The sequence below is a fragment of the Astatotilapia calliptera genome, chromosome 5, assembly GCF_964374335.1.
Source record: "Astatotilapia calliptera chromosome 5, fAstCal68.1, whole genome shotgun sequence".
Classification (NCBI taxonomy): domain Eukaryota; kingdom Metazoa; phylum Chordata; class Actinopteri; order Cichliformes; family Cichlidae; genus Astatotilapia; species Astatotilapia calliptera.
In genome coordinates, this window is record NC_137426.1 from 2346086 (window position 1) to 2416800 (window position 70715).

General features: G+C 44.3%; 2 protein-coding genes and 1 long non-coding RNA gene across 3 annotated transcripts; 2 read left to right on the plus strand and 1 right to left on the minus strand.

Annotated features, from left to right (window-relative positions):
- The first annotated feature begins 10106 nt into the window (after nucleotides 1-10106).
- fam83c (family with sequence similarity 83 member C) lies at nucleotides 10107-25947 on the plus strand. Its single transcript, XM_026166548.2, has 5 exons — nucleotides 10107-11097; nucleotides 16558-16725; nucleotides 17458-17582; nucleotides 22803-23039; nucleotides 23269-25947. Exons 1-5 carry the CDS (start codon nucleotides 10582-10584, stop codon nucleotides 24023-24025), a joined length of 1803 nt encoding a protein of 600 aa, XP_026022333.1. The 5' UTR covers nucleotides 10107-10581; the 3' UTR covers nucleotides 24026-25947.
- A 15783-nt stretch (nucleotides 25948-41730) lies between these two features.
- Nucleotides 41731-57804, plus strand: LOC145428646 (E3 ubiquitin-protein ligase RNF123-like). The gene is made up of 7 exons (XM_080301113.1): nucleotides 41731-41859; nucleotides 43068-43173; nucleotides 44019-44120; nucleotides 46372-46472; nucleotides 47181-47373; nucleotides 48691-48836; nucleotides 50564-57804. The coding sequence occupies exons 4-7, from the start codon at nucleotides 46431-46433 to the stop codon at nucleotides 50690-50692; spliced, it is 510 nt and encodes a 169-aa protein (XP_080157239.1). The 5' UTR covers nucleotides 41731-41859; nucleotides 43068-43173; nucleotides 44019-44120; nucleotides 46372-46430; the 3' UTR covers nucleotides 50693-57804.
- An 8067-nt stretch (nucleotides 57805-65871) lies between these two features.
- LOC113021618 (uncharacterized) lies at nucleotides 65872-67030 on the minus strand. The gene is made up of 3 exons (XR_003272328.2): nucleotides 66842-67030; nucleotides 66706-66729; nucleotides 65872-66612 (listed from the first exon to the last, which is right to left on the minus strand). It is a non-coding gene; the product is annotated as an uncharacterized LOC113021618 (long non-coding RNA).
- Between the last annotated feature and the right edge of the window lie 3685 nt (nucleotides 67031-70715).

The following is a 70715-nucleotide window of genomic DNA, read 5'->3' on the forward strand; positions in this document are numbered from 1 at the left end:
ACTGAAAAGCTCAGCAGCAGGAAATCCGTCTGTTATTGATGATATTTCAGATTTCTTATGTTTGTCTGAGACTCTGAGCTGGTGATGGTTAGTTTGTACCGTTAGCTGATAAAGTTAGTAAATATAAAAACGTTCAGATAAGTTAACAGACCAGCCCTCGACATGGCTGTGTGTGACAGCTGGCTAACTCTAGCCTCAGTAAAGAGTTCACGGGGTCGGATCTCTCCATGAATCGAGTGCCCTGCTGATGCTGACTGTAAGGACTTCATTACATATAAGAGACTTTTTATTTGAGTACCTCCAAGTCTGAGGCTGTGCTTCCAGGGGAGGAAACTGTGGACTGCTCTCTCTTGGTTTGGGTAGAGTTCTTTAACAGTTGAACGTTAAACATTTACCTGTTTAATGTTCCAACCCTGACCAGTGGTCATGATGAAAAGAACAGGAACACAGGTTTAAACCCCGTCAGGTGTTTGGATGTCAGCCTTAAAGCCCCACCGTGGGACTGGATTGATTGCTACGTTATCAACACCCACATCCATTTATGCTCGCTGCAACATTCTCCTGAACCATAGGTGTCGCCACTCAGACAATGCCAACACATCAGCAGTTATACAAAAGAAGAAGTCAAACTTGCAGATTTCTTTCATGTTTTTTTCACAAAGTCTGGTCTTTTCAAAATGCTGCAGCATCTCTCTCTGTGAAATCTGCGACTCTGTGAGCTTCTGTGCTGATATGTCATTAAAACGGCGGTAAAACCAACAGAATCACGCACACAACCACGCCGTGGTGTCGGCAGCACAATGTTCAGGTTACAAAAATTGAGAGGCGCGAGACCGGCGGAAATGACAGCGGATGTAAACTCTGGAGCAGAGGTGAGGCTCTGAGACACTGGAGTGAGCTTTAGTCTCACATCCTTTGGATTTTCAGAAACTTTGACCCACAGAAATCTGTCCGCAGGTCGTTAGAGGCAACCGAGAGACCCAGGGCGTATACAACAAGAGCTCCCATCAGCCTCTGGAAGTCACGGCTCCGCCTCCTGAAAACTTTCTCGAGAAAATTTGAGAGATTATCTGGCTTCACACATTCTCAGCTACATCTTCATCTTCACAGAAGATGCTGCTGCGCTCGCCACCAAATACTCCAATAATCTAGAATAAACAGGCTCCTGGGTTTGGGCTTCATCTTGTTTAGACAACACTGCCACCACCAGGTCAAAGTGGAACACACTACATGGTGTTGTATGCTAGCTAATGCTCTGAACGCTGAGATGAAAACATAAAAAACAAAGTTTTTATGTTTTTTTGAAACAATGTCAAAAACAAACTGATTATAGAAAAACTATTAACTATTAATTAGACAAAACGCATGAATTAATGGGCGTTACATCATCCGGAGGTGTGTGTTTAAAGGATAAGAGACGTGATTGTTAATAAATCTCTAATCCCTCTGAAATGTTGCCCAGTCTGTTTCTAACAAAGAGCTTTGGAAGAGCCGCCTTCACGTCCACATTGTTCCTGCCTCAGTGTTTCACTCTCATGCTCACGCTGTCTCAGCCACAGTGTCAGAGTCGCTGCCTCGGTCTTTTCTTTATGTAACTCTGACTCCAGCGTGACGTCTGGGAGTTTTCCTTTTGGTGCAAAGGTTTGTGAGGATCCCTCGTACCTGCACTGCAACATCAACACTCAGTTTTCCAAAAGAATTCCTGCTTCTCACAGCAGAGTCGGGTTACACCACACCGTGTGTGTGTGTGTTTAAGTAATAACTTCAATTATTGTGGCGAGGATGTGAAGCTGTTAGCGTGTTAGCATAGTAGTTACACAGTGAAAGGTCTGTTTAGAGTGGAACGTTAAACGTTGCATCCTGTGGACTGAATTGTGCCGAGGACGCTGCTCTAGTGTCGCTCCTGCAAAGTGTCTATTTCAAACTGACTAAAGAAGAAGACCAGTTTAAAATTCCCAGGAATTCGTTTTTAGGAAGCATCTTCAACTTTGTTATGAAAAGTCGGGATCTTCAGATTCAGGAAGCCAGTTCAATGATTTAGATAAAGTACTTTTCAGACAGACGACACTGAAGCTCTTCCAGCTCGTCAAAGGTTGTGTGGTGATAATGTGATAGTGATAATATAGAGACAGGAACATTAAAACAATGTGGAGGGATGTTAGCGAACGTCTCATTCGGGGTTTCATAGATATGCTGGTGATGCAAACCTGAGGAGGAACATTTACTGCTTTACAGTTTACATGTCTACAGCCTGATACAAAAACACAGTTTTTCCCTCTTCAGTAACAATAGTCTAATTTAAATGCACATATCTGACCAATAATATGGCTGCTGAGCAGGTAACCGTGCCAACAGACAACAAGCCTGAGCTCCAGTTTTGGTGACTTAAACTCTGGGAAGTTAGCTAGCTAGCTAATAACTTGAGCATCTCGTGAAAAACCAACATTGGGGGAGCCAAGAGGGTCAAATTTGAAAAAAATGGATGATGTCATATTGTCTATATCCATCTTTGATATACAGTCTAAGGTTTAAATCATATGTTTAAAGGCAGAGTAAAAGTCCGAGAATCAAAACTCAGGAGCTAGAACAGGAAGAAAAAAAGAAAAGGTCTCCTCTACCTGGTCCTTTAAGCTGCATTGATCCATCACAGATTTTCTATTTATAAAGTTAATCTAAAGAAAGAAAAATGGTCTAAATCTGTAAAGTATGAATAGCATAACATACTGGAAATACTTTAGTGGATGCCTCTTTGTGTCCATGTACATTTATTTAGAATAACATATTTTTAGAAATACACGGGAAAGACGAGGACAGTGACAACGCCGTGTGGTTCAGGTTTGCATAAAAACTGGAAACTGCGATGATAAGATTCCTGGAAATAGTCGGGCTCACGACTCCACAGGCAGCAGCACTTTATTCAAATATAAAAATCATGAGATTTAGACATTCTGCAGAGTACTTTGATGAAACATCTTCCATCATGCTTTCCAAATGTGTTGTTATAATGCACATGTGTGTTTTCAGCCAGCACAAACGTCTCTCACCTGTGCTGAGCATTAGCTGCAGCTTCTGTCTGTTTTGCCTGCAGCTCTTTGTACAACCAGAGAAATTGTGCAGACGCAGCAGTTCCCAGAATTTAACTTTCATTCGAAGTGACGTGAGCACAAAGAGGAGCTGCACCTCAGACATTCGAGAATACGCTCTAAAAACCTGATATGCGGAGTTCAGTCTGTTCTTATTGTTTTGGGCTTCAAATGCCTTAAGCTCACATTAAGCGCTTTATTAAAACTGATAAAACGGTTCTGTGTCAGGCCTCCTTTTTCCGTTAGACGCTTTGATGGTAGAAACATTCCTCCAGGAGTGTCCAACTCCAGGCCTTGAGGTCCGGCAGGTTTTAGATGTGTCCTTGATCCAGCACAGCTGATTTAAATGGCTCAACGACCTCTTCAACATGTCTTGAAGTTCTCCAGAGACCTGGTAAGTTTTCTGTTTAATGAAAGTTACATCCTGTTAATCTCATTTGTGGTTACTTTGTGTCTGTGCCGCTCCAAATGTTTCCACCTGCGTCTCGTTTTGCAGTCCCTCCTGAGTGTGGAGCTGTGGTCTTTGCTCTACTTCAGATCATCTGTTTGTTGCCTCCTTGACTTTAAGCTTGCAGCCTTGTGTAGCTCCTCTGTCACAGTGCTCCCTTAGTGTTTATCACAGCCTGTGTTTAGTCTCTGTGGGCTGTTCTTGTGTTCCTCGTTTCTTGTCGAGTCACCCTCGCCTCCGTGTTCGTTCATCTCCTGCGTCTTCTTGTCAAGTGCCTGTCTTCTGTTTCCTGTTTTATTTTGATAGTTCCTTGTCCTGTGTTCGTTTTGCTCCCGCTCTCGTCTGGTCAGATTAGTCCCAGCTGTGTTTCCCTCGTGTTTCCTAGTCCCTCATTACTCCCTTGTGTATTTAAACCCTGTGTTTTCCTCTGTCCGTTGTCGCGTCGTACTCCCTCTTTGCTGTGTGTTTCCTCCATGCGCATAGTTATTTCTAGTTCCTTGTTTTAGGTTTTGTTTAAATCTAGTATTGTGTCCAGCAATAAAGCTTCTGTTTTCAGTTAACCTCGCGTGTTTGCGTCCTACATCCTGCCTGCTTATCAAAGCTAATCGTGACACTCTCCTTCTGTTCTTCTCATCTGTTCTATTTGTGAGTTGATTGAAGTTACTTCTACAGTCTCAAAGTGTTTGATGTACCCACGGTGTAGATTTCACCCACAAACATAAATGAACCTGCAGTGTGATTTGAAAGATGGAACAAGGCTGAAGAAATGAGACGTCAGTGTTCATGCGTGGCCATAAAAGGAAGCAAACGGTCTGCATCACCCTCACAGTTTGACCCTACGCCGTAAACTGAGAAATCTGACTCTTTGTTGCTCCTCAGTAACTGTGATTGGTCTGTTTGGCCGTAACATATTGTAAACGGTAGATTACAAATTAATTATTATTGACATTATTTGTTTAATTGTTGTAATTGTTCGTAGCTTCTTAACAATGTAATGTTGGTGTAAGGGGGAGGAGCTAAACTGAGTCCAGGAAGAACACTGTGGAGCTGGAAATGAGGTAAGCGTTCACAGGTAATTTCATAGTTTCCTGAAGTTAATAAAAACAATATGATGTCCGGGAACCAGCTGACTTCTGTGGAATGTGTTTTCTTATTGAGCTGGTAGGACAGGTTCACCTGGTGTCCGTTTAAGAGGACGAGTGACAGCTGCTGGCACAACAATAAAGATGAGCCATCAAAGTGTGGCAGAGTAAAAATGCTCTTGTCGCTCACCGAGCTTATCACCACACATGCGCGTCTGCGTAACGCCAGCAAATAGGCATGCAAACCTTCCTTTACAGGTAAATGTCTGGAGAGGTTGTGAGTCACTGCCAGCTAAAAGTTTAAAGGTCACAGAAGTCGTTCAGCAGCGTCACACAAGATTCATCTATGGCTGCTTTACATACCTCACAGCTGCTCCTGGGTTTGTGAGGACGGTGAATCACACGTCACTCTTTGATTTCATTTTGAAAACATTTCTTATTTTTTCTTTTGTTCTTTTTCTAAGCAAACTGAAAGTTCAGTGAATTTATTGAGGAAATAATCACATTTATTCCTCGTTACAAGGAACTCGATCCCAGAGTTACCAGCATCTCGTGTAAGGTTCAGTCCACAGAGACGCACTCTTGGTTTCCATCTGTTTGTTTTAATGGACTCTTTAATCCTGTGTACTTTCAAAATTCAAATTGTTACTTTTTTTTCCAACATTCAGATTTTCTCAGAATTTGAAGTTTTTTGTTAAAACTGATTTCTGTGGAAGAACTTCACCAAGTCATCATCCTACTGACTCAAATGAACGAGCAGCCACGTGGCCTGATGCGCGTTAAAGGAGGTTTGATTAAAGTTGCTCAATTTTATACGTTTATTTTTTTTGTTTTTCTGACAGCTTTTTCTTATTTTCAGTCACTTTTTGTTTACCTGATATAATTGTTTCTATATTCATTTTGTTTTTTTGCAACTGTTGCTTTAATTGTTGTGTTTCCAATTTTTTATGAACTTGTGTTTCAAAACAAACAAATAACCTTGAACGTTGAGTTGGCGTGTGGATAAAAGGAAATGTTTTTGGAAATTAGATTTTCGTTTTCTTTTTTCATGTGATAACTTTTCGTATCTTCAATCAGCACAATAAAGAAGAAAAACCTGACTGCTGATTCACGAACGTATCACTAATAAAGATACTGTACTCGTGAAAATGTGTTGATGTGTGCTTTATGTTACTGGAAGCCAGTCCTTCCACTTCCTCTGCTGCTCGGCTGGTAATGTTTGTCACATCGTTCCATTTTTTTTTTTTTCCCTATTTAGCTGCCGAGGCCGGTGCCGACCTCTCAGCGCCTGTGACTCAGTGGTTTCAGCCTAACGTTCATAAAACATGTGAGCCTCCAACTTGTTTCCATTATGATTTCTGGACATTACTGTGACTCAGGCACAGCGACTTCCCTGCTGACTCACCTGAGTCATGAGGTGACTGTGTGTAAACAGGTGCGTCTAACGAGAGTTTTGTTTCCGATGGCAAAAATTCATAATTTCTTACTTTTTAAAAAATAAGTGACAGGAAGGTGATGTGTTGATCCGCGCGATGAACCCATCCAGCACACAGAGGGTTCGTCTGCTCGTCTGACCTTTGCACTGACCTTTGTCTGATGTGAAGCTCAGACCAAAGGTCAGCTTTGAGCTTATAATAAAGAGGTCAAGAAAACATCAAAAACTCAGTCTTAACTTGACATAATTTGACTGAACGTCTGAATGAGCTCAAAGAGAAGATAAAGTTTGGAACTCAGGTTTGAACAGAGCTCCTTCTGTTGCACTGAAACCGGGCTGTGGCCTACTTTCACGGCCTGCAGGCAGAGTGCCAGCTTCAGGTTTATGACTGAGCCGCCTCACACTGCGGTTAATACATCTTTTCTCTCCAGGCTAACCTGTCGGCCCAGTTTGGCTTTTTTCTCCACCTGTCTCATGACCTGGACAGACTGCATGCAAATCAGCCAGTGTTAGTCTGTACAAAGCAGCAGCGTATTTACTTATTCAAATGGTGCAGAGAGATGATGTCAAACAGAACCTCGGGCCTCACGCTGATGTTTGGTTTGAGTATCTTCACCTCCTAGTTGGGCAAACATGAAGTCACGGGGGCCTTCCTCACGGATGTTTACGTCCAGTCGCGGATACAGACTGAGTCATTTGTGCAGGTGGTTGTAAAAGCTTTCTTTCTTCTCTGTGATAAAGAAACGTGAGCGCACAGCGACTGTTTGACCCCATTATGGCAGAAAAATACGCTTTTATTAAACCTGATCCATTCATCATTTCATGTCCCGTTGCCCAGGGGAGCAGAGTCACAGGTGAGCCCTCATTGTGCTCCGACGTCCTGACAGGAACTCGCTTCGTTTCAGAAATCACATACCTGATGAATTTTCTAAAGAGAAACACGGTATGCAAACACTGCTGCTCACTTCTCTGGAAATACGTAAAGTTATAATGAAACTAAAGTTATTGTGTCAGCTTTCAGTTTGCTCTGTCACGTCTCTCAATCCTTCCTCACACAGGTATTTTTTTATTTTTAGAGCACCCTCAAAACAAAGGATAAAATGATGAAACGAGTCATTAAAATGAGATCAAATTTACTCCAGAATGTTCAATGAAAGTATAAAAATAATGCAAAACTCTGTTAAATGACACAAAGCAACAATACAGAGATGGAAAGCAACAACAAAGAGTCTCAGAACAACAAAGTAGGAGATGCAGATCACATCACAGAGAAGCAGAGCATCAACCTTCAATTCAATTCAATTCAATTCAATTCAAATTTTCATGAAACAACAAAAAAACAACACAAAGATCGCACATTTAGAAAAACACAGAAACGCTCATAATGAAAACTGTAAAAGATAAACAACAAAGTAACAAAAATGAGCAAAATTACACAAAAAACTACCAACAAAATCACAGAATCAGATTTGAAATGACTAAAAAGATAAATGATGTAGACCAGCAGCATTAAAGTGAAGTGTTTGATTCCTCCTCTGCTGTTTTCAGTGAAATCATGAAAAATCACATCAGATAACATATAGATGCCATCTTCACATGTTCAAAGATGATTGTGCCTTTGTTAAGACACAAAGCTCCTATAAGGGATGTGAGGACGCAGCTACCTGGGTACCAGGTGTGTTTATAATCACAAACTGTAGTCAAAAGATGGATGTAGCCTGTCAGAATGAATAAAATGACGTCTCCTTTCCTGCCTCCTTTCCTGCAGGTAATTCGCTTTAATTTCTGATGAATTTTTCAAAAGTAACACGATACCCAAAGACTGCCGCTCAGTTCTCTGGAAGGACCGTGACCTTCTAGAGAAATCATTTCCTTGTTCTCAACTTTTTGTTTCTTTTGTTACATCTGTCAATCTTTCTCCACACAACACATTTTCTATTTGTTTTTAACAACTTAAAAATGTTTGTAATGGGGAATGAAATCACAGGAATGATTGTGCTTAAAAACCAAAATGACTTCAAAGGGTTAAATAAAATCTTAAAACTTTATAACCAAATCACAGGGAAAAGAAGAGTCATTTAAAATAAGGATTAGTTCCTTGCAACACCCACAGAAACGGAACAGCTGCACAATTAATAACAAAATCTCCACAAAATGACAGAAATGTCCTCAAAATGACATAAAGCAACTGCAGATCACTTGGAGTGACTGTAAAAAACATGTTCTAGTGATTCTATACATGCATTTTATTTATTTTTTTGTTATGACTGAAATAAAATAGAAAGAGGCTTCGAAATAACTGCTTCTAAAAGGACAAACACAATCCACAGGTGGGGTTCAGGGACTCCAGTTAGCTGAGCTGAAACCTAGCACACAGCTAGCAGCTAAGGCCACCTGTCAGTTAAAGAGGCCACGCCCCTTTATAACACTTAAAAACTGTTGTTTTGAAGGGGGCGTTATCTGCAGAGCCCAAACTGTTTGTGCATCTGGCTGTAAACATGTTTATTTCTGCTGTAAATGTGTAACATGGGGACTGACTCACTGCTGGAGCCTCTGCTGGACGTCAGAGGAACTGCAGCTTTGGGTACTTGAGGCTTTCATCCTATCAGTTTGTGCATACATCGTGCTGTAAAGCAGCGGTCCCCAACCCCCGGGCCTTGGACCAGTACTGGTCCGTGAGTCGTTTGGTACCGGGCCGCGAGAGTTGAGGCTCAGGTGTGAAATGTTTGGTTTTCAGGGTTTTTATCGGTTTTCAGCGTTATTTTGTTATCGTTTTTATCGTTAACTCGGTTTTCCTGGGTCTTTTCACGTGTGTTATGAATAAATCTTCTTTTTTTCGGTACCGGTACTAGTTTTATTTTGTTGTATTTATCCGCGACACCTTAAAGGCCGGTCCGTGAAAATATTGCTGGGCACAAACCAGTCCATGGCGCAAAAAAGGTTGGAGACCGCTGCTGTAAAGTACACATAATCAGACCGATGCCCTCCCGTAAATCATCACGTCATGTTTATTGTGCACTCTGCAGAAGGTAAAAGTCTGCAGGGACCTGTGTGAGCTTTCAGGTGAATTGGAGTTTCAGCTTTCATGCAGCAGCTACCTGAGCTGGAGTCTCAGGGGAGCGTTTTCCATTTCACACATCAGTTGTGAGACTGAGAGAAAACAATATTTCCTCTAAGAGGTGTGCACTTCCCACACCAGAGGATGAAGCTTTCCACTGTGAAGGAAATCAACTGGCTGCTGGGAAACTTTATTTAAACTCCTGCTAACAAAAAGAAGCTAAAGCCACATCACAGGGACAAAATTAGGGAAATGTCCCCTTCAAAATAAAAGCACAGAAACGCAATATATAAGCGCTCAAAGTGAATTCAATGTGGATTGAAACTGAGATCCAACCATCCGAGCATTATTCCAACTGTTTAAATATGTGTTTCAACTTTTATATCAAATAGCATTTCACTTTTTATATGACTTTTAGCTTTATTTCAGAAGATTTATGTCCACTGTAAGACTGATATATCACTTTTTAATGTTACTTTTATCCATAAATTTTAGCTCATGTGAATCTTTTTAGACTTTTTTCCTCATTTATCTTTTATATCAATCACTTTTAGGTTTTCTATCATTTATTGCGGTTATCTGTTATAACAGATTTTTCCCATATACATCATATATGTAGCTCTGTCCCATTATATTGATACATTTAAGATGATATCAATGAGAAAAAGTTTTTTTTCATTATTGCTTTGGTCTGTATGTCAATTTATATCACATCTTTTTATTTTAACATTTATTTTCAAATGTTTGTTGTAGCTGTGTTTCAGTGTAATCGTTTTCACGCGTATATATATTACTGTTTTGTTAATTTACTAAACTACTTATTTGCAGCGCTCTCTCGCTCTCTCTCTCCCGCTTTCTCTTGGAGCTTTATTTTGAAAGTCCTCTCAAAGGGGTGGGTTACCTATTGTGAGTCGGTTGGCTTGACAACGGGAATGATGGGAGGTGCTTGTCCACGTCCGAGATCGGGGACGGGACAGGTAGAGCCAGGTGAACAGAAGCTGCACACCTGACACTGACACACACACACACTTTGTCTCTCTCACACACACACGGACACACACGGGCTGAGGGAGAGGAGGCGGCCGTTGCGCTGAAGAGGCTCTTGGGACTTCACATCCTGCTCAGCGCACCGGGAACCAGAGAAGGGGGGACCATTAGGAGCGTCAGGGCGCAGCAGACACAGCAGCTGCTGCGGGCTCGGACTGTTCAGAGAAGGACTGAACTGCGCCTTTAACTCCCAGGACTCTGTGAGTGATTAAGCGGAGGGCTGCTCCTGCCGGGGCGGATTACTGCCCGCTGTGGTCTCACATAATCCGCACTTTGGGATTTTCTTCAATGTTCTCGGAGCAGAGCAGCAGGTAGTTCCTGCCCCGACCTCCCCGCGCACCTTATTTCTCTATTCAAATCCCGGGGGAGGGGGGGTCAGAGACCCGGTGTACCCGCCTAATCCCGCACCTGCTGACCGCAGCAGCACCATGATCAGCTCCGAGGGCCTGAGGCCGGCCTCTAACGGCAGGAAGCCGCTGGGCAAGCTCGCCACCCGCCTGGAGGAGGTGAAGAACCCGTGGCGGCAGGGCTCCACGCTGGAGCTGAGCCACAACGAGGCGGCCCGGCTGGCCACGGACGCACTGCTGGAGCACGGGGAGAAGGAGTACCGCAAGGTGCTGACCGAGGAGCGGGAGGTGAACTTCCTCTCCCCGCTGGAGATCCACTACATCACGCAGCATGCGGCCAGCAAGACGTGCGGCGGCTCCGACAGCAACGGCGTAGGGCCCGGGGACCGGGACTTCGGGGACGGGGACGCCGTGTCCGAGCTAACTTCTGGAACTTACTTCCCCATGATGTCCGACGAGGAGCCGCCGATGCTGGAGCTCGGCTGGCCGGACACACCGACGAGATACGGACCGTCGGAGACTCAGATCTACTTCCAGAGAGACAAAAGCCACAACATCAAAGACCTCATCAGGTCCCTGATCAACAAGGCCAAGAAGGTAAGAGCGCTCTGAGGGACCGGAAACAGAATCATCTCTGTCTGCGATCTTTTATTAAACAGCCTGAAACAGGAGGCCGCTTTGCATCGATTAGTCGATTATTCCTGAAAGCAGCCAGCAGCTGATCGGTCAGTCACGGCAGAGCAGAGGTCAAAGCTCAGACTGTATTATTGATGAGTGTGTGCTTTGTTCTCACAGTGGTCTGAATATTTGTGCTCTTATAGTCTCCCACAGTCCAGTCACACATCTGTAAACTCGGATTATTTATTCTTATTCTTTAGAGAAAAGCTGGAAATGATTTTGTCTCAAAATCTGCATTTTTCAGACTGAAAGCTGCAGCTGGACCAGGAGAGTTTATCCTGGTGACCTTTGACATAAGTCACAGAAACAAAGCAGCAGCTTTCTCGTTGGGGTTCATAACACACTGTGAAAAAGCTTCTTATAAATAAAGTCCAACCAAGTTCTCAGCAGTCACGTTGTGTCCACCTCAAACCTGTGAAAACATCAGACAGGACAAAATAAAAGCTTCAGATGTGGAGAGCTGGAAACATATTCAAGTGTAAACTATGTGCAAAATGATTTTTTTTTAAAGCTGAGTTACTGCAGCTAAATGTTTAGTGTGATCCAAAGCATGTCGCTCTCTGCATGTTAGACCAGTTTGTGGCGCACTGTGTAAACACAGTCGTCTGTCAGCAGCTGGGATCAGTGACCTCACTCTGTGTGTGGAGCAGCTCTGCGCTCAAAGACATATTCTGCCCATTATTACTCCCAGTGTAGCGCTGTCTGTAAGCCTGAGCTGTGCTGCACGTTTCAGGCTGATCAGAGCAGCTTTAAGTGCTGCGCACAGACGGAGTCAACACAAGTGCTACGTGCCAATAATGCGACCAGTGAAACGGCTTCAAAGAGATGATAACAAAGAAGGAAATGAAGCCTGAATACAGTCAAATGAACAAAGGGAAATCATTATAACTGACTAAAGTCAGGCTGAATTTCCTCTTGAAGCTGAGATTAGATCAAACGTTACAGTCGCTGCTCAACACGGTAATAACACTGAGGCTGAGACGCTGCTGTTGACACGTCGTTTGGCAGCTGAAGTCGAGAAATGGAAAAAATCTTTGCACTTTTGTCCATTTTTGTCCTTTTAATGATGACGCACGAGTGTGGAGGCTCGAAACCAGGACAAAGTCTTCATTTGGAGTAACAGAGGTGCAGCTCACCGCGTGGATCCGTCCCTGGAGCATTTTTCACCCGGCTTGCTTACAAACAGCGCGAGCAGGCCGGGGCCCGCCCGCCATCTTTGATCTCTTCTTATCAGCTTGTGAGCTCGAGGCCGGCTGCTCGAGGTCCAGGGAGCAGAGGGCTGGCTGTCACACTGCCCGCTGTTTAGGAACAAACCCCCGAGCTCTCTCTCACACACACACACACACACACACACACACACACACACACACACACACACACACACTGCGGTGTAGTTTCCATCTTTTGTGTCTGTTTAACATTTGCATCATTTTCTTCGTTCTCGCTGACTTTTAGTCTCTTTTAAAGTCGTCTTTTGTGTTTGAGGCATGTGAGACAGGTTTGTGTTACTCTTGAACCTTTGTGTTGGTCTGCAGTACTTTTCCTTGTCGAGTAGCTGTTTTTTATTCATTATGTAGCTTTTATAATCTTGGACTGACGCTGCAGCCTTTTTCTCCTTTTTTGTTTCTCTTGTCTCTTTGCAGATGGTGTGTGTGTGTGTGTGTGTGTGTGTGTGTGTGTGTGTGTGTGTGTGTGTGTGTGTGTGTGTGTGTGTGTGTGTGTGGTAGCAGGTTTCCATCGCTTAGTTTTGGCATCTGTTTGTTGGTATTTCTTCGTCTAGTGTAAAGCTTCTTTTTAAACAGAGACTCTGACCCCGCACGGCGCCCGCTGACCCCCCCGGCGCCCCCGACCTCTTTGCTGTATTCGTGACCTCCACAAAAACAACCACGAGGCGACAGATCAAAGACCCTTAAACCAAGTTTTCCGCCGCTTCTCAGACTTTCTGTAACTTTACATTCAGAGCGTTTTGCACGTCGTCTCCCGATCAGCGATCACGTAACAGTCAAATGAGAAGCTCCGTAGGTTTGTTGGCAGACAGTCGGGCACGCGCTGCGTGTGAGTCACTTCCTCCTCCTGTGTGTATAAATAGACGTGTTTAATGTGAGGCGTTTTTTTACATGAACCTGACCAGTCTGTGCGTCCGTGCAGGAGAAGCTGTTTTCTCTCAGACGCCGACCTCTTTCCCACACGTCTGTGCCGACTCAGCGGGTTTCAGATCAAATGACACTCTGGATGCATTTCGTCAGTTGGTTGATGCAGCAGACAAACAGCTGCTCTCAGAGCTGCACGTTTGTTCCTCCAACGGCTCTTTTCGCTTCATTTCAGCATATTAGGAGAGTAACTGAACTTTGACCTCCTTAATTTAGTGACAGATAAACCTAAATGCAAATGAAGTGAATCAGGACGCAGGCCTGGCTCAGAGTAAAACCATCCTGCAGCATCCGGCCTGCAGGTGAGCAGCGCAGCAGTCTTCATTATTAATTTAAGTTAAAGCAGAGTGTGCAGTGGCCCCGGGGCCCGGACCCCCGGAGTCCCTCTGTTTCAATGACAGCAGCTCATTAAAGGCAGATGCATGTGTTCAGCTGGGTCAGATAAAAGTCATTACCAGTTTTACTAACGATTTACTACCAGTCAAACATTGTAATCTCATTACATCACCTTACAAACAAAATATCATAATATTGCAAAACTTAAGGTATGATAATACTATTACATAAGCTTACAGTGAATTCTTCAGACACAATCTAACTCAAACTGGAGTTAAATGGATTATTGATTAGTTGATCAGCTGATACAAATAGGATTATCTACAGGTTTTTGTGATTATTGCACCTTCTGACAAGATCTGGAGCTTTTCTTTGTCCCACATAAAATAAAATAAATCAAATGTCTTGGATTTTAAAGATATCTGAAGATGTGAGAGATTATTTTTATTCATTTACTTTAAAAGATTCATAAATGTTTTTAAATAGCTAAAAAATGAAAATGTCACGGTGCAGCCTTAATGCAAACCCATCCTGCTGCAGGTTTTCATCCTTGGGCTCTGTTACAGCAGCTTTGCATGATTCTCAGTATGAAATAAGCCTCGTGTATCTTAGTCTGGGCCTTTGTGCAGCCTGAAACGAGCTGTTTTAGCTCCTCCCACTTTAACACCATCAGTGGGCCTGAGCAGCACGGCTTTACCCCGGGGACACAGAACAGGTTAATCCAGCTGTGGAGACTCTGTGAAGCTGCAATTATCTTTTCATAGGTCATAAATCTGTGAGCTCTACTCAAATCTGCACGTTGTTTTAATAAAAGTGCTCTTCTGAGAAATTCAGTTTTTCCAAGAACGCTTTTTACTTCCTGTATTTAAATGGAATTTTTTTTATTGTTTAGATCAAAAAATGTCAGAAAATTCTGAAGCTGTGCGTCAGATACCCAGAGCCCCCCGACAGTGTTTGGTTTTGCTCAAACAGCAGTCAATGAAACACCTCCAGTGGGCTCAAAGCAGTAAACAAACAGCAGTTTGTCCCTGTTGACTTCAGAGAGTTGTCCTTTGCTCCACAGCTGAGCAGACTTGGCCTGCATAAAGAAATAATTCTAACGTCAGTAATCAGCAGAGAAATTTCATGATGATGGCCCACGAGTGAAAATGTTAACCCCGCTCACCTTTAGCGTCTCTCACAGGTCACTCACTCAGCTGACCTGATTTCCTCAGATATAGCATTGAGGGTTGTAACTGTGAATGACCTTTGACCTCCAGTTTTAGCCTGAGGAACAGATTAAAACCTGAGCCTGATTATCTCGGGCTAAATAGAATAGAATAGAATAGAATTCAACTTTATTGTCATTGCACATGCACAGGTACAGGGCAACGAAATGCAGTTTGCATCCATCCAGAAGTGCTTTAGTGATATAGATATATTACAATATATATTAGCAATAATATAGATATGTGAGTATATTACAGAAATGGGTCTATTATGGTATGTTATAATGTACACGGTATGAAGTATGTTGTGAATATTCTATAACTAAGTATGTAAAGGCTGTAGTGAGTACAAGCTATGTACAGGATATGAACAGGATATAAATATGAAAAACTATACAGAATATGAAATAAATAACTTTACAGAATCTGAGATATACAGCTATACAGAAATGGGAACTATGCAAGTTGTAAACAGTTGTAGGATTAAAGATTATCGAATGTACAGAATGATTATTTACACAGAGCTATACAGTAGTGCAGTTAAGATAAGTGAGGGTGTAGATAGTTTCTACGGAGGCTATATAAAGTGCTAGTGGTTGTCAGTCCATGTTATTATTGTGTGTTAAACCTACAAACTAAGGCCAGGTGTAGCTTTGCATGACCCGACCTGAAACGAGCTATTTCAGTCAACTTCAGTCTGATTGGCTGCCCCTCGAAGATCTGAACAGCAGGAGGGTGGGGCTTCGGTACCTGAGATGACCATATTAGGGATATCCCCTCCCAGAGTGTGTGCAGAGTGCAGGCTTGTATCACATGGATAACTTGAACATATGTTGACCTCTGAAACTTTTAGGAGATAAATGACATGAAAAACAAAAAGCAGCATGAGGCAGTTAAATTACAGGTCATGGAGTGTAACAGACTTAAAAACTTAAACAAATGACCTCAAATCTGCTTAGAAACAGTAAAAAATCAGTCATCATGTTTTCTTTAAGACCCCAGTAATCGACTGGTACACAGCACAAACAGAAGCTGACTTTTAAACAGATCTACACGTTTGCGTTTCAGTCGGGTTTATCTCGGGTTTCATCCACAAGCTGAATTTCAGAATTTTAAGCTGAAAAATACATGACAGGAAAGATCTGGATCCAGGATTTTACTCAGAGGAGAAGCACCGAAAACGAAGGTCATTGCAGCCTGTGACCGGAGCAGGGACGTCCCCGAGAGAGAAGTCAGGCTTTATTTCAAGTTTAACTCGACTGATGAAGCTGCAGTGCGTCAGTTAATTGTTTTCTGATAATTTCTTCACTTTGCTCCAGTTTCTAACCTATTAAACCCTCACAGTTTGGCCTATATTCTGGAGTTTCTAACTTATACAACATCCAGAGTCAGTAAAGACAGCTCAGTGACTGAGAGGCCGAGCTGAACAAAGGTCGGCTTTATGGATCAGAGACGACAGGAGAGTTTTCAAGAGACAGTGAAATCTTAAACCTGAGAGGAAATAACCGTAAACCTGCTCTGTGCGTGGAAACTCAGATCACAGGAACAAGAACAAAGTTCAGTCAGCAGCTTCTGAAACACCTTTGGTCCTGAGCGGTGAGGGTCAGGGTGATCCTCGCAGATTCATAAAGAGGCTCGTGAAATGTCCACTAAACACTTTGTGCTAACGTCTGGCTTTCCTGCAGGTGATTGCCGTGGTGATGGACGTGTTCACGGACGTGGACCTGCTCTGCGACCTCATGGAGGCGTCCAACAAGCGCAGAGTCCCCGTCTACATCCTGCTGGACGAGAAGAACCTCGGACACTTCACAGGCATGTGCTCCGCGCTGGATATTCAGAACTCTCACCTCAGTGTAAGTACAGCACACAGCAGCACTGACTGCAGGGCCGCGAGGGGCAAGCATGAGCGACGCCCTCAGGCGCTCATATTAAACAGGAGAAAGTGAACTGACTGCACGTAATCCCCAGAGCTCGGGCCTCGCAGTTTTTTCCATTCCTGACTCTGCAGGATGTCATAGAAAGAAAACATCCCAAATATGGTCATTTCAGGCACAGCTGAGAAGCCCCGCCCACCTACTGTAGAAATCTTCCATTTATTTGTAGCAACCAGTTAGAATAAAGCTGTTTTAAAGGAGGCGGAGCCAGAGCAGCTTATTTCAAAGATGGGGCACACCAAAGGCCGACATTAGAGTCTTAAAGAGAATAACAATGAGACTGAACCTGTAAGAAGTCCCATTAGAAGCTGGAATTATTCATCCGCTTTTTGCCAGTTAATGTATTTATCATTGAAATAGTGAAAAAAAGACGTAAAATCTCTTACATCTCAAAGTGACGACTTTGTCGGTCAGATGTGATGAAGTCGGTGTTCTTGCTTGTTCTGCTGGTTCGTCTGTAAAGAGTCGAAACTTTTTCCATGTTTGAGAAACGAGATTTCAGGTCAAATTAAAAGTTTTATGGTCTTTACAAGAACAACAGCTTATTGTTTCTGGATCCATGAAATTGCTGTTTATAATTTCATCTTCCTCGTGTGTGTGTGTGTGTGTGTGTGTGTGTGTGTGTGTGTGTGTGTGTGTGTGTGTGTGCAGAACATGCGTGTTCGCAGCGTTTGTGGCGACACGTACTGCACCAAGAGCGGCAAGAAATTCACCGGACAAGTCCTGGAGAAGTTCATGATCATCGACTGTGACGAGGTCATCGCCGGATCCTACAGGTGAGGAACATGCGCGCGCACACACACACACACACACACACAAACACAAACACAAACACACACACACACACACACACACAGTCCTTAAAAGATGAACCAAATACAAATCTTGCTCTTCGAATGAAGATCGTCTTCCTCCTGCAGTTGACATATTTCCTGTTCCTCAGTCTTTCTTTGAGCGCACACAGTCAGTGCATCAAGCTGCTTTAAGGATATTCTCTGTAACATGTGGGACTGCAGCACTTTCCTTAGAAGAAGTGAAGTTAAAGCTGAAACGCTCGGCTCAGGGTTCCAAGACTTAACTAACCCGTGTGTCATGTCACTGTAGCCGCGTCCATCTTTTATCTTCACTGTATGCGACTGAGGGACAGAGGGATAAAACGGTCGGTCATTCTTAGGCTCGGAGAGAAGCAGAAGTTTGGACGTCTTACTGAACTAAATAAAGGCAAACAGCAGCACCGCGGCAGCTGCGATGGTCTTATACCCGTGTAATGTTGCTTTGCTTTTACTTGGCTGTAGTAAAAAGGTAAAAACTGTAGCAGGAATAAAATGCAAACATAAAAACGTGTCTAATGTCAGCTGAGCCGAGCGGGCCGTTCTCCTTTTAGCAGCCTCGCACCGACTTTGCATCCAGCAGCAGATTACAGCAGGAAGCTGGCGGAGCTCGGACGGCGTGATGGGTTTGTCTGATCGGATAAGCAGCGTGACAAAGCTCGCGTTGTGCAGCTGAGCAACTGTAGGCCACGAGCTGCTGTGGGAATACCTGAGTAATACCTGTAATTACATCGACACACTCAGCAGGTGGGTAAGGATGAGAGCTGCAGGCACCAGCAGAGACCTCATTGATGCTTCTTTTTTTAAACTGCTGAAAAAGATCATTATTTACTAGATTGTGATGCTTTTCATCAGTCAGGCCTACCGTCCATAGGAGCAGAGCCACGGGGCGGCCACGGCCAGCCCTATAACCACTCGCAAAGAGGCAGGACCATTTAGGAGATGCAAATGTTTGATGAGCGCATCGTCTCTCCACGCACGCTCACAAACGGCCGTGCGCTCGTCAGCCTTGATAGCAACAACCTGGAGTGCTAGAATAAAACTGTCGCCCTGCAGATGAGCCTGATATAAGCTGCTTATTTCATTTACCTGTCAGTTATAATCTCTCGCAGGGCTTTATTTATTTATATATATATACTGTATATCCTATATATATCCTGACTCTTAGTGGGGTTTGAAACATAGATGACTACAGCAGCACTGAGGTGTGAGCAGCTCTAGCAGCAGAATTTAGTGTTTCATCTTGAAAAAGGGCTTAAAACGTGTTTGGAAAGTTTCAAAGCAGAAATTTAGTGTGAATTCTGCTGTCGCTTACTCATCCGCAGCTCAGACGGAGCACCATGTTTTTTTTTTTAGCAGTTTTTGTTTTATTCATGTTGCACTGAGTCTGTAAATCTCGGGACTCGTCTTCCTTAAAGGGATTAAACCACAAAATTTAAATGGTTAAATTCTTGTAGACGACTCGGACTGTTTAAGTCTCAAGGAAAAGACTACAAGTCCCTGTGATGTGCTTCAAAGTGTGTGTGTGTGTGTGTGTTGCTGTAATATAGCCGTGAAGCTGGTGGACAGTTTGTGCTGTAAAATTCTGGTGATTTTAACGACTTTGTGTCACGCAGCTGCACGGTGCTCGTAAAACTCTGGGACAAATTTATATTGAGTTAACTTTGCAGACAGCTGCTGATTGTACGGAGCTAGTTAAGGCTTTTTTTGGACTCGTTGTTTAGGTCATAGTTCCTGTACACAGGTATGTATACATCATGGCACACACTGCAGTCACCTTAAAGCCTCTCCTATTATCTGTGCTGAGCTTTAAGGTCTTTGTTCCCTGCATCTAATCTTAAAGGCAGCGCCACAGTGAAGTCTGGGGAAACACGCTGTCCAAAGGACGAAGTCGGGATTGATCCTTTCTGAACACCGTACTCCATTTTCCTGTAGATTTCTACGTAGTCAGCTCAACATTCATAGTTTGCAAAACATACTTGAGTGGAAATATTTTCATACTCGTTCTTTAACCTTAGTCACCTGTTTCAGGTGTGTCGCCTTCATTCATTCACTCGCACACTCGTCTCCTTCTCTATGTTTTCACCTCTGCCCTGCTCTGCTTCTTGTTTCATTAAATTGATTCTGTTTTGTCTTTTACATTCAAAGGAACTCTAATTTTGCAACACACAGTGTTGTTTTGGGAGGATTAAGTGTTGCTTCAGGTATGTAGCAGGTAAGAGGGCGGAGTCCCGCAGGCTGACAGGCTTCTAATTCCATTGCTGATTGTGGAATGAAGGGTGAGGTCACCCCCTCTGCTACACCTACTACAAACTTTATCACTTCAATATTGGATCAAATAAAAGTAACTTGATTCCTGGGAAGCGCCGAGCCTGTAGCTGTAAAACTGATTAGCTTGTTTGAGAACCAAATATCAACACAGATTACCGGATATTATGCAGAGAATATCTGAATCTGCTAATCTCAAAGAATATATAACATTTGCAGTAAATCGTTTAAAGCTAAAACGAGACCGTGATGTCCTAAGCATCAACAGAAACCAGTATATTTCAAAGGGCAAGTAAGGCAACCAGTAAAGAGCAACACAATAGAGATCCACAGCAACCAGCAAAAAAACTATGCAAATATTACCAAAAAGACCCCAACACAGCAATCTCAGAGGCAACCACCCAACAACGGCCAATCAGACAACAGAAACACACTAGCTCCAGTCTACTTTATGGTCCTCAGAAGTAGTATTTGTTTATGAAGCTATAAATGGGGGTAAAGTCCTGTGAAGCACGTTCAGGCTGAATGCTTTCAGTATAGACATTTATCACCTGAACAGCTAACAGGTGCACTGTCACAAAGGCTTTAAGTGCTCCAGGAAGCTGCAGGTAACTGGAAACAGTTCATCTTAAACGGCTGAGCATCCTAACGCGACCTCATTTACAGTTCTATGACTTGTTTGTTAATTAAACCACAACTTTAATGATCTGAACCGGAAGACAGTAAAATTACCATTTATGTGTATCGGGTGTTTAGATAATGAAGGTGTGCTCTGAGCTGTTCTTCTTCAGAACTAATCAGGAATTCAGATGAATCATATCAAACATAGCTGAGCACTGAGTGGTTTAGTGCTGAGGAACGCCGTCCTGCAGGTTCCTCTGAGGTTGTCTTGCTTTGTTCTCACACAGTCAAGTCTGTAATGGCTTGATTACAATCAGAAAAGAATCGGTTTCGTAAATCTGTAAATTTCCTTTTAAGTTTCCATGAGTATTAAAGTTCTTTGTGTTGCTTTGAAGATGCCAGTGAATCAGTTAAACTATGAATTACACCTGCTCTGATATCATTGAGATGCTGTCCGGTTCACATTTGTGCAAATCAGAATCAAATCTGCCAACTGGCCTGAGATCAGATATTACAGGGACAAACTTAGCTGGCACTTTGTTCTTCAACCAAACACTCTGCTGTCATTTAAATACACAATACAAAGTCTAGTAATGTATTACAGGTTCTGTTTATGGAGATGAAACAGATGCAGACTCTGTGTCATTAACTTGTGTCTGTAGAAGTACGAGGTGTCCTTGAAAACGAGTCCTTCTGCAGGGTTTAAATGTGCACGAATGCTAGTTTGGCTAAAGTAGCAAATATGCGATTAGCTAAATGGCTAACAACAAAACCAAGGCCCCTGCTGTTAGCAGCTCAGACCGGTCAGAGTGTATGTTAGTAATGCTGGCTCTAACATGAGTATTATTGTTAAACAATATGCTGTTTAAAGCTTGTTTAAACAAACATGTATCATGATGGTTGGTGTTGATGAGGGTGTGCTGGTGCTCGGCTAACGCACCATCCATCCACCCACTCACCCTGCTTTGTGTATCTGTAAACAGCTGGTACATTTTGTGACTTGTTAATGAAAAGGTGTCGAACATCTTAATCTTTTAGTTGTAGAAACTTTGTAATGTGGCTAAAACTCAGACGTCTGTGTGGTCGTCTAATGCTGAACCTTTGTCTCGCCTGCACATAAATGCAGTAAAGTGTCTGCTGCTCAGTTAGACGCCTTCGGTGTTCGTGCACCTCGCGTCCACCTCTCGCCAGCTGATAAACTGATGAGTCATTGCACTGACTCATCATCATCCAGGAAATAGTTAACACTCACTGCAGGGCTGTTTATCAGCTGGAGGTGGAGGGAGATAATTTACACAGACACAGCTGAGAGGTACCGAGTCTCAGCCTCAGTTTGTGTTTCATAATTTTGAGATTTCATGCACATGATGGCAGAAAAACCTGTCACACATGACAAACATCAAGCCTCGATCTATTCAGGCTCTTATCCAGAACTGCTTTCACTTTCTGATTTTTATCTGCGTGAACTCATTGTACTTGAAATGCCACCTGGTAATCGGCAGCTGCACCGAGTGTGATTTGATCTTTTACATAACTGATGCATCAAATACTGCTAAATGCTGCTGAGCGAGGTTCAAATCAGAACTTTGACAAATCCATCTCAGCTGCTGCCGTCCAGCACCTGCAGAGAGGCGACTGCACCTAAAATTCACTTTGGCCTTTCTGTCTTTAAACACATATAGTTCAATAATTATTGTTATATACTTATTACTTAAACACACATTAATGCATTTATAGTAAGTTCCCTTTGAGTACCAGTCAGTGCCTCTGTCAGTGCGATTGCCATCACCAGTGTGTGAATGTGTGGATGACTGAATGCAGTGTAAAGCAGTTTGGGGTCCATAGGGACTAAGTAAAGCGCTATACAAATACAGGCCATTTACCAGATCAGCAGTAAAATAGTTCAAGTCCAAAAGTTCATAAAGGTCTCAGGAAAAAAATCCAAAACTTGAGTTAAGTTGCATTCGGCAGATCTTCCATTCAGGGTCATCTTCTCAGGCACATCTGGATTTTTCAGCTTGGTTGCTATTTTTCGATCCCTCAGAGGAGGACAGGTTATGTCCCTTTGTTCTCATGCTTCTGCGATGGCTGCCGGTCAAAATGCCGATCGCTCGACCTGATTTTCATTCATCGGATGTGAAGGAAGTTTATGGGGAAGAGTGTGGTTCTATTTCAATAGCTCATCCATCTCACACCTTGTACTCTGTTATGTATGCTTAAATCCAAAAAACAGAGGAGGCAGATGTCTGACTCTAACCTTTGACCTCTTCTCTCCAGTTTCACCTGGTTGTCGGCTCAGGTGCACAGCAACATGGTGATGCATTTCTCGGGGCGCATCGCTGACAGCTTTGACCGAGAGTTTCGCTGTTTGTACGCCGACTCCCAGATCATCGACTGTTTCTACAACCCGGAGGAGGACGGGATGCCGTACTACCCACCGTACCCTCCCATGATTGCCCCCGGCCTGGCTCTGGGGCTCAGCCCAGGCCACGGGCTGGATCTACTGTCTGAAAGGTAAGAAGGTATTCGCTGTAAGGGGAGACGCTTTCATTCTGATTACTGTCAAGGTTTTAGTTTTTTCCGAGTTTCATCAGAAGCTTTTTTCCTGAGTTAATTATGTGAATGACAGCTGCCGCAAAAACTCTTTGAAACTTGATTTATGTGACATCATGATGGAAATATAATCTCTCTATGAAATCAACAGAACTTCAGTGTGCCACTTTTAACTTTTCTTCTTCCACAGGCAGCGGGACAGGGGGTGCTCCGAAAACTCTAGCAGCCAATCGAGTAACAGCATCTCCAGTGTGAAGGCTGCACCTGGAATGTCCTCAAACACGGTCTACAAGGTCACGCAAAGTCATGATAAGGAGGCTGCAGCTGGCTCCCACCTGAGCCCTGAAAGAAGAGGACTGAGCGACCGATCGGGAGGACAGACCCCTACACCAGGAGGGCGAAGCTCTGCTAATGGGGGAATCAATTTCGCCCCAATTCCCGATCGCCCGCCACCGGCCTACGGTCAAGCGATGGGTATCGAGTGGAACAAACCCAACACAGCAGATGTCTTGCGGGGAAATATTGGTGGAACCTCTACCAAGTTTCAGGGTTTGGGGCTGTACGATCACAAACAAGATCTCTTCCCCTCCTCAATACCCTCCCCAGTCAATGACACCAAACCGCCGCCTAAGCAGAGGCTCCCCAGCGGGATGTTCAACAAGCTTTCAGATTACTTCCTGTCATCCAACTCTAAAGACAGGGACGCCTACAACTTCCGGAGGACTCCGTCTCCTCACGGCTCACCCTGGGGAGGACCGGACCTTTCTCCAACTGAGCCGGAGAGTCAGCAGAGTCCACCGCCGCCGCTTTCTCCGGTCGGTATAATAAGCCGGAAGGACCAGAAACGAATGACGCTGGGCCACAGCAAGCTGGACCTGGTGAACCAATACAACAAGATGAAGCCCAAGCAAGTGTACAGCCGCTTTGAGCTCAAGGGCACGAATTAGACTGGAACCATCAGAGAGGTTGTGACTCCGGAACATTCATCTGGTATCTTATATTACAAAGAAAAGACTCTGAGATCTTGGAAATTGCTCAAGTTTGGTCTTCAGACCTCAGCCCTACAGGAAACTAAGACTCTTGAGGAGCCATTTTGGCTCTGCGTGGTTTCCCGTTTATCAAACGAGAGGTTTTTGGCTTTTTTTGAGGTCATAGTTTACCAAACAAATCACACTTTTACTAAATCTGCACTTCATGATTCAACTACAGTCACTACCTGAGTAAATATGTTCTCATAGGTGAAATAGGTTTTAAAGATAAGCCACTGACTGTTTGCTGACACGTGAAAACCATCGAAATGTGAATTTTTGCCTTCAACACTCCAGAGGCTTTCATGTGGGCATTTCTTTACATTTTTATACTCGGCGACATTCCTGAGCAACAGTTTGAATTCTTCCTTTGGGTAAACTTAGGATTCTGCAGTTATTGTTCTTTTTTTAAGATTATGATAATATTTGTAATAACAGGGCTGAAGAATTGTTTCCTCCACAGAGATTTTTCTCGCCTTTAGTGAACGTTTATGCTACATTCAGATGGAAACTAACGTTTATCTGACTGGATCCCAGCCTGGGGCTCAGCTCTCAATATGGTGACGGTTTAAAAAAAGATCATTGACAGTAATACTGCTGAAATTCTGCAGTTTAATACGATCACATTGTTGGGTTTCATGTTGTGACGCGACTTCCACAGTTCTTATTGGAGAAGTTTGAATCTGAGGTGATTTTTTGTTTCATTTCTTTTTGTTCTCATTAAGTAAATGAAGGGATCAGTGAGTCACCCACCAAACAAAGACTTTTATTCTGACAGTCGACTGTTTCTGCTCTGTAAACAAGTCATGCCATGTGCTACCACTAAGTAAAACATAAGATTTTTTATTATGGGAAAAATTAAAATCTCTCAAAATATTCAGTTTGCACTGTTAAAGCGATGACAATGAGAATCTTTAAGAAGATTAAAGATAACATATCATTATTGTTTAATCATGACTATAAGTGAAACAATCATTCAATCAAAATAATGATGATTAATCAATTTGAACTCTACAGTTTATTCCAACAAGCCCAAACCTGGAAATACGCAGCCTGACAGAAATCTCACATCCAGTCACAAACAGTAAAGTGAAGTTTAGTAACCTTTGCTCCTGGGAATACGACAACACGTGCCTTGATCATCCTGCCTTAAGGTTTGCAGTCACATTTGCGACAGCCTGTCTCCAGCGGCCTCGGTTAGTCTCGGTCACAGTTTTACTTTCGTTGTTCGGCACAGGGAGCGATCTGTGCTGTGAATAGTAGAAGCAACGCCAGGATGTTTCGTGGTGCTCGTCATGTTCTGGGAAAGTCGGGTCGTAGGGCATTTTGTTTACGTCGGATGAGACGATCTGTGTCGAGAATCTACATTTATGTTCCTCAGCTTTCCTCGTAACGGAGGCTCGTTCCTCCCGCTGCACAGTTTTACAGCAAGCTTGTAGATTTGTATATAAATGATTAATTATTATGCTCTTCATCACTCTGCACCGCAGTGATTCCTCCTCAGTGGAGCAGCAGATGAGGACGTAAAATCACTCTAAGCAATAAGGATTGATACCGATCAATAGTTCTGATGTGTGTCTTTTGTTTACTGCTCATTCAGTGGGCGCCTTCTGTTTTTATTTGCCCCCAAATCAGCTGGACATTTGATTTATTTGTATATGTTTTCCCATGTAATGTACATTATACTGTATATACATGAAGTTGGGTCATTGTTAAGAAAAACACTCTTCGACTTTATTTTTACAGATTACTGGAGAATGTGAACTTGAAGTTAATTTTGTGTGTTTAAGTTGTTTTTAATTTGTAAGATGAACAAAATTTAATAAAAACATGAAGGTAAAGTTGAGTTCAGTGTTCATTTTTCCATAAAACCGAGTAAAATGATTCCTGCCTGTATTTCATTTAAGAATGTTTTGTGGAAACATCACTATAATACGGGAGAAACAGCAGGACAGCCAACTTATTAACTAATATTGGTTAAAGAACAAACATTTTGACTAAATATGCATCAATTCAATTTCCCTTGATTGTCTGAACTTTCCTTCAGACCTGAAGATTATTTGTCCAAATGTGATGGTGAGACCCTGGAGGGTGCTTGGAAAAGCATCGTTTTACTTCCTCCCTGATGTCATGTTTCACAAAGAATCAGTCATTTCGGGGTTGCAGGGATGTTGCCAGTCACGTCAGCTAAGCCGATGAGCTCATACGTGCATTGTCCAACTGGTTGCTGAAGGTTGCTGAAGTTGGTGTCTTCCATGCAATTTACGGGCAATCGGCACTGGCAACCAAAGTAACTGCAACAAGGTTTTTGGTGCAGCAACCTCCAGCAACCACTCACCAGCTGAATAATAAACACATTTCCCTAGCAACCAGTGGTTACCATGGAGTCACTGACTGGTCTCTAGGCCTGTGTGATTGAGGCATAAACTGCTTCAGGTGCATACCTGCTGCTGCCTCTGCAAGCTGCTTGTCAACCATACCTCCACCCATACTCCTCCTTTCATACTGTTCATGTTACTTCTGATTTAATCAGTGTCACGTCTGTTGTTATCATCCATGCTCTGTTCTTTGAGTGGCGAAGGGTGTCATGAAAAATATTCTCCAGCAGCCCTTTGAGTGCAGACAAAGAGTAAACAATGTCCTCAGACGATGGAGTTGGAATGATGTTCCTGTACTTCCACAGGAGTCCACCTTCAGCTCCCTAAAGATTGACTTTCTTGTGCACCATCGCTAAAACAAAAAATGAAATTATTCCGAGTATTCCTAAAAAATTGACAGCTTTTGAATGCTCCTTCTGTTGTAACTACAAACTATGAGTGGGTGACACCAGGAGCAGGTTGTGGTCTGTAGCAGGTCAGTGGAGGGAGAACGTTGCAGCCATGTTTAAATCTGTGTCCAAACATAGGCTTGGTGTTTCCCACTGGGCCTCAGCACTGAAGGTTTTCCTGTCAGGAAGTCCAGACGGGGCTCTGGGTCACAGGACGCAGCACGAACAATGTAAGTTAATAAAGCTTGCAGAGATATGTGAACAATGGATCATCCAAGAAATCTCTCCCAAAAGTCCCTAAACTGGAACACAAATCCATAATTCACGAGACAAACACCGAGACTAAAATATCTCTTTGTGTGCAGGAAACGAGCGCACGAGCCGCCGGGGTGCTGTAAAGCTAAACTAACATAAAGACAGTTTCATTTGTCACGCAGTCAAAGTTTGGGAGCATTAATGTAAAGGTGGAGATGTGAGCCGTTTCACACGCAGCTCTGGTTGTTACAGTCACAGGTGTACTCATGCTGGTTTGTTAGGGTTACTGCATGCCGGCTCACAGCCCAGACTTTGTTTTTTTTAACTGTCAGCTACACTTGATGAACTCGTGGGGTTAAAAACCTGCTCCGCAGCTCTCCTGCCAGCAGTGAAGTTTCTGTTTGGGCTTGTGTTCAGCTTTGTGTTAATACACAAACACTGTATGTGTGTTTTTATTATCAAAGGGATTTATGTGAGTGTGCAGGACTGTAACCTAAGGTTTATATTATTAACAGGTCAGAGTAACGCAAAAATAATGTAACAAGTAACAAATTACTTAATTACTCCCTGGAGAAAGTAACAGTAATTAGTTTTAAAAAGTAATTTATTTTTGAGTAAGAACCCCAAACACTGATAGAAAGCTGCTTTGATCCCTATAAATAATTTTCTCCTTCATAACAACTGAATGTTTGAACTCACCTGTTTAAATTGTACTCAGGCTTAAAGGTTGTGGCTGGGGGCGTGGTCTCTTTGACTGACAGGTGGCTGCTAGTGATGGGATTTCCGGCTCTTTTTAGAGATCCGGCTCTTTCGGTTCGGCTCACTAAAAAGAGCCGGCTCTTTCGGCTCCGAACCGGCTCTTCAGGTTGTTTTGTTGCTTTAATTAATTTATTATTAACAATAATATAAAATTATGCACAAAAGGAATTACTAACGTAAAAACAAGTGGTTTTATTTATATATGTTTATATATAAATATATGCGGTGGCCCCTAGAGACAAAACACGTACAAACTCCAAAACACGTTTCTAGCATGAACTGAACTTCCAAAGCAGAGCTACTAGATCACTTAAATTACACAATTGAAAGCATGTGTGTATTGTTTGTGTATTTATACACAGGCACTCATATATATATTCAAATAATTTAAAAAAAAGTTCATTTACCTGTTATTACCACACACCAAATCCGGTCGTTGGTACTTGCTGGCTTGTGTAGCCACAAGATAACAAAGGCTCAACACTGCGCCCAGCATCCTGGAGCACTTCTGTTGTCTTTTGTACGTGTTTTGAGTTTTTATGTGCTTCTGAGTTTTTAAATGCTTCTGAGTTTTTACGTGCTTCGGAGTTTGTACGTGTTTTTACGTGTTTTGGAGTTTTTACGTGTTTTGGAGTTTGTACGTGTTTTTACGTGTTTTGGAGTTTGTACATGCTTCAGAGTTCGTATGTGATTTGAAGTTTGTATGTGCTTTGTCTCTAGGGGCCACCGTAAATATACTTTTATTTATTCACTCCACATAAAATGTAATAAATAAATCATATAATACAAAAATCAACTATTCACATTTCAAGTTTTAACTATTTAAATTTTCAGCTTTTTCCTTTCACAAATTTAAAGTGAAAAGAACACAAAACACTGCAAACCACAACACAATTAAATATAAATTATAATATGAAAACTAAAAGAACATGCATATTCTCTGTCATATGGACCTGCATGAATAAACTTTCTCAATCCTTTATCATCTGCAACCGAAAATAGTTGTGGATGATTACTATACCTTTCTAATGTTGTTGTCCCTGCCTCTCTTTCTCTCTCTCTGGCTCTGTTCCTGTGCTACTGAGTGTAACTACCGCCCCTCCCCCCTCTGCCCAGCGTAAAGCACAAGGCTCGCGTGCAGAGTGAAGCGGGAAAAAAGTGCGAGAGAGAGGCTGAGAGAAAGAAAAAAAAAAACCCACGTGACGGCTCGCGATAAGGAGCCGGCTTGCGTCGTTCACGTCAAAGAGCCGGCTCTAAGAGCCATTTCGTTCGCGAACGACCCATCACTAGTGGCTGCAGCTGTTAGCTGTGTGCTAGGCCTCCCCTCAGCTAACTGGAGCCCCGTGTTTGTGCTGCTGGAACATTTTTGATGACATTAGCTGATCAATGACTTGGCTGCTGTACGAACAGAGCTCAGGTCCAGTGTTGGTGAGTGAAACTGGGATTTTATTTGGATGTCGCTGAGCTCCTTAGCAGGTGTGTGTTTGATGCACCTGTGCATAGTTAGTAGTTGGTTTCAGCTTTGCAAAACACTGCGAGGAGAAGTTTGGCTGACAGTGTGGATGACTCAGGCATGACAAGTGTTACAGAATCCAGCGACAGCAGTCAAGTGTGAAACACGAGCAGGGAAGCTCGTGTTGCCTCGTCTACCCCAAAAACCACCCGTCAGGGTAACGCGCTGTTTCTAAGTAGTGGTTGTATTTCAGAGCTTTAATTCTGTCCAAAGAGATAAAAACGACCACAAAATATCAGAAAACTGATGCAAAATAACTACAAAGAGGCTGAAAACAAGTAGCACGGAGGGATTAACCACGTGCTCAGTTTTAATGACACCCAGTGATTAAATCAGCTGTAAACAAATGTCAGTCATACCTCTGTGGAAAGCCTTCTTTATCTTCATTTCCTTTATCTAAAGTGCTCGTCAGGAGCTTTCAGAGGAATTTTCATTCACTTTTTACACCCACAGTATAAAATAAATAAACGAGTGTTTATGGTGTTGTTGTTTTTGAGCGTTAAACATTGGGGATCTCATGCTGGGCCTTTGTGGCATTTCCTGTGCAGCAGAGGAGCCTCTGATTACAGGAAGCCGCCTCTTACTGCGTTTGTAATCAGCTGATTGGAGATGAACAGTCACCATCTGGACTCAATAAAAAGGTGTGTTCACTTTTTAAGGCTGCAGCAGTTTATATGTCACCTAACGAAGGACGAGTTGCCATTTTTCCACCTGATTTACTTCCCAGATAAAGAATTCCCAGCCAAACGTTCAGTGGCTTCAGAAAGTGCCTTTTTATGCTGAGGTCAGTGCTCAAATAATCATTTATAGAAAGTCCTTCTTCCCATTAATTATCTTAGACTTATGTGGGGATGCTTGAAAGGGTTTAGTTTGCTACTGAAGCTTTTTATTATGTCCGATCATTACTTGCACTGAAGTCTTTTGCCCTGTTTTCTAATGGCGCTCTAAAGTGAAAGATGCCACCTGCAGACACGTCGCTGTTAACAGATCAGCGACTCGCAGGTGAAAGGCTGACGGTGTGAGCAGCTGTAGCACAGATGTGCTGATGTTTAAACAGGCAGTAGCTGTGATGTCATCCCTGAAGCGAGCTGTAGCCTGCTGTAAGAGCTGCAGCGCGTCCTGTTTAGATGCTCCAGCAGCATTTCCTGCAGCTGCACGCTGGAGACCGGCCCTTTGTGTGTGCGTTATCTTCAGGATGCAGCTCTCTTCCTGCTGACTCTTTCTTCTGTAACAGACCTTCGGGGTGTTCGGTGGATGAATGCGTGCCGTCCATCGAGGGTTGTTGTGAAACGTTGTGTCCCTCGACTCCTTCGGGGGTTTTCTATGTTTGTTCTAAAGCTTTGTCTTCTCAGCATTTGGGGGCAGGTGTGAACTCTATTTAGGATCTAAATTCAGACTCACAACAGTGTTACACAACACAGCATTAATGTCCGATCACTGAAACCCTGAATAGTCAATAAAAATCTCCACGTGGATTTAACTGAGGAAATGGGTCAGATTAGCTCAGAAAGTCCTGCAGTGATTCATGTTTCAGCTGATTTATGCTTTTTTTTTTTTTTAGCAGTCATGTCAGGAGAAGACAGAAGCTGTTTGATAATGAAGAGCATGTCCACATGTTTAATGAAGACAACTCAGTGTGGGCCCAAACAGCTGTGTAGCCTTTATAAAACACTTATGCTAATTATGGAAAAAAGGCACTTTGCATGGGAGCATAAAGATAAGGCTCCGGAGCAATGGATGAAGGTCATGTGGTCTAAGAAGAGAGGTCAACAAAGTGTTGCACCCATCATGCCTAGTGGCCACTGTGTGAGTCTGTGGGGATGTGTCGTGGTCTGGAGTCGCTCTGTTGGACACTTCAGGACATCGATGGCACAGCGTGCTCCAACTGAGAGCTCGAGCAGTCATCAGGCTCAGAGTATGAAAGAGTGCAGAACTTTAAAGAGTCTGTGGGATGTGCTGCAGAAGACTGTTTGCAGCAGTCCAACTTTCCCATCATCCATACAAGATCTCTGGGTGGATCCTGCAGCACTGCATGAGCTTATCAACATGATGCTCTGGTGATTTAATGGCATCATCAAAGCTAAAGGCGATCCAACAAACTTTACAGAGAAAACATTTGACCTTGCAAGTAAATCAGTACAGTATTATTAAACTGACTGTAGACCGGGCATGACTGTTTCTGGGACTAAGACTGACTCTGTTTTCGTCTCTGAAGGGTTACCATGGTATTCGGAGATGGGCGTGGCTGCTTTATCGCGCTGTAGCTCTCAGCACACAGTGTCTTCATGATCCCTTCCATCAACGCAAACATAACAATGATGCAGTGATACCCAAAATAACAATTGGCTTGTTATAAATAGCATTTGGTCAAACAGGCTTGCACAGTGTTGTGCTGCATTAGATGTGTTCAAGTTGCCTGACTGCCAACACAGAACAACAAGCTGCAGCCACAAATATGTCTGCCTCTGGTTCTGAGTGAGCCACAGCACCATTTTCAGACAGTCAGTCTCCTAAAGTCTGACTGCTGATGATTTGTTTGTTTTTCTTCTCTGATGGTGCCTCTCCTCCTGCTGGGGAGTTTCACACCAGCGTTTAACTCTTCAGCCCGAGCTTTCAGCTTTGGCATGTCACCTGAGTTTAGATCACATCTTCTACTAAAGCTGCAGTTTGCATCGGGCTGTAAACGTGTTTCTTTCTGCTGTAAAGTTGGACGTTTTAACCTGTGAGTCTGTGGGGACTGACTCACTGCTGGAGCCCCAAGTGGACGTCAGAGGAACTGCAGCTTTTATTTTCAGTCACCTCAATTTTAATTTTTTTGTGATAAAGTTGAAGAATTTCAGCAGAATCATAGATTTACAGAATTATAAATTTCAGTGTTTGCTACCACTGAATATTAGCCTCACAGACACATCTCACTCTGAATGTTAGTCGCTTCAAAAGTGACGATCAGAGGGACGGAGTTTGATCTGGAAAAAGTAAAATACTTTTGTCAGATTTCCTGCAACTTTTTGGAAACTGCTGAACCGTCAACGACAGTTTGTTGTTGTCTTATTTTATGCAAATAGTGTGAGTGTGTGCGTTACGGTGTGTGGTGAATTGGAGCTAAACCCAGATATCTGACACCAACTGCACAAACAAAAAAACAACCTTTATGAATGTCATGAAAAATCCAAAAACAGGAAACAAAATCCTCAGAAAATCTAAAAGTTACAAGAAACAGCTAAAACATCGGGGACCTCAAGACTTAAATATGAACAGACCAGAACCAGGAACAGGACTCGGCATCTTCCTCCCAGTTTATTTGTTTTTATTATGAAGCACTTTGTTTTTAAACTTGCTGAACAAATAAAATAAACTGACTATATATTGATTTTATTGTCTGATCATGTAGCCGTTCTCTCCTTGGTTTAGTGGACACGACATGAACGAGTGATTCTAAAATACTTTTAATGATTCACAGTTTTTTGTACACTTGTGTACTTTATACACATTATAAACACTTTAGAGAACGATGATAATAACTGTAAGAGCCTCTGATGATAATGTTTTATCATTCATTGAGTCAGAAAAGCTCACAGGTGAGATCCTCACCTGGTCTCCTCACCAGAAATCATCATCCTGCTTTAGTAAAAAAAAAGAAACTAAACCAGTAAATATTTAAAAAAATCAAACTTTTCTTTGGCTCATAGAAGCTTTATGTGATTTGAAAGCATCTGCAAATAAGATCAGTTTAGTGGTGGAGACGTAAGCCCACCTCGCACGGTGACAGCGGCCCGATGGCCTGCAGCTCACACTGGCTTCAGGTTTTCACAGGAATGAAAACGCACAGAGCTCAGCGTCGTATGCAAAGCTCCCGGGGCGCGGCTGATCTGGGCAGACTGCGGTTTAGCTTCCGCTGACGTGGACGACTGTTCGCTGGAATTTATTGTAAAGGATCAAAGCTGAAGAAATGCCCATCGGAGGCTTTACTAACACAACAGGCTCAGAACAAACAGCCGTGCAGGAGGAGACAAAGAAACGAGCAGCAACCAGGAGAAGACTGCAGTGTTTTTATAAAGAGGAGCATGCACCTCAGAACACAAAACACTCATCCACTGTTCTCCTGTTGGCTGAAAACTACAAATCTGAAGTGACAACAAACCAAAAACACAACAGTTACAAAATGCAACGCAAAAGCAAAAGAAAGGGAAAAGATAAGAAACAAAACGACTAAAACGAGATGAAAAAAGCACCAACACATGTCATGAAAATGACACACAAACCAAAATGTGACACAAACATCAGCAAAGAGAAGCAAAACTGCTAAAAGTTCAAACACCTCTGTTTATTGTGTGTCTCTGAATTCAATCACCTCGATTCTTAGCGTCAGTATTGTGAGTAAAATAAAGAGAAAACACGACCAAACAGGAGCAGAGCTTCTTTAAACCTTTCCTGCCTGCGAGCTCCGGGTCCGTCTCAGCTCCCGCCACCTCTGCAGCACGTGTCATGTTCACCACCTGAGCACAAACACACAAACTGTGGCTGCTGAGTGTGTTTGAGGCTCAGCACACCTGTGGCCAAAAAGAAGAAGTTTGTCTGCTGTGTCCACATGGCTGAGACACACAAGAGTGAAATGAGCCGTCAGTGGCAGAAAGCTGCAGATAAGCCTGAAAACTGTGGCTTTAAGACACTTCCTGCTTTCTTGCACAGCAGCGAACAATACAGTGGACATTAAGCCACACACGTGTCATATTTAATGCCGTATATGGAAGAAAACACACGTGTGTATAATCTTCAACTGTCAAACTTCATAATTTCATTAAGAACATCCCATTTATTTACTTTATTTGCTTTTACAGTTTGCTTTGGCTCATACTCCACCTGCTCTGTCCGATCAGTTTTGCAGCTTTTGCGTGACTGAGCGGAGAGCAAAGGTCACACGTCACAGTTCATCCTGCTGCTTCGATTAGCAGTCACAACATCAATAAACCGTGACCCACTTCCACCGCAGCCGTACAGGCCCGAGCCATAACATTACCTCCACCATGTTTGACGTGTGATGTGGTATGCTTCAGACCACCAGCTGTTTCTCTCCTCTATATTCACGCAGCCATGAAACTGTTTTTCAGTAAACTGTTCAATTACTGTGATAATGGAGGCCTGTATGAAAGTGTCACTGTCTAAATGAACCTGTCTGTAGATGGAAATATTAACAGCAGGTGTGTAAACATCCACTCTAGTCTAAGACACTCATCCTTTGCTGACCTGTAGATGTAAAACCAAAAGTTTCCAATGAGGAGTCATGATGGGAGAGCTCTGAGTTAATGGCATTAAAATGCAGAACATGAAGGAACATGTTTATTAAAAAGGCCAGCCTCGTGTACCAACTTCACAGGAAAAAACATCAGCTGGTGTTCTCATTTATACTGCAGTAAAACCACAAAACTCCCACCAGAAGTTACACTGACAGAAAGAAGCAGAGAAACTGTAGCGGTATCACAAACCCAGACCTCTCAGTTTTTCCACACCTACCATCTCTCTGCTACGTGGCACAGATGTCTGTACTGTTTGAACATGTCAATCAGTTTACTGGTTGGATTTAAAAAACCTTTCAACATTTCTGTTCATTCGTGTGCCACACAGACAGTAACAGACTACATGTACCGCCGTTACGTATTTAAAATACTAAATATGAGTAACTGTATTCTGTTACAGTTACCGTTTAAAAAGGTGGCATTTAGAATACAGTTACTTTCTTGAAATAAAGGGATTACTTTCCTGTTTCATATGTTCGGCTATGCCCTCTCTGTTTTTGGTAATTCCACACTGGTGGAAACCCAAACAAAACACGCATTAAGACCAGGCTCTCTGTCCTGGTCGTTGTGTCCTTGGGCAAGACACTTTACCCTACTTGCCTACTGGTGTTGGCCAGAGGGGCCGATGGCGCGATATGGCAGCCTGGCTTCTGTCAGTCTGCCCCAGGGCAGCTGTGGCTACAACTGTAGCTGCCTCCACCAGTGTGTGAATGTGAGAGTGAATGAATAGTGGTATTGTAAAGCGCTTTGGGTGCCTAGAAAAGCGCTATATAAATCCAATCCATTATTATTAATTCAATTCAATTTTATTTATATAGCGCCAAATCACAACAAAAGTCGCCTCAAGGCGCTTCATAGATACAGAGGAAACCCCAACAATCATATGACCCCCTGTGAGCAGCACTTTGGCGACAGTGGGAAGGAAAAACTCCCTTTTAACAGGAAGAAACCTCCGGCAGAACCAGGCTCAGGGAGGGGCGGGGCCATCTGCTGCGACCGGTTGGGGTGAGAGAAGGAAGACAGGATAAAGACATGCTGTGGAAGAGAGACAGAGGTTAATAACAGATATGATTCAATGCAGAGAGGTCTGTTAACACATAGTGAGTGAGAAAGGTGACTGGAAAGGAAAAACTCAATGCATCATGGGAATCCCCCGGCAGCCTACGTCTATTGCAGCATAACTAAGGGAGGATTCAGGGTCACCTGGTCCAGCCCTAACTATATGCTTTAGCAAAAAGGAAAGTTTGAAGCCTAATCTTGAAAGTAGAGATAGTGTCTGTCTCCTGAATCCAAACTGGAAGCTGGTTCCACAGAAGAGGGGCCTGAAAACTGAAGGCTCTCCCTCCCATTCTACTTTTAAATACTCTAGGAACAACAAGTAGGCCTGCAGAGCGAGAGCGAAGAGCTCTAATAGGGTGATATGGTACTACAAGGTCATTAAGATAAGATGGGGCCTGATTATTTAAGACCTTGTATGTGAGGAGCAGGATTTTGAATTCAATTCTGGATTTAACAGGAAGCCAAAACAGGAGAAATCTGCTCTCTCTTTCTAGTCCCTGTCAGGACTCTTGCTGCAGCATTTTGGATCAGCTGAAGGCTTTTCAGGGAGTTTTTAGGACTTCCTGATAATAATGAATTACAGTCGTCCAGCCTGGAAGTAATAAACGCATGAACTAGTTTTTCAGCGTCACTCTGAGACAGGATATTTCTAACTTTAGAGATGTTGCGCAAATGGAAGAACGCAGTCTGACATATTTGTTTAATATGTGCGTTGAAGGACATGTCCTGGTCAAAAATGACTCCAAGGTTCCTCACAGTGTTACTGGAGGCCAAGGTAATGCCATCCAGAGTAAGAATCTGGTTAGATACCATATTTCTAAGCTTTTCAGGGCCGAGTACATTAACCTCAGTTTGATCTGAATTAAGAAGCAGAAAGTTAGCGGCCATCCAGGTCTTTATGTCTTTAAGACATTCCTGCAGTTTGACCTGAGCCTTTCCAAGCAAACCCTTGAGTTCATCTGAAATGTTGCAGAGTTGCTATATTTACACTTACAAACACGTCACATGAGCGTCAGGCTAATCGAGCAGGGAGCCCCGCCCTCTGTCAGCTTGGATTAAGCTTTTGCACGTATGAAGCAGATGAGCTGTCAGATTTCTGCACGTTCAGCCTCTTTTTTTAAATTGTTTGTAGACATTTTGGATGCGTAACCGTCCCCATCTCTCCTCCGCAGCGGCTGGCCTCGGTCGGCCTGGACGCCAAGAACACTGTGTGTATCTGGGAGTGGAAGAGAGGGAAGATCCTGGCCACGGCCACGGGACACTCGGACAGGGTGAGAGCGTGCACCAATCAGCTTCCTCTGCAGTTAAGCCTCGCCGCTTGCCGCCGTCTGGCAAAGCCTCTGGGCGGTGCCGTCTGAGCGGGACAGAAAATCAGCGTGAAGCACCACACACCAATCAGATCTCAATAAAAAATCTTTTACAGAGTTTGAAAGTGTTTCCTTCTCATCGTACTTCCACTGTGCATGCACACGTTTTCACATAAACCCGATAACGGACAATTCTTCTGTTCTCCAGATCTTTGACATCTGCTGGGATCCGTTTCAGCAAAGCCGCCTGGTGAGCTGCGGCGTGAAGCACATCAAGGTAACGCAGAAATCGTCGTTTTGTGCTCGTCTCCAGAAATGTGGAAGTAAAATGTAACGTATTCCTCCTACCCAGAAATATGACTGGTCAGCACATTTACCTTCTCCATCTTCATGTAGCTGCTTAGTTTCACTCGAGGTAATAAAATAGTTCCTCTGAACGCCCGTCATTAAATATCTCTGACTCTCTAACGAGCCGAGAAGGAAGCAGATATAAAAGCTGGAGACAACTCCCAGCTCAGCTTCTCTCATTGTTAGAGTTTGTATTGTTGATTGTTATTTATGCTTAGAAATATTTAACCATAGATGCTTAGAGGTGTATAATCAATTGTGTAGTGATAAGTTGTGTGATCTTTAACAGGCTACAGAGGCTTGGTGTGCATTCCACACCTACATCCTGGGAGCATGAGAGAGGTCATACCTTCTCTTATTGTTTTATGGTAGGATTAACGTAGCTACGTCTGTTTTAGTCTAAGTGCTTTTCTGTTTAGATGAACTGCTGGACTTCCTCACCGGGGGGGGTCTAGTCTACCCTCTTCCTGACCAAGGATGTTTGACCCTTTGATTAGCAACACACACACACACACACACACACACACAGGCAAGGTACTCTTTGTTTGTATGTAGACGTCGTATGTTAATGAACCTATGCATATTCATGTAACCTCAATAAAAGGATAGTGTATGGGAGGACGGACGAGAGCTACTGGGGTCAAGCGAAGGGACGGCGCTCTGTCCAATCTCTCCCGTGCACGAGTACCATGAAGAAGTTTGCCTACTTGCGTCTTGCTTGCAGTGTAATTATATTGTCTTAACGTTCCAGCGAATAGGTTCAAGCTACAAACCTAACACTCATCCAATCAGAGTCCAGTCCAGATATCAAAAAGCACCTTTACATGGTTCACTGCTGTGGATTTAAATACAAGACAAATCCAGGACAATTTAGATTGTTTTTTCTTTTTTATTTGCTGTTTTGAACACAAACATGACCAAAGCGTGCTCGGTGAGTTGGTGGAGATCACTCTTCCCCAGCCTGCTGGAGCCTCCTTCCCAGTGCTCTCAGTGTTCTCCTCAGTGGTATGCGCAGTAACCCTCTCACAGGTGCGTCCTCGGCACTCTCTGTTTGGGTTCCTTGTTCCCTCCGCAGACCCTGACGGTCATGGCTGACTGTGCGTTTTCTGTCCTGGGGCATCTGAGGTCTGATCTCAGGATCGGATTCCTGTTCTCGCTCTTCAGATGCTGAAGGTTTCCCCTCGGGAGCAACTGTTTGCTTTCCTTCACTAAGAGTCACGACTTCCCTTGCAGGATAAACAGATGATGTCACAGGTTGCTCCTCAGGGAAAGTTTGATCCGGCAGCATTTCAGGCTCGCTCTCACTGAACTCGCTTTCTCTCGCGTCTCCGTCACTTTCTCTCGCGTCTCCGTCACTTTCTCTCCCGTCTCCGTCACTTTCTCTCGCGTCTCCGTCACTTTCTCTCGTGCCTCCGTCACTTTCTCTCGCGTCTCCGTCACTTTCCAGAAAGCCATCCTCCATGAAGTGTTCAATGATGCTCGTCACATCTTCACGTAGCTTTTCCAACGCCTCTAACCTGTAGATTCGCCGGATGGTGGCCACTTCATGACTGGCTTTAGCGTCCTCAGCCCCGTTTTTCTCTTCAGACTCGTGTTTCAGGTCGTGGTCCATGTTTGCTTCTGTGTTTGTGAAGAAGTAAGCTCAGGTGTGTTTGGTTTTAAACTCTGCAGAGGGAACTGCCATGTAGCCGTTGTCAAGGTGATCAGAGGTTCTTATGCAGACAATAATATTTAAAAACGTTAATTTAACTTTTTAATTGTATTTGTATTTAATTGTGTTTTGATCAGCCATAAACTAACGACGGCACACCTACACACACACACACACACACACATATTTCTGCCTTCGCGTTTTTTCGTCTTTGCCCTTCTTGTCCCAGTCTGCCCTCCGTACCGTGAGAGGCGTTAACAGCAGATAAGACTCCGGTGTTGTTGTGAAGATTAGGTTGTAGCATCCAGTCGAACTGAGAAGGCCAGAACTGATGGTTGTTGAATGACCTTTATTATTCCTTGCCGTGTATCAGACAACGAACCAACGTAAGAGCTAGACAAACAAATGAAACAATTACCATATTATTCATGTACAGCATCTTAACCGCTCATTACGCTGGTCTAACCGTTATCTATTAAACTATATAATACATATTATGCATTTCAACTTGCTCAAATTAAATCTTATACATTACAAATCTTGTTCCCCTGTCGACTGTAGCTAGAACCATTTGTCTTCGTACAATTTAACTATATCCCTCTCTCCCTTTTCTCCGTTAGCATTAATTTTTCACCTTCTTCCGTCTTTCTGCACATCAAGCCGTTTACCGTTAAAACATTCACTTCCGGTCCCACAGGAAGTTACCAAAACAAAAGCACAAACGTTACATTACGTAAACCCGATAACGGACGATTCTTCTGTTCTCCAGATCTTTGACATCTGCTGGGATCCGTTTCAGCAAAGCCGCCTGGTGAGCTGCGGCGTGAAGCACATCAAGGTAACGCAGAAATCGTCGTTTTGTGCTCGTCTCCAGAAATGTGGAAGTAAAATGTAACGTATTCCTCCGACCCAGAAATATGACTGGTCAGCACATTTACCTTCTCCACCTTCATGTAGCTGCGTAGTTTCACTCGAGGTAATAAAATAGTTCCTCTGAACGCCCGTCATTAAATATCTCTGACTCTCTAACGAGCCGAGAAGGAAGCAGATATAAAAGCTGGAGACAACTCCCAGCTCAGCTTCTCTCATCCAATCAGAGTCCAGTCCAGATATCAAAAAGCACCTTTACATGGTTCACTGCTGTGGATTTAAATACAAGACAAATCCAGGACAATTTAGATTGTTTTTTCTTTTTTATTTGCTGTTTTGAACACAAACATGACCAAAGCGTGCTCGGTGAGTTGGTGGAGATCACTCTTCCCCAGCCTGCTGGAGCCTCCTTCCCAGTGCTCTCAGTGTTCTCCTCAGTGGTATGCGCAGTAACCCTCTCACAGGTGCGTCCTCGGCACTCTCTGTTTGGGTTCCTTGTTCCCTCCGCAGACCCTGACGGTCATGGCTGACTGTGCGTTTTCTGTCCTGGGGCATCTGAGGTCTGATCTCAGGATCGGATTCCTGTTCTCGCTCTTCAGATGCTGAAGGTTTCCCCTCGGGAGCAACTGTTTGCTTTCCTTCACTAAGAGTCACGACTTCCCTTGCAGGATAAACAGATGATGTCACAGGTTGCTCCTCAGGGAAAGTTTGATCCGGCAGCATTTCAGGCTCGCTCTCACTGAACTCGCTTTCTCTCGCGTCTCCGTCACTTTCTCTCGTGTCTCCGTCACTTTCTGTCGTGTCTCCATCGCTCTCCAGAAACTCTTCCATGAAGCGGTCTAAAACCGGAAAGCCATCCTCCATGAAGTGTTCAATGATGCTCGTCACATCTTCACGTAGCTTTTCCAACGCCTCTGGCCTGTAGATTCACCGGATGGTGGCCACTTCATGACTGGCTTTAGCGTCCTCAGCCCCGTTTTTCTCTTCAGACTCGTGTTTCAGGTCGTGGTCCATGTTTGCTTCACTAAGAGTCACGACTTCCCTTGCAGGATAAACAGATGATGTCACAGGTTGCTCCTCAGGGAAAGTTTGATCCGGCAGCATTTCAGGCTCGCTCTCACTGAACTCGCTTTCTCTCGCGTCTCCGTCACTTTCTCTCGCGACTCCGTCACTTTCTCTCGCGACTCCGTCACTTTCTCTCCCGTCTCCGTCACTTTCTCTCGCGCGACTCCGTCACTTTCTCGCGCGACTCCGTCACTTTCTCTCGCGTCTCCGTCACTTTCTCTCGCGTCTCCGTCACTTTCTCTCGCGACTCCGTCACTTTCTCTCGCGTCTCCGTCACTTTCTCTCGCGACTCCGTCACTTTCTCTCCCGTCTCCGTCACTTTCTCTCGCGTCTCCGTCACTTTCCAGAAAGCCATCCTCCATGAAGTGTTCAATGATGCTCGTCACATCTTCACGTAGCTTTTCCAACGCCTCTAACCTGTAGATTCGCCGGATGGTGGCCACTTCATGACTGGCTTTAGCGTCCTCAGCCCCGTTTTTCTCTTCAGACTCGTGTTTCAGGTCGTGGTCCATGTTTGCTTCTGTGTTTGTGAAGAAGTAAGCTCAGGTGTGTTTGGTTTTAAACTCTGCAGAGGGAACTGCCATGTAGCCGTTGTCAAGGTGATCAGAGGTTCTTATGCAGACAATAATATTTAAAAACGTTAATTTAACTTTTTAATTGTATTTGTATTTAATTGTGTTTTGATCAGCCATAAACTAACGACGGCACACCTACACACACACACACACACACACACACACACACACACACACACATATTTCTGCCTTCGCGTTTTTTCGTCTTTGCCCTTCTTGTCCCAGTCTGCCCTCCGTACCGTGAGAGGCGTTAACAGCAGATAAGACTCCGGTGTTGTTGTGAAGATTAGGTTGTAGTTCTGCTGCTGCCTCTGCTCGTTTTGAAGCAAGATGTGAGGCTGAAGACAGTTGGCTACGTTTCGATGCTGCAGTTGAACCATAGATGGATTGGGCATAATCATGTTCTAATAGTCTGCGTAGACGTTTTCTTTCATATTCTCCATCAAAATCTCCATCTACACCGCTTATTCTTTCCAGGATGACTTTCACGATGTCATGAGTAACTGCTTCACATGCATCGGTTTTTCTTCGTATGTCTGATGAAGGTGCAATGTGACTTCTCATTTCAGTGTACAACTTTAGCAGTTCATCTTTTCTTTGCTCTACATCATCTGCAAGATCTGCCATTTCTTTCTCTGAAATGTCCAACTTTAATCTTTCTCTTGTTTCTCGCACTCGTATTTTCCATTGTTCATAAAGAGTTAATAGTCTTTTTTCTTTTTTACTTATCTCTTCTTTCTGATAAGTTAGCATTTTTTCGGTTGGCACCTTGGCTCTTTCTGAACGCCTTGGAATCGCAGAGTTACTTTGAGCTTTATCTTGTGGCTCATTTAATATTTGTTCTTTGTTTGCAAACTGTTCATTAATGTCTTCTTCTGAATCCTCCATTTTAACTTTATTTTCCTTATGCCTTTCGCCGTTTTGTTCTCTGACCTGCTTCTGCCATCTGCTGGACGTTGTGGGAATTGCCGTTAAACCTTGAGCCCTCGTGGTGTAGCAAAATGGCGGCGGTCAAGCTCTTACTGTAGCATCCAGTCGAACTGAGAAGGCCAGAACTGATGGTTGTTGAATGACTTTTATTATTCCTTGCCGTGTATCAGACAACGAACCAACGTAAGAGCTAGACAAACAAATGAAACAATTACCATATTATTCATGTACAGCATCTTAACCGCTCATTACGCTGGTCTAACCGTTATCTATTAAACTATATAATACATATTATGCATTTCAACTTGCTCAAATTAAATCTTATACATTACAAACCTTGTTCCCCTGTCGACTGTAGCTAGAACCATTTGTCTTCGTACAATTTAACTATATCCCTCTCTCCCTTTTCTCCGTTAGCATTAATTTTTCACCTTCTTCCGTCTTTCTGCACATCAAGCCGTTTACCGTTAAAACATTCACTTCCGGTCCCACAGGAAGTTACCAAAACAAAAGCACAAACGTTACATTACGTGAATGTGGGCCAGCTTTACACATCCGCCGCTACAAGGTTCTTATCGCCGATATCCAGCGGCTCAATTCACAACTATCAGCCGGACTACCAGAGCTAGCGGCGGCTACAGCGGAGCAGCGGCCCGTCCGAGCAGCCGGAGGCGGTGAGTGTCGCTGTCATTAGCCGCTAGCTGTTAGCCTGCTACCAGCTGTGTGACATGTAACTGCCTACAGCCGAGCGATGCTCGACTGATGTGTCCAGTGATTACCTCGACACTCAGCCCCCAAAGTCCCGCCGACAGGGTTATAACGGACCGGTCTGCCGAGCCTCAGTGCTCCGGTGAGCTAACGGGGGTCAGGGGGCATGCTAACAGCCGAGCTAGCTGTGCTTCATCATTGCTCAGGGCTACCCCGAGACTACACTTCATCATCAGCTGTATGTAGCAAGGTGATAAAAGTACATAATATTAGACCTAGGAGAGGGTAATCGCAGTGTATCAGTTACATACAGTTAAAGTAAATCCAGCATGATTAAATTCTTTAGGCAGTAAAAGTACACAGGTAGGATTGGGGCAAAGTAGTAAAAGTACACGGTAATGACTCAGAGAGGGCAGGAGATGTTTATGTCAGGTGCCAGGCGCTCTCCTGAACACGTGGCTGCTGTTTGTGACACAGCTGCCTTGCCCTGTGCTGTGATTGGACACGACGATGGTGGTGGTGTTTACAGGTGTGTCTCTGGCAGCAGTGTGTGGGTCAGGTGGCTCCAGTCAGACACCATGAGTTCTAAGGGAGGAAACCATGAGTCTTGAAATTACCTTGCCGTTGGTGGAATATGCATACAGGTAATTTCAAGACTCATGAGTGAGACCTGCAGTGGAAGCTTCTGCTCCACTGCAGGTCTCGCACGGGCGCACACACACACACACGCACACACGCGCGTGTGTGTGTGTGTGTGCGCCCGTGCGTGTGTGCGTCTTCCCTCAGTGATGTGCTTCTGTACCCCTCACAGAGGCCTACGTCCCTCCTCAGTTGTTCTATAACGGGAAGGTGGACTACTTCGACCTGCAGAGGCTGGGCGGGCTGCTGTCCCACCTGAAGAAAACCCTGAAAGGTAAGGTGTGCTCCTGGTGGGCGTGGCCCTGGGAGGCGTGCTCGTGGGGGGCGTGGCCCTGTCCAGCATGCTCCTGTGTCTGTTGTCAGTTTAGGTGTTTGGTAATGACTCTGAGCCCAGAGCGCTGGGACATGCAGGAGTCACTTCACACCGACCCCCTCAGTGTCTGATCAGCTGATTGGCGGCTGGGAGAGTCAGAAGTGCCCCAGGACAACGTGATTGGACGAGCTGTCGCTGCTTTGGTGACGTGTGCGAGCGTGAATCCTTTCTCAAGATCTCCTTCATTGATTTCCTGTCACGTCTGTCTAATGACGAGCTGTGCCTGCGTAGGAATCTTGAACTCAGTTTGTGAGGAGCAGCCAATCAGGAGCAAAGGTGCTCAGAGGGGGAGGAGCTAAAGCAGGGTGCACAGAGGTGTCACATAAACGGGGATTATTGTTAACTCATCCAAGATGAAGGACAGGGAGCTGGAAGCAGGCAAGCGCGCCCGCGTTAATAACTGGATCAAATCTGAAGTTGGTCATCACAGCTGTCTCCACCAGAGGGAGCAAGTGCTCCATGTTGGATAGAAACCTCTAACGTAACCAGTTTGACCAGTTTGCCCCCCATCAGGTTGAAAGCCGCTGGGGGGCGGGGTTGGCGTGAGGAGGTAAATACACCAACCATCACCCAAAAGAACCGTTTGAGATCCTGTCAGGTGTGTTTGATGTCTGTACCCCCCGTACACTGACTGACGATGGCGAGGCCTCAGACTCACAGATATGAAATACAAGAGGCGTGACGGGGTTAGCGGTGAGCGCCGATGGTCCTGAGCCAGCGGGCTTCGCCTCAGTATCAAGAGCAAGCGTCTGAATGATGTTTCCGTGGGGAGTGTTGAAAACACGCAGTTCTTTGAATCTTTGGGCTGAAGGAGGGACAATACTCGGTGTATAAATGCTCAATCAACAATCATTTATTTGCATACAATTCAACAATAAGAGCATTACAACGTCCGGACGGGAGAGATGCTACCAGAGGGTCAGGCACATGTCTCAAAATGGTGACGGGTTGCTCAGCTTTTTATAGTCTCTAGTGGCCCCCAGCTAGTCGTAAAAGCCAAAACATCACATTTTTTCTCTGTTACAGTGCCTAAGTTATGACCTCGGCAGTTGTTTCTCTGCTTTCTGTAAGGTGGGGGTGTGGAATGTGGTCTATCTCCCCTGTCTTTAGACACAGAGTCTCCTGCTTACAACCTTCTCTTCATGATTCAACAATTAAGCATGTCAAGAAAACAGTGTAACACATTCCCAGCAGATCAAGGATACAGAGTGATGCACCTTTATCTAATAAACTAATATGTGAATATGTTCTGTTAACTCAAAAGTATAATGAGAACTAAACTACATACAGATCACACACTCTATTTTAAAGGGTATAATATGATCTACAGCAGTATTCTAATTCAACTACTTTGATTACATATATAAGGTAACATATAATAACAGAATAATATCACAGGAGAAATGAGGCCGCCATCAGCAGGTGTGTAATGTGGATTGATTCACTCCGTTGTGCTGACTGGCAGCGCTGCACAACTGCCATCAGTTATCCGCTCCGGCGGCCCGCTCGCTTCCATTTCCTCTCAAAGGCGGGCACGCTGCTTCCTCCTACAGTCGCTCGTGATGAAGAGGAGCCCGAACAACTTACAGCCATTTGTATTTTGGACGTTTGACTTTGAGCGTGTGTTCCTGAAGGTTTAGTCGAGGAAGTCCTCTGCAGATTGGTCGGGAACTTCCTGCACGGGCCAACCAGTCAGCTCAGACTTTTAACACCCGCCCTCCTTCACTCTCAGTACCAGTGACAGTTTCTTTGTTACTGCCAGCTTCCTGTCAGGCTGATGCTCATTGGCTAACGCTCACACGCTGGTCTCCGATCAGTCTGAGGCCGTCTCCTCCTGACGCGCCCGGCACGGCTCGACGGTTTGACCTCGTCAGCGGTCAGAACGTTCGTAGAAAGCCGGTGCGAGCTGGCCTGGACGGCTAAGCTCAGTTTTAATGTAGGGTTGCAGTTTGTTTTTAAACGTATTTCTGTGGTTTTGAACTTTTCTGATGGTGTTTTGGGGTCTGAGTGAATATAAAATGCCGCTGTGAGAGCTGTGCTCGTCTGATGTTGGCGTTTTTCTGCAGACAGCTTGATGAAACTCAGCTGATGGGTTTGTTTTCATGAGTGAAGAACTACAACATGACAAATGTGCCTGTTTTCTCTTTTTCAGACGATTTGGCGAGTAAAGCAAACATCATCATCGACCCCGCGGAGATCCAGGCCACGTCCATGGACGACCTGGACGAGGACGACGAGAGCGGAGCTGCTCAGGTGATGTGGTGATGTCATTTGTTTGTGTGTCACCGAGTAAACAGTATGTGTAAAAGTACACATGAGTACTTCCAGATATTGAAATAAAACGATGGAACATGTAAACGTTATGAAGAGCGAGTGCACGGCGATGGATTCAACACGTTCTGCCGCCATTAAAAACCATGAAACATTTTTATGGCGTGCACGCTCTGAGTTGGAGAGCCGATCTAACGGCGCCGGTGACGGCACGCCCGCTTTGTCTAAGCCTGCGCCCGCACCTGTTTCTGTGGGCTGAGCCGCTCTGAAGACGACATGCTGCAAAATGTTGGCGTGGCGAGACCAGAACCAGCTGACGGGTGGCTCTGCAGAGGCGTGGCAGCTGCAGATGTGAAGCACAGCTGGCTGCGTCTGACGGAGAGCCTCGTCCATGTTTCTCTCAGGCTGCTTCCATTTGTCTTCATTGTTCCCGTTCACTGATCGTGGTTTTAATCCGTACTGCTTTAAGCCCCTCCCCCGATTGGCTGCCCTAGCTGAAACTGTGGGTTAGACAGGAAGTGAGGTAAAACGTATCCACTCGTTTTTTAAAGAACAAGCTTTAAAAAATTATCCTCACTGATGTTTAATATCCATAGTTTCTAAATGTGTGACCAAACATCTGTGCAGACAGCTGTGACCTCTGACCTCCTGATCCTCTGACATCACTTTTTTTTTTCCGTCTGACCACAGAGGCTGCCTGGGGCCGTGGCGATGGGCGGAGCTCTGGCGAGGCCCAGCTGGTTGAGTTCTCCCACTTTGGGTCGGGCCAACCGCTTCTTGAGCACGGCCGCCGTCAGCCTGATGACCCCCAGGCGACCCCTGAGTCAGCCGGAGAAGGTGAAGGTCCGAACGCTCGCCGTGGAGCAGCGCACCGAGGAGGACAGTGAGTACAACTCGCTCCTGCTACGGAACTCACGGGCATCAGCCCCGTTTGCTCAGAGCTTCTCCTGCGTTTGAAAATACGAAGCAGGTCTATGTGGCAGTGCGTGGCGCCCCCTGCTGGCAGCAGGAGGTCAGTGATTTGTCAGGAAGTTTGCTTTTACAGGCGTGATGAACAGCCACACAGGGGATCACTTCCGCATTTGCTCGCTTTGCGTGGAGCTTTTAGGAAGTGAGAATCAGAATTTAATTGTGTGAGGTTCACCTAGGCGTCAACGTGACGAGCGAGTCACTTCCTCTGTGGATGTATGGCGTCATTTTTGTGCCACTATTCTGAGCGCACGTAAAAAGGTTTGCAGGTGCAAGTGTTGCATTTTGAGGAGAAATTTCTTTTGAGCGAAGAAAATTCATTCCTGCGTGCAAAGAAATAATTTCAGTGTTTGCTATCTCACACACACACACACACACTCACTCACTCACTCACTCACTCACTCACTCACTCACTCACTCACTCACTCACACACACACACACACACACACACACACACACACACACACACACACACACACACCAGCAGCCCCTCTCGCTCAGTTTTTGCATTTGTGGTGCAATGACACCGGCGTGCAGGAGACGAGCAAAGTGAGAGAAGGGCCCGAGCCGTGATCGCTGCAGGAAAACGTCTGTGCTTCCATCTTTTAGTTGGAGTCTGCGTGTTGTTCCACTTCATCCTCCAATCGAAGGTAGTGATAAATGTTCAGCCACGCTCTCCTTTCTGCACCCAGCACAGTAATCAGAGTAATCAGAGTAAGCATGGTGATGGCAGGAAACAAAGCAGCAGAGGAATCTGCCAGGTAAAATATCAGGAAGTACTTTGTCAGTGACAGTGTTGGAGACGTTTGAGAAGAAGTGATTGGTTCCTGCGTTCTGGTTCTGGATGGTGGGACAGAGCGTGGATGGAGGTGGATCGATCCCTTGCGATGTCCACCAGTGTGTTTCATACCACGTGCTTTCAGCCCGGCGTGTTCAGCTTTACGAGGTATTCGTGTGCTGGGAGCTTTAATTGGGTCACTTCCTGTTGGGGTGTGTCAGGTGTCCTGTTGATTTCACATCATTATTTTTCACTGTTGGCCCAGACTAAGTTGGTCTCTGGTTGTTTCCTTCATTAGTCAAATGAGGCGCTCGTGCCTGATTGGCCGGTTAGACACAGCGTGAAGTTGGCGTGGAGCCAGTTATCATCGCCTGAGTCTTTGGGTGGAAGTGCCACAGCTGTAAAAATCTCTTGCCTTTTTTAACCATTTCCTGTTTCTCTGCAACCTGAAGTCGAGGGAAGTCATGGCAACGACGGCCTGTTGCTGGGGCGACCGCTCGAGGAGCCCGATCAACAAATTGCAGACAAGTCACTGCTGGAGATCGTGGACGGGATCGTGATGATGTACAACCTGAGTGTCCATCAGCAGCTGGGGAAGGTGAGTGTGTGTGTGTGTGCGTGTGTGTGTGCGTGTGTGTGTGCGCACGTCTGTGGTGTCTGCGATGAAGACCAGCGAGCACGTCATGGCCGTGCCTTAAACGAAGTGCTGAAGCAAAGAATGTGTCTAGAATTTTTTCTAATCGAATTATTCGAAACACACGATGAACCGTTGCAGCCCTAACTATATGCTTTAAAGGAAAGTTTGAAGCCTAATCTTGAAAGTAGAGATAGTGTCTGTCTCCTGAATCCAAACTGGAAGCTGGTTCCACAGAAGAGGGGCCTGAAAACTGAAGGCTCTGCCTCCCATTCTACTTTTAAATACTCTAGGAACAACAAGTAGGCCTGCAGAGCGAGAGCGAAGTGCTCTAATAGGGTGATATGGTACTACAAGGTCATTAAGATAAGATGGGGCCTGATTATTTAAGACCTTGTATGTGAGGAGCAGGATTTTGAATTCTGGATTTAACAGGAAGCCAAAACAGGAGAAATCTGCTCTCTCTTTCTAGTCCCTGTCAGGACTCTTGCTGCAGCATTTTGGATCAGCTGAAGGCTTTTCAGGGAGTTTTTTGGACTTCCTGATAATAATGAATTATAGTCGTCCAGCCTGGAAGTAATAAATGCATGAACTAGTTTTTCAGCGTCACTCTGAGACAGGATATTTCTAACTTTAGAGATGTTGCACAAATGGAAGAAAGCAGTCTTACATATTTGTTTAATATGTGCGTTGAAGGACATGTCCTGGTCAAAAATGACTCCAAGGTTCCTCACAGCGTTACTGGAGGCCAAGGTAATGCCATCCAGAGTAAGAATCTGGTTAGATACCATATTTCTAAGCTTTTCAGGGCCGAGTACAATAACCTCAGTTTGATCTGAATTAAGAAGCAGAAAGTTAGCGGCCATCCAGGTCTTTATGTCTTTAAGACATTCCTGCAGTTTAACTCATTGGTGTGTGTTATCTGGCTTCATGGACAGATAGAGCTGGGTGTCATCTGCATAGCAGTGAAAATGTATGCTATGTCTTCTAATGATGCTGCCTAAGGGAAGCATGTATAATGTAAACAGAATTGGGCCTAGCACTGAACCCTGTGGAACTCTACTGTAAAGGTTAATGCTGCATATTTTATTCCTGTGACTTTCTCTGCAGCTGGTTTTGTCTGCAGGTGGAAAAACTCCCACAGTGAGTTCATCCTTTGGTTTGGTGCTCATCACGCTCCAGTTGGTCACATCACTGTTAACAATCCCTTCTTGTTTTAAACTTCTATATTTAAAACTTGCTGAAGTATCTGTGGGCGGTCCTGACCTTTAGCTGCATCCACCTTTCTCTCGGGTGGGTTGACCCGAAGCAGCTGTGCTCAGAGCGCTGTGATTTGTGTGTCTGGTTTTATTTTTACGTTTTTATTCGAGGTGTCTGAATAACGTGTCTGTGCGCATTAAAGCGAAGCACTCCGAGTCCTCTGGTCAAACACGGGCGCCTCGCTGAGCCTGAAGGTTTTTTCTACTCTGCGATTGGCTCATCCTCCCCACACTAACGCTGTGCGACCTCTGACCCCTGTCTCATTTAAAAGCGCCTCTGAGTCTGTAACGTGTGCGTTTCCATCACGTAGCTGCTGCGTGGTCAGACTCTAATGACGAGTTTTCATGGTCGCTGTGACAATCAGCCAATTAGATCGCTCGTGCCTCCAGTGTTTTTCTCAGCAGCGTGCTAACATGTGTCTCTCCTCTCAGATGGTGGTGGTGTCAGACGACGTCCATGAGTACGCCGTGGCGCTGAAGGATACGGAGGAGAAGATCGCCCACTGCCCCGCCAGAGTGAGTGCCACCGCCGCCTCAGCTGGACATCAGGGCGAGTTTTAGAAGCAGTGCTTGGTCTGAGTGACCCTCATCACTCAGGTCACTCAGACCAAGGCTCAGATTGGTGAGGTGGGTGGGGTCAGCAGTGGGACCTGATTGGCTGATTGACCGAGTCAGACAGCTTTAGACAGATTATCACTGCAGTGGGAGAGAGGAGCTCAGGAGGTTCATGGATGCTGGGAGACGGAGGCAGATGATTGGCTGTGGCGCCCCCTGTGGGAGAAAGACCTTTGTTGCAGGCTAACAAAAACGACTGCTTAGCTTTGGATTCATGGTTTACAGAGCCTCTGATTTTCCTCGACAGCAGGTGTCCGTGTGTCTGCTCTCTGTCTGACATGAGATCACTTCTGATTGGATCACGTCCAACGACACGAACGATAGAACAAAAGAGCATCTCTCAGTGAAAGGGGGGATGGCTCGGTTAACGCGCCCCTCCACCCCTCACTGGGGCGACGCATTCCCACCAACAGGCCCTCATTTTCTGCCACGCTTCGTGTTTTCATGTCGTTCTCTCTGCAGGATTTCTTTATTGATGTTCGCTGTAGTTAGCCACGATGTAGGGGGCGATCGTGGCTCAAGAGTTGGGAGTTCGCCTTGTAATCGGAAGGTTGCCGGTTCGAGCCCCGGCTCGGACAGTCTCGGTCGTTGTGTCCTTGGGCAAGACACTTCACCTGTTGCCTACTGGTGGTGGTCAGAGGGCCCGGTGGCGCCAGTGTCCGGCAGCCCTGACCTTGGCACCACTTCATAAAAATGGGTCACGCCTCACAGTTTTCATCCAATCATAGCGAGCCAGAACAGGTCCACCTTTGATTCTAGTTGAGTAAAGAGCAGCTGGAATCGGCAGTCTCCTCTTCTGAGATCACTTTTATTCATGTGTCCGACTCTCTGCGGTCCTGCTGCCCTCGCAGTGCAGAGCGGGACACTAAGCTTCATTTCTAATTAAAGACACGCCTCCACTGGCCTGGAGGGCGCTCTCCTTCTTGACCTCTTCAGTTCTTACTAAGACTGTTTAGAATAAAACCTTATTTCTATAAAGTGAGGCCAGTTGTAACAAGCTTAGCTTCACTGCATGTTGCTGGTGTCTCCACCCACAGGGTGGTGTGGGTCTGTGCAGCACTCTCAGGTGGAGCACACACCTGACCCTTTAGGACGGCTTTTCCTTTAATCTGTCCCCGGTCTGCGTGTCCTTCTCTGTACTCGTGTTTAGGGCTGGGCCATATTATACCGTTCACGGTAATACCGGTATAATGTTAGGCAACGATAGGAAAATGAAATATCGCGATAGAATGGGAGTAAAACGCGCATGCGCAGTGCCTTTGTTTTCATACGCACATGGCCGATTGTTGAGTGAAACAGATGAACCAGAATTGGTTTGTAAAAATGGTGCAACTTCAGTGATGTGGAACTGGTTTGGTGTTTGTCCGTCAGATACACAACAAAGCACATTTTTTTGCAGAACATGCAAGCGGCCGTCGTTATTGTCATATTTGTCGGACTAAGATGCTCTTAAATCTGGGAGTAATCTGGGTCCTAAACTCCGTATGCTTCAGGTCAAACAACACTGCAGCATCACTGAGAGTTAAAAACTGTCTAAATTCTTTCATCTTTAATAAAACGATCAGCATTGCTGCTTTACCAGGTGTAACTATGAAGTTTAACTTCCAGGCATCCATGAAAACAAAATTTATTACATTTAACGGAGTTAGAAGTTAGCAGGAAGCTAGCGGAAGTTAGCTCGCTAGTTTCGCTAGTTACCTAAGCATGATATAGCATGTTCTGACAGAGAGATTTCTGAAAAAATTCAAACGTACAGCTCTGTTATCACTTCCAACATAAATGAAGACAGGAAACTAAACAGCAGTGACGTTTGTAGGGTTACTGAAGTTGGGCTAGCTGGTATATAATGATGTGCTACGTGATCGCTAGCGACACAGCTATGTTAGCATAACATAAACAGTGAAGCTGGAGGACGAACACTAACACTTTTCCACTTATAAAAGTTAACGTGAAGGTTCTTCATGGTTAGAGACAAATGCAATCGCATGGCAGGATGCTGTAAACGGACCAAACTTCAGTCAGGAGAACAACTGAGATAATCCATCCACAATACGAGGTTAGTCATTAATATACTGCAACAACATGGGAATAGCTCAGCTGCCAGAGAATTCAACATTAATGAATCAATGGTACAGAAGTGGAGGAAGCAAGAAGAATGAGTTTAATAAAGTTTGATTTATCTGACTGCTTTGTTTCGCTTAATGTGCCTTATAATCCCGTGCACCTTATGGTCCGAAAAATACGTACTGCACACTGCAGTTTAATGTTGCAAAGCACCTCTTTTTAACTTCAGTGGATATTATACATGGTTATGCTCAGTATATGTCAGCCCATTTCTACTGGAAATGCCTTTGGGTTAAACTTTCAGCAAGGAATTTGCATTTGCACTGTTACATTTTTATAAAGCTTTAATGTACATAAAAACCAGCTTCTTGTTTAAGTGAAAATAAATGGAAGGTTGTCTTTTTGCGCGAGTAATGTTGTGGAGTTGTATTTTGTTTCGCATCAATTATATCGTCAGTTATATCGTTATCGCAAATTTTCAAATATATATCGTGATAAATATTTTTGGCCATATCGCCCTGCTCTACTCGTGTTTGTCTTTTAGTGCAGATCAGCTCCAGTCAGAGGAAGCTAGCCCCTCTGTGCAGCAGCGCCCCCTGCTGGGTGGTCAACACTTACTCCACCCACCCACTCCTGGACCTCCACCTCCTCCAGCTGTTCTGTGGGTTCTGTAATCTCCAGCTGTGTGTGCTGGGCCTCCTGGTCAGATGCTGAACCTCCTCCACTGCCTCCCTTCCATATAGAGGAGCAGCGGCTCTCCTCTGAGCCCCTCACTATCTCTTGTCTATGAATGACCACCTTACAGGGGTGGAGATGTTTGCATGTTGGCCAGAACTGTAGGAGGGTGTCGTGTGAGCAGGTCACATGGGTCCCACCCACAGTCAAAGGTTCCTGATCCTCTTGGTGTAATCCAGAGAGCTGATCTGGATCCAGGCTGAGGACGGAACATTTAGCCTCGGTTTGTGACCCGTCGCCTGGAAACGGCTGATGGGGTGGCGTCGACACCGCCCGCCCGGGGATGTGTGAATGTGATAACTTGAACGAGGTGACGTAGCAGCTTCACATTCATACCGAACGTGCATCTACGAGGAGACGGAGGGCGAGCACTGGAGCCCACCATAACTAATGAACCGAATCCCCCGAGGACCGCGGGACGCCTCGCAGCAGAAATGATGAGCTCAGCAGTTCCATCCATCATCTGAGATAAAACGCCGTGCGGGGAAATCCGGCCTCACAATGTCTCCTGGTGACATTGTGATATATATTTGTGTGTCATCTGCATAGCTGTGATAGTTTATTTTGTTGTTGTTTATAATCTGTGCCAGTGGGAGCATGTAGGGTCCAGTAGGTGGCAGTGTTGAGCAAAAAATGCTTAATGTCACTGTGGTCTCAGTTTTTAACCCTCCTGTAATGTTGTTTCTCAGGTACAGCAGTGACGTTGCTGAGTCGGTTTGACCCAAGACATGTTTAGTCATCCAAAAGTGTCAGAAAACAAAATTCCAGAAAACTTTGTTCATAACTTATTATGGACTGCTTCTTATACAGCGCTTTCCTACTCTGTCTGAGCACTCAAAGCACTTTATGCAGCTCATTCACCTAACCACACCAGTGCTTCATTTAAGCTGTTAAGTGCGACGCTAGGTTAGTATCTTACCCAACGATATTTGGCATGCCGCCTGGGATTGAACCACCAACCTTCTGGTTAGTGGCTGAACTGCTGTACCACCTGAGCTACAGCCACCCCGTCATCACCACCTCCATGACTAACAATTTCTATCAATATTTAGTGCAACGGGCTTCTATCATGGTCCAAAGAGGATATATCACTCGTTTCAGAGAATCTTTATATATTTTGGTGCTTTCCCGCTCTACTTTGCAGAGTGAGCCATGCATTTAGTCATTCAGCAGGTCTACCCCATCCATTTGCGTGATGGTGTTTTTAATTTGTTAAATATAATAATTGTGTTTGTAGACTATGAATGTGTTTAAAATAATAATTGAACAGAGTTTTCTAGAACCACACGCAGATTGATACATACAGGTGATGTTGTGGTCCGCAGCGCAGCAAAGCCCCAATAGGCTGGAAGAAGGAGAGGATCATCACCAGGCAGCCCAGCACCAGATGTGCACCCTGGAAACAAATCACATTAACACTGGTGATCATGATGATACAAGTATTAGTCTGACAGCTGAAAGAGAATGTTTAAATAATCCATCCATCCATTCGCTTCCGCGTATCCTTCTCAGGGTCACTGGAGTCTTTCTCAGCTGTCATAGGGCGAGAGGCGGGGTACACCCTGGATAGGTCGCCAGTCTGTCGCAGGGCTAACACATAGCGACAGACAACCATTCACACTCACATTCACACCTAGTAAAGTGTAAAGTGTGCGTGTTAGTCCCCATAGGGAAATAGTTCCTCTGCATTTAACCCATTCACCCAGTGAAGCAGTGGGCAGCCACCAGTGCAGCGCCCGGGGAGCAGTGTGTAGGGACGGCACCTTGCTCAGGGGTACCTCAGGGTAGCCGTTCAGTGGAGTCGAACCCCCGACCTTCCGATCATGGGGCCACCACTCTACCTACTGAGCTATCCCTGCCCAAAGTGGCAATTTGGATTATCCAATTAACCTATCCCCACAAGCTGCATGTCTTTGGACGGTGGGAGGAAGCCGGAGTACCCGGAGGGAACCCACGCAAACACGGAGGGAACCCACGCAAACACGGGGAGAACATGCAAACTCCACACAGAAAGACCCCGGCCTGATGGTGGAATTGAACTCAGGACCTTCTTGCTGTGCAGCAACAGTGCTAACCACCGTGCCACCATGCTGCCCTGTTTAAATAATATTAGGAGAAATAAAACATTAAAATCATAGTTTGATTTTAAAGAGGTGCAACATTTGGCTGTAAACCCAAGAAAATGTTGCCTGGCAATTTTTAATAATTATTTAATAATTACCATTAATATTAATAAGAGTCACTCAATAATAACATCCAGTATATTATCTCTGCCTCCAGCTTGTATGTTTAACAGTTACTTATATTTAGGATTTAAAAACTATACACTAAAAAAAGACATGTAAATGTCTCACAACATAATTAGGAGAGTAATTGGACTGATTCTTATATAGCGCTTTTCTACTCTCCCGGAGTACTCAAAGCGCTCTCTATACAACACGCCACATTCACCCAGTCACTCCCATTCCCATCCCACTCCCCTGAGATAACAATAGAGTTGTATTGGCAATCCAAAACCTTGGGAAGAATTCTGTTATCTACAACAAAAAAATCGATCCGTGAGTATGACCGGTGCACTGGTGAGAAAAATGAGAATTGTTTAGATGTAGGATTTTTGTTCCTCCAGGGGTCAAAAAAAGCATAAGATTGCATAAAGGATTTTAGAACATTACCTGCTTTTGAAATTTTGCTATCAGGTTTTGGGTTTGATCTGTCAAGTTGAGGATTAAGTACGCAGTTAAAGTCACCACCCAGTATCAAATGGGACTCTGTTAAATCTGGCAGGTGTTTTAAAAAGGTACAATAAAAATTTGGATCGTCCCAGTTTGGTCCATATACATTAGCAAGAATTACTTGTTTCCCATACAACAACATCGGATCTCAATGATTTTAAATGAGTAAAACCCTTGTGCGTTTAACCGGATTATTTATACCTTTAGGGTTAGGGTTAGGGGGTGGGGGGTTAGGGGTTAGGTATTAGGAGATTGTGTCTTAGTTGTCTCCGTTTGGAGCTCCATTGCATGGTCCTAGCGGCCGACTGGACCTTTATTTTCCTTATGATCTTGTAGTGTTATATGTGCTTCTCCTCTGTTTTCCTTTTATGTGTGTGAGTCTTGGTGGCATCCCTCATGATGGGATATAGAAAGGATGCCAATGTATAATCCCTGTTAAAATGCACTTGCCAAGGGAAATGGCCAAAAGTGCTCAGGTATAAATAAAAGAATAAAAAATTATTAAAACTCAACTAAAAACCAACATGCGAACAGACCCTCCCACACCTCCATAGGGGAAATCTCACCCATATTTATAAGAAATTTAATTTTAAATTTTGGAGTTAGTAAATATAATAATTCATGCAGCTGTTATGGAACACAGCAAACACAATCAATTATTTTTCAACACTTTTATTTGCACATCCATGTTAGTACATTGTTGGAGGTTCAGGAAGGTCTGCTGACATATCGGTAATCTTGCTAGTCCCCTTACTTGGGTTGGACTTACTTATAAAAGCTTTAAAAAAACATAAATAATTATTAAAACATAAATAATTATACCTAAAAAACCTTAAAGCACAAACCTATTCCACCTCTCACGATGTTAAAAAATGCATTAATAAGCTAAAAAAACATTTTACACAGGGAATTATAATTAAAACCAAGACCATTCCACTGACCGCCAGGCTGTCCAAAGTGGATTTAAAAGACCAGCTCGATGAAGCTACCCAACTCTAAAACCCACAGGATGATATTTATGTTAAAATTCTCTTCATCCTGGGTGGTCCTAAGGTCAGTTTATCTAAATTTTCATCTTTAAAAGAATCTAGCCTGCTCCCCAGAGTATCCATTTTATCTAATCTATACCTCCACATGTTTATGTGATTTGATTTTTTTCAATGGCAGCAGTGTTACTTTCAACTACGCCGCCTCAAATCAAGCCTCACTTTATTGATATATTAGAATGAAGGGGGATCTGTGCAGTCACATGAAGTATTTACTTCTATGTAGACCGCCTTGTCCCTATTTGGGACATTTCTCATCATCTCCCCAATGTACTGCCTGTTTCGGCTGTAATTATCTTTATCATATATCTTCCCATGTGGAGTAGGTGCCCCTGTTGAGCCAGGCCAGATAAAAAGAAAAAAAAGAAGTTAAAAAAGACCAATAAGACCAATAAAATCACCTCATTAAAGCAATCTTCTTAAAACATAATCCACCTAATCCCACCCTCGTTATTTTCCTTCCCTCCCTCCTCCCCAAACCATAAAAATTAAAACAACACCTGACCATATTCATACTATGTGTAACATGCTTAAGAGCCTTCTTGGCTTAAAATTAATACTAGAACGTCAAAACACATGTCCCTGTCTCCCCCCGGCCCCACCTCCCCTCCCAGACCAGCCTTTGAGCCTCCTCTTCCAACCCTCATTAATCTGGACTCCAAGATTAAAATTCTTACCGGGGAACTCACCTTGCCTTTATATCTGTGGTTAGGCTTCCACTGGATCTTTGTCAGAATCGTCTTCACTTGTTGTTCCAGGGCCTTTAAGCAGTGTGCTGTACTTTTTAAGTGTCTTTGAACCAAGTCCCTTCTTAATGTTGCTCCTTTACACAGTGTCGTTTCGTGGAGTTCAAGGTTGACTGTGGTTACTTTACACACTGCACACTCTTTACGCCACACAGGAAATTACAGGCTAAAAAAACCATTGGAGCTCCCCTCTTAAAATCCAGAAAATAAAAGGGTTAAAAGAATAAAATCTCTTCCTCTCCCCCAGAGGATAGTCTTAAAACCGGGAGGGCCAATTCTGCTTAATCCCACTTAAACTTTAGGGTTAGGGGTTAGGTGAAAACAGGCCACCAATGGGCCTGACAGGCACTGTCCATCAGTGGGGGCCGAGGATTCTTGCCGGGAGGTGGAGACCCTGCCCGGGTGTTCCAAAAATTACCCATGTCTTGGGTTAACTGTCTATAGGCCGTCGCGACGTTTCGGCTGTGTTGTGCCTTCTTCAGGGTTAGGGGTTAGGGTTAGGGAGAGGAAAAGTGTTCCGGTCCCCGAAGAGACGCGGAGGTGCACGGTCCTTCCCTTGGGCCCTCCCGCTACTCCACTGCCTGTTACGGCCACCAGGCACAAGACGCCGTCCCCGGTACCGTACAGGGATCCAATCCTGGTCCTCATCCAGGTAGACCATTTTGTGTTGTCGTGTTGTGGTGTTTGTATTGTCTTGTCTGTGATGAAGCCTTTGTTATCTAATAATAAAGTTTTGTGTGGATGATGCAGCCTTTGGTATTATAGTTTAATAAATTTTGTTTGTTTGTTATTTATGAATGTAGGTATGAATGATAATGTATTTAATTTATAGTGCAAAAAAAATAATGAAAAAAAGAAAGCGTTTGTTTTAATTAAAAAAAAAAAACGGATTAATTTTTAATAAATTCAAAATAGGCCAAATGGTAGTGTGCCCGGGGCAACGTTTCGACCCCACAGGGTCTTCTTCAGGCCAGGGCACACGCGGTACAAACAGAAAAAGTGGCTGCTGTGAATAATCTGGAGATGTTGCTCCTTTGGCTGTCAGGGCTAGAATGAGGGTGTTCAGCACTCCTCTCCTTATATAGCCGAACTAAACTAAAAATGCAGTTTTCAATGAACTGATGTTTTAAAGTTATGCAGCCTTGCCTATAATAATGAAAAAATACAGAAAATGGAAAATATGTACATAGTCAAATAATACAAAATTGTTATTAACGTTTTTTAATCCTTTTTAACCACACTAAATGTTGTAGATAAAACTGTGTTTTAAATAGTTTTTAGTATTTTATGAAATGATTTTAAATGGGTTTTTTTGGTGTTTTTTGATGGTTTTTTAATTTTTTTGTTGCTTATTCATTTTTGGTGCTTTTATTTACATTTGTAAACATGAAGTTTGCATGTTTTGAAGATAAACAATGCTTCAAACAGGAAAAATTATTTTTAACTATTTACAACCGTATGAAACATTGAAAAGAAATTTTAACTAATGTGAAAAAATTGATTGATAAAAACAGTACAAAAAACCAACCATTTGTACACATATTTACAAATAATAATAAAAAGTGAGTGAGTACATTTCAACATTATACCAGTGGTCTGATTGATGCCACAATGGAGCAAATCGAGCAAAGACTGATAAGTTCGCTGCAATTTCCAGTGTGTGGGGATCATTGGTCACCAACTGCATCACGTGCTACAACCCTGGTCTACATATCACCGTTGATGAACAGCTTTTCCCATCAAAGACTCGGTGCTGTTTCCTGCAGTATATTGCAAGTAAACCTGACAAGTTTGGGATCAAGTTTTGGGTGGCTTGCGACCTAAAATCCAAGTACATTTGCAATGTCTTCCCATATCTTGGCAAGGACCCCAATCGTCCCACTGGGGAGAGACTTTCTGAAAATGTAGTAATGAGGCTGATGGAACCATTCCTAGACAAGGGCAGAAATGTTACCACGGACAATTTTTTCACATCGCTTTCACTGGCGCAAAAACTTCTTAGACTGAAAACCACCATCCTCGGCACAGTCAACAAGATTCGCAGGGAAATTCCTCAATCCACTAGTGGATTGGCTAGTCATTCATATGTAAATGTGGTGGAGCTTGCAAGAGAGTTGGCTCACTCTCATGTAGCTGAGAAGAAGGCAAGAAAAGAACAGTTGCTTCGGACACAACCCTCCACACCTAGTCCTGGAAAAAGAGCCATGTGTCAGGTCAAACACAAATGCAAGAACAATCATGCCACTGTGCGATGTGTTCACTGCTACAGATACACATGTGGTAAATGCAGACTACAGATACCATGGCAGTGCCAGGATTGTGAGTGATTGCTGAAAATGTTGAAATGTACTCACTCACTTTTTATTATTATTTGTAAATATGTGTACAAATGGTTGGTTTTTTGTACTGTTTTTATCAATAAATCTCAGCAACAAAGGACATACACCCATGTGTGTTGATTTCTCCCTAAGATGGCAAACTGAAACACTCCAAGTTGGTGACTTTTGGAGATTTATTTCCCTGGATGATTGAGAATGCATCAAGATGAAACACAAAAGGAAGTTCACAGCTTTTAGCAGCTCCCCCACCCCCTCATCCACACACCCCCACTCCCCTCCCTCCAGAATTCCCAGCTAACAACCTAATTTACATATGAATGACTGGCCAATTTAGCTTCCACTTGGCTGAAGCTAAAGCCTAGCTAAAAGCCTACCAGCCATTTGGCTGGTGGTGGGTTTTAAAGGTAGAAAGGTAGAAGCCTGGGACTCCTAGTGTTAACACTTCTCTTTCAACTGCTGCTGTGTCCACAGTGTTAAAGCCATCATTTTACCCTCAAAACGTCGCCATCGTTGTTCTTTTTCCAACATCTTGTCTTTCAAAGCTCAGAGATGTAAACTTTTTAAACTGTGTGGGTCCAAGTGGAGGGATCACATTTTAGTCATTCAGTGATTCAAAGAATATGACCTTTTAATATTCTTTCAGATGTTTTCTGACTCTAAATGTTCTTTTCTCATTTCTTAGGTTTTTCTAATTTACAATTAAAACATTTTCAGCTTTTTTCCAACTTCTTCTTCTGTGTAACCTTCAGCTTTTAGCAGTTCAGCACTTTTGTTTTCAGGTTAAATTCGTTTTTTTTGTTTTTTGTTTTTTTATCTCATTCAATATTTTCAACTCAAAATTCATCAATTAATTCATTTCAGTGCATACATTCAGATTCAAGCATTCACACTGCAGTTTCTTCAGAAAATGCACTTTCTAGTTATTATTTACTGCTCATATTTTTTATTTTATTTTTAACCCCTTATAGTCCCACATGTGGGAAATTTTGTACTCCTCTGAATTTAACCCATTCACTCAGTGAAGCTGTGGGCAGCTACCACTCCAGTGCCCAGGGAGAGTGTGTAGAGACGGTACCTTGCTCAAGGGTACCTCAGGGTAGGTGTTCCCTGGACCTTCCGATCATGGGAGCGATCACTCTACCTACGGAGCTATCCCTGCCATAAACTACCCCATTGCTGGATTTGAGTCCTGTGCTCTACTCACATGTGATGATGAGATGAATTGGTGCTGACTCAGGAGAAGTGAATGTCCTTGATGGCAGCAGTAACTCATACACACAGCTGTAGTTGCCCTGATGTTCATACTCAGCTGCAGGGAAACTAAAGCTGGCTGAGTGGTTGACTGCAGGCTCTGTGAGGTTCACGCCAGAGAAGAAGAGCCTGAAACGTCCTGGAGTATATCTGGAGTTAATGGAGCAGCTGAAGACGAAGCTGGAGCCCTTGGTGATCTCTGCACCTTCAGGACCCCAGACCAGTCCTCCATTAGGGGATGTCGGGGAGATGCTGGGCTGCTGCAGAGGGACTGGGTACAAAAGGAACAACACAAGAATGAACACCAGTGTTTCCACACATTTATTCATTATTGCCATGGAGCTCACGATGAGCAGCTGGCTACATTGCGGGACCAAGTCGAGTGGCAGACGGAGGTATGGAAGCGACTGGCAGGGGCCGTGGTGCTGGATCATCTGGGCCTCTCTCCCGACAACCACTGGCGACGGTTTTGGGCCAGTCGGATGACCAGAGGGGAGTGGCTGTTCGCCTGGGCATGTAAGTTTCTAGATGCAGCCGCGAGATGGCTACAGCCGGGACATTGGAGGAGGAGGCCCACATGCTCGCACAGATCATGCTGGAGCAGTTTGTGGAGGTGCTCCCCGGGCATACCGCGCAGTGTGCCACTGGCCAGTGAGCCTGGAGCCAGAAGTCACCTTAGCCGAGGACAACCTGGCTGCTGGGATGGAGGAAGTGGAGCGGGGCGGCCAGCCTACCGGTCCCCGGCTGCCTGTCCCAGTGCCGTGGAAGAAGCTCCCTGCCCCAGCTGACACGAGCATGGAGCCCAACTAATCTGTGGCCCAGTCTCCTGCCCAGACCCCAGAAGCGCCTGACACCGCCTCAGAGCCACAGAGAGCAGCAGAGATGCCAGGGCAAGTGCGTTGGAAGCATGGGCGGCCGGGACACCTGAGGCAGGATTGTCTGCTTTTGGAGGTGGGCCGAAAAGATTTTTCACTGAAGCAGTCTTATGATGACACCCTACACTCAGCCTAGAAACAAGTGCGGATTTACCCGCATTTCCTATTACAGAGTGATAGGCTGTACTGAGTGAGTCATGACACTCACACCCACGAAACACAAACCGAATTCTTGGTGCTGCGAAGCTGCTGGGAAATGATTTTCCAGACGACTCATTATAACCCCAGGAAGGGGCATATGAGATGCAACAAAACTCTGGAGAGAACAATGACCCGATTTTATTGACCGTGCATCCGAGCAGACGTGCGTGTCATGCCCGAAGTGTCAGCTGGTTAACCAGCTGACCATTACAAAAGTTATTGAGCCCAGTACCATTAATGGAGGTCCCATTCAAGTGCATTGGTGTGGACCTCATTGGGCTTTGTAATAGTTCTGGTGGATTATGCAAGACGAGTGCCGCTGCACACCACCTCTGCAAAGAGTGTGGCGCAAGCACTGTTTCAGGTAGTCTCCCGAGTCAACAGCTAACAGATCATCTGCATAGGAACGGCTTATTTAAAGAGCTGTAACAGGAACAGTAAGTGACACTGAGCCAACACAAACACCAAGTGAGAGTGCCTAGAAAACCACTTCAAGGCAATGACCACAGTTACAGCCACTGCAGAAATGGAGGCTGCATACTGACTGCTCATCAGTCTGTTACCTTTTGAAGTTCAGGGTCTGCTGGCCTGCAGTCAGCAATCCCGCAGCTTTCACTCTGGGTTCTTTCCAAGATTTGCATGTTGTCTGTACAGGGGCTTGCAACGAGCCAAAATTTGTCAAAGAGCATAATTCAGTTGTTTCATGTTCTGAACCTGAAAGCAGGGTTTGATCTTTGCTTTCATTCTATAACACTGGGCGTGTTTTTCTACAAAGGTTTGAACTTTGAGAGTTTAAACAAGAGAGAAAAGTGTGAAAATGTTCATGCCTGTCTGAGAAAAGCGTATAAAGGTTGTAGTGAGGGGTTTTACAGCCTTAAAACATCTATAATCATTGTAAAAAATAAAGTTGACTACTTCGCAGATTTCACCTATCGCAGGTTATTTTTAGAACGTAACTCCCGCAATAAACGAGGGAGCGCTGTAGATATAATCTCACAGAAGTTAGTATCACTCTGCAAACATGTATATAACAGAGTAACTATATTTAATGTAACTCACCTGAACAGATAACACCAGCATATTTATGGAGTCTGCTGCTTTTTATCTCAGATCTTCTGCACTCAGTTAGAGATGTTTCATTTCCTGAACACGTCACATTATCAAACCAGATTTCTCCGGATCCTTCACCAAAGTGCGTGACATTAACTGGTGTTCCATAGTCCAGCTCATTACAGACTACCTGAGCGTCAGTGAAGTCCCAGCCATCATCAGAGACTGTTCTCCACGAGTTTCTGTGGTAGATTTCAACTCTTCCAGAACACAGAGTCGACCCAGCTAGCCTGACCCCTGAACACAAAACACAACGAACATGTGTGTATGTCATTGTTGTCATTATGGGTGGCTGTAGCTCAGGAGGTAGAGCAGAGCGCCTACTGATGGGAAGGTTGGTGGTTCGATTCCTGGCTTCTCCAGTCTGCATGCCAAGTATCCTTGGGCAAGATACTAACCCCAAGTTGCTCAGATGCATCCATCGGAGTATGAATGTGTGTGAATGTGGTTAGAGAAAGTGCTTGTGTGAATGTAGCATGTTGTATGCAGTACTTTGAGTACTCCGGGAGAGTATAAGAATCAGACCATTTACCATGTTGTTTTAGGTCCCAACTAGGGATGGGTGGCACCGGTTCTGACATAAACGGTAGTAACCAGACCGAAAAGCAGCGCACATTTCGGTGCTTTATTTTCCTGAGATGTCAGACACTTTGGATTCTAGCCAATCATTTTACCTTTCCAAGGATAGTGGGCGGGCCCAGGTACGTACGTTCTTTTAGAGCAGAGCTACAGATTAAAAATGCCCAAGGCGAAGCGGTCAAAAGTCTGGCTGTACTTCACAGCAAAAGATGCAAACTCAGCAGCAACAAGTGCTTTAAGGTGCTACTGTGATACTGTGCAAAGGAGGTAACACCTCGAATCTGATGAAACACCTGGCAACGCATAGCGTTTTTTAAAAGCCGAGAAATGCGCCGTATTTGATAGCTTGCTGCGAGACCTCACACCGAGCACATCTACTGCGGGTGTGGTGCCTGTTATCAACCCGGAATTAGCAACATCCCCCAAGAACCCGAAGAGGAGCGTCCTGGCCCCTAGCCCTGCCAGTGTAGCAGAAATGATGAGGATGATGATGCAGCAGCAGCCGTTCTTCTCTGCGTGAGGAGCTTAATGTTGTTCGTGTGTAATTTACGTTGAGTAGGCTAACCACGTTATTACATTAATGCATGTAAGGTGAACTAGCAAACATCATCATAGCTACATGCGGCTGTCTTCTTGTTTGATGGCAGATACTCCCTTCACCCTGGCCAAAAAGGCTAATGACCAAAGAAAAAGTGGAAAACAGCTAAACATGAGAGGTTTTTGGACAAAGTTTGTGTTTTTTCCATTGTTTAAGCACCGGTTCAAGCGCCATTTCAAAAGTACCGGTTTGGCACCAGTATCGGATAAAACCTAAACGATACCCATCCCTAGTCCCAACGCACCCGAGCCACAACTCAGGCCTGCAACGAGGTGTTTGCTAACAGAAAGACTGTTGCAGTTAAGGTGTGTGTGTCAGTGAGAGTGTGTGTGTCATGGCCCTGTGTCGGTGACCCAGTGTTTTTGAGTTTTGGACACTTCCCTGTGTTTCCTGTTTTACTTTGAAGGTCCTGTATTCTGTTTTACTTCCTTGTCTTGTCTAATTAGGTTCAGCTGTGTTCCCCTGTGGTGCGTCATTCCCTCCTTACCTTGTGTGTATTTATAGTGTGTGCCTGCCTGTGTTCCTTGTCGCGTCGTCTGTGTAACCTGGTGTAATTTCTGCGTCTCTCTGCCCAACATTCTCCGTGCCATTTTTGCTCTTCATCCCGTGTTTCTGTGGTTTCAGGTTTGTTCTTTAGTTGTTCCCAGTTTAGGTTGTGTTTTAGTTTTGCCCTCACTTTGTTATGTTCACCTTCTGTAATAAAGCTCACTCGCATCACAGCCAGTGCAGTTTGGGTCCTTCCTTCACTACACCACATGACTGCTGCCACAGCCGTGACAGAGTGGGCCCACACTATTATTTAATTATTTGGTTTCAGTTGATGTTAAATACTTTACCATTGCTCAACCAACTTTATTAATTTTACTTCTTTTCTTTTGTGTTTTTGGAACTAATCAGTCACTAAAGCAGTGTTAACTTTATTAACCTGCTAGTGTGTGGTTTGTTTCCATATAGTGTAGTTTAGTGCATATTTCATTTCACAAGCATCAGAAAGGGGGAATCAGCACTAAGTAACAACAGGAACCCAGGGCCCCTCTCAGTAGAGACAGGTGTCACATAATTATAACATAGCTGTGTGGACAAAGTTGTTTTCAGTTTTATAGCTTAGAGAACAGTGGATGTTTTTCTCTGTGGATTACAGCTGCATTCATATTGAATAGGAAACATTTCATACCTGAACTGCTGGATAATAAAACAGATTTGTTTAATGTACAGTGCAGCCAAAAACATGTGTTTACAGTATCTGACACACCGTGCGTAATCCAAACATCTCTCACCTAAACAGATGACACCAGCGTCCTCATGATGTCCAGTCTTGTTACCGAAAGCCTCCATGATCGTACTTACGTAGAGATGTTTCAGTTCCTGCGCAGCCCAAATAATGAAGCCAGATCGGCCCGGTTCCTTCACCAAAGTGAGCTTTTGTAGTGGCTCTCAGTGCTGTTCCACAGTCTAACTGTCTGCAGACCACCTCAGCATCTTTTAAGTCCCAGGCATCGTCACAGATTGTTCCCCAGGAGCCATTGTGATAGATTTCAACTCTTCCAGAGCAGCGAGTCGACCCAGACCCAGCTAATCTGATCTGACCACCTAACAGAAGAGAGAAGAGCGTGCACAGTATTTATGTCGTGTTATTTACACCAAACTTTATCATTTAGACTCATTTTGTCAAACACGACTGACCTGCAGCAGCTGACACATAAGAGACTGTAGAAAAGAGAAATAAGGCTGATTATTCTCTGGACTGTAAAGTGAAACATGCTGAGATAAGAAAACTACTCAGTGATGTCAAATGCATCTCACAGGTAAAGACAGTGACCTGTGCTGTCTGAGGAGCATCAGAGTGAAGGACGTCAGAGTGCTGCCATCTTGTGGTTTAAATGTGCGCTTACATAATCCTAAATCTTAGCACGGAGCTTCAGATGTTTGTTTCTGGCCTTCTTCACTGTTTTTTGTAACTAAGAGTAAATGAGTTAAAAGTTGGGGGCAGGTTTTCTCTCCTCTCTCTGCCAGGTGAAATTCTTGGTGAGCTGAATTGTGGAGCTGCTCTGTTTCTGTAAAAAACCAAAGAGATGTATCAAAACGTATCTGCCTGCTCGCCTTCAACCGCATCAGCCTTCTGGAAAACTCGTGCTCGCCGCTCCTGACCCCCCTCAGTTCTGGAGAAACAGTAAAGTAAGAATTCAGACTCAGTTATCAGCATCTACGTTCTTTGATTCACGTTGAATGAATCTTCTGCTGTGGCTCACTCTAAACACTGAGTCACAGGACTGCTTGGAACACTGCAGATTATCTGCACAGGTCACTGTGGGCCGTCCTCACAAACACTCACCTGTTGGAGTCCTGGTTGTTTCCCTCACTGCTCCGTCAGCTTTGCAGAGCCCTCGCCTACCCTCCTCTGCACAAGTCAGACAAAATGTAACCCAGCCTCCCATTTTTGAAATGTTGTAATTCATTACTATTACTGAAGGTTACTCTCCACACCAACACCAACTAGATGTTAAAATCTTAATATAAATGAGTAACAGTAGGTGCACATTAGGTAAGGCTGCACTTTTTGCAGCGACCTCGTATATAAAACAGGTCCGCAGCTCTGAAACGTAGTAAAGGGACCTCTGGCTGATACGTCGGGTTCGTGTCGGCTCGTAGCTGAAAACTAGCTTAACTTTGTTGTGTGGGTCAACTTTGCTAGTGAGAGACAGAGAGAGGCGTTGAAAGGCTGCTCCAACGGAACTTATTGTTTCAGAGGAAACACGAACACAGCGTACAGTCGAGTCTTAACAGCTTACTTACAGCTGGACTGGTCAGGCTCTCTGTTTGGCTGCAGTGGTTATTATTATATTTACATGCTTCCAGCTCCTGTTTCTGCTCCGTGACAGCTCGTACTTTTCCTTTTTCTCCCTCCCTCGCTCACAGACACATCACGGGTATGGCCCCAAAAGTTGATTCTGTTCATCTGGATGTTTTCAGGTCAGTTCCTGATCCTTAATATGCAAATTCTCATGACCTCCCAGCCCATTGTTCCTTCAGTGGGCTGGTTTCAGTCATTATGCAAATGTACTAATTATAAGATTGGGGAAACCTGCAGTCAGCTGAGACTGAAGAAGTCACTTGGATGAGTGATGAAACATTTCTCCCACTGAAAACGTCCAAATGAACAGAATCAACTTTTGGAGATTTACTTACCTGGATGACTGAGCATCAAGACGTAATAACGGGTATGGCAGTCCATTCTCCCTCCCTTCAGGGCGATGCCTGTTGCCTTCAAATCATTTTTTGAACAATAATTTTTTAAAATATTTCTTCACGACATTGTGAGACGTGAGATTGAGACACAGGCATCAGAGCCTCTTAATGTGTGTTTTGTTTGGGTTTCCACCTGCATGGAATTACTAAAAATAGAGAGGACACAGCCCAACATATGAAACAGGAAAAGAACGATGTGTAATCCATTTATTTCAACAAAGTAACTGTATTCTGAATACCACCTTTTTAAACAGTGACTGTAACAGAATACAATTACTCATATGTTGTATTTTAAGTATGTAACGCCAGCACATGTACTCCGTTACTCCCCAACACTGTTCATCTCCTCCCTATTAGATTATTGTAATTCTTTTTTCCTGTCTGTCAAAGGTTTCGTTAAATCACCTTCAAGGGGTTCAAAAAGCTACAGCGAGGCTTTTAATCCATAGTCATGAATTCTCTCCAATCACTCAGTTGTTAAAGTCCTCGCACTGGCTTCCAGCTGGATACAGATATCAGTTTAAAATCCTCACTCAAAGAGAGGCCCCACTTATATCATCGAGTTTCTTCATCCTATTGCACGGACCTATTTGAAAACAAAACGGGAATCATGCTTTCCAAACCGTAGCACCAAATCTGTGGACCAGTTGACCTCCCCCTCTACGCACCATTGACTCTGTGGCTTCTTTTAAAAACCAGCTGAAAACTCCTCTATTCAGACGGGTTCTTGTGTAATGTGTTGTTCTGTCTGATGTCTTTAAATTCCCTGTAAAGCACTTTGTAATAGATTCCCTTCTTAAAAAGTGCCATACAAATAAATTTTACTTACTGCTTTCAATGACCGGCGCACAGTGCAAACACTCAGATTTGCAGATTTTTCAAAGTGGTCCGATTGATCTCGAAGTGAACTGACGCGTGACTGCAAAGATTCAGAGAGATGAAAAGCAGTGAGTAGCTCTGTGTCAGGTTTTTAGAGTCAAACCTGAAGTTATCTCCTGCTGCAGAGTTCAGATCGACGGTGGATGTAAATCCAGTGTTCTCTCTTTTAGCTCTGTTTTTGGTCTCCACCGGCTCCTTTCCTCTGTCGCTGCTCCGCTACAGCAGCTGGGCTAATTACAATAAATAACTATTACCGTAGCTTTAACTACATCTCTCTGTGTGCAGATGTTTGTCTGTGGAAAGCTGCACTTATTCTTCAGTTTGGAGGGAAGAGACGTGTCAGGAATGAGTTCAGTAGGTCAGCGCTCAGCTGGAAGCAGCTCCCGTCTGTCAGACTGTAAAAAGAGGAAAATGTTTTTCATTTGTCTGACAGGTGTGTTGATTTCACGCTTCCACACCACACGACTGCACACACTCCTTTGTGAACGTCAGCTCACACTGAAGGCAGAGGTGAAGGTTCTGTCTGCTCAGAGCAAATCCAGCATTAAAACCACTTCCTGTTTAAGAACTTTGTACATCACAGGGAAAAATAAGACAGGCGAGGAACCTTTGTCATGTTTGCAGGTCTTCCAGCTCTCCTGCTGCATGAGCAGCTGAAATCTTACATTTGACTCAGACTGAAGAAGTCACCTGGATGAGCGAAAATGTTGCATTTATTAAACCGAATCAACTTTTATGGCATTTCCTTCCCTAAATTATCGAGCGTGCATCAAGAACTTCTTGCAGTTAGCATTTCGTTCCCTTTACGAGCAGCATTTTTAACAAGAAGGAAAAAACTCTAAAACAGGTGTTGGTCTGTTCAGTGAGCTTTAGACAGGCGTTCATACAGTGAAAATAAATACTGGGACAGGTGGATAATGTTCTTTGCTGAATGTGTAGCTCTACAAATAAGTTTATTGATTTATTTTTTAATAAATAGGTATAAGTACTTGAACTCTTCCACTTGGGGCAGGAACTTGTCCTGCCCCAGGAACTGGTTCTCATTCCCATCTGTTCACACTCGGCCACGAACCATTCCAGTGCGAGCTGGAGGCCATCACCCGATGAAGCCAACAGAACCACGTCATCTGCGAAAAGCAGAGATGAGACCACCGTTCCTAACCTCATCTATGGTCACGAGCTGTGTGTAGTGACCGACGACAGAAATGAGCTTCCTCCAAAGGGTGGCTGGCCCTTAGAGATGGGGTGAGAAGTACGACCATCTGGGAGAATCTCGGCTTCCCCTGGACCGGCTGGAGGAGGCGGCTGGGGAGAGGGAGGTCTGGGCCTCTCTGCTTAGGCTGCTGCCCCCCGACCCGGCCCCGGATAAGCAGAAGAAGATGGATGGAGGTATAAGTAGTTCACAGCTTTGCAGTGAAGCTCTTACTGGCCAGACTTGGCTTTACTCACCTGGCTTGTGCGTCCCGTCATCAGTGTGACTGCAGTGATTTGACCTGTTCTTTAACCTTCAGTCTGTTCATGTTACATATACAACATGACGGACTTCAACTTTATGACAGTAAAACATT

What these genes read in the sequence shown, in the direction of transcription:
- LOC145428646 (XM_080301113.1), top strand. Translation starts at nt 46,431, where the DNA reads ATGGACGACCTGGACGAGGACGACGAGAGCGGAGCTGCTCAG. An exon ending in GCAGCGCACCGAGGAGGACA is followed by an intron (nt 47,374 to 48,690) that starts GTGAGTACAACT and finishes TGCAACCTGAAG; the next exon opens with TCGAGGGAAGTCATGGCAAC. An exon ending in TCCATCAGCAGCTGGGGAAG is followed by an intron (nt 48,837 to 50,563) that starts GTGAGTGTGTGT and finishes CTCTCCTCTCAG; the next exon opens with ATGGTGGTGGTGTCAGACGA.
- fam83c (XM_026166548.2), top strand. Translation starts at nt 10,582, where the DNA reads ATGATCAGCTCCGAGGGCCTGAGGCCGGCCTCTAACGGCAGGAAGCCG. An exon ending in TGATCAACAAGGCCAAGAAG is followed by an intron (nt 11,098 to 16,557) that starts GTAAGAGCGCTC and finishes GCTTTCCTGCAG; the next exon opens with GTGATTGCCGTGGTGATGGA. An exon ending in GTCATCGCCGGATCCTACAG is followed by an intron (nt 17,583 to 22,802) that starts GTGAGGAACATG and finishes TCTTCTCTCCAG; the next exon opens with TTTCACCTGGTTGTCGGCTC.